This window comes from Muscardinus avellanarius (assembly GCF_963383645.1).
Source record: "Muscardinus avellanarius genome assembly, chromosome: 22".
Taxonomy (NCBI): Eukaryota; Metazoa; Chordata; class Mammalia; order Rodentia; family Gliridae; genus Muscardinus; species Muscardinus avellanarius.
This window is the reverse complement of record NC_137808.1, coordinates 15,172,805-15,234,845: the sequence shown is the minus strand read 5'-3', so window position 1 is coordinate 15,234,845 and position 62,041 is coordinate 15,172,805. Positions and strand designations below refer to the sequence as shown.

General features: G+C 54.4%; 1 protein-coding gene across 2 annotated transcripts; it reads left to right on the top strand.

Annotated features, from left to right (window-relative positions):
- Positions 1–1,457: 1,457 nt before the first annotated feature.
- On the top strand, positions 1,458–34,122 carry WNT7A (Wnt family member 7A; the record flags this gene model as incomplete). 2 transcript variants are annotated; one of them, XM_080718185.1, is made up of 4 exons in its annotated part: positions 1,458–1,528; positions 4,954–5,180; positions 12,094–12,365; positions 33,643–34,122. In XM_080718185.1, 4 exons carry the CDS (start codon positions 1,458–1,460, stop codon positions 34,120–34,122), a joined length of 1,050 nt encoding a protein of 349 aa, XP_080574311.1. The 2 variants fall into 2 exon arrangements, with proteins under 2 accessions (XP_080574311.1, XP_080574312.1); XM_080718186.1 differs by having other exon boundaries at positions 12,094–12,210; positions 33,643–33,674.
- Between the last annotated feature and the right edge of the window lie 27,919 nt (positions 34,123–62,041).

Here is a 62,041-nt window from a genome sequence, read left to right as displayed (position 1 = left end):
GAGAGAGAGAGAGAGAGGAGAGAGAGAGGAGAGAGAGGAGAGAGGAGAGAGAGAGGAGAGAGAGGAGAGAGAGGAGAGAGATGAGAGAGAGAGGAGAGAGAGGAGAGAGAGAGAGAGAGAGAGAGAGAGGAGAGAGGAGAGAGAGAGGAGAGAGAGGGGAGAGAGAGAGAGAGAGAGAGAGAGAGAGAGAGAGAGAGAGAGGGAGGAGAGTGAGTTTTACTAAGGCAATCCTGAACAGGTATGTATGGTGGCTCATTCCTATAATCCCAGTACTTGGGAGGCTGACACAGGAGGATCGCAGAGTCACAGCCCCAGCAGTATAGCGAGGACCTCGGCAACTTAGTGGCCCCCGTTTGGAGATACTAGCACCAAATAGGGCTGGGGGTGGAGCTCAGAGCGGAACATCCTTGGGTTCAATCCCCTGTACCACAATAGGGAAGAAGGAAGGAGGGAAGAAGGAAGGAGGAAGGAAGGGAGGAGGGAGGAAGGAAGGAAGGAAGGAAGGAAGGAAGGAAGGAAGGAAGGAAGGGCGAGCTAAAGGTAGTGAAAGGCAACCCCGAGGCTAGGCAGGTCTGGGGGCCGAGTGGAAAAGAGGAGGGTTTGCTGGGGTGGGGGACACCACCTTTCCAAACTGGCCCTGTCACGCATGAGCTGGTGACCTTGGGGGACACCTTCACCGCCACGAGCCCCAAGGACTCAGTTGTACTTGAGCCGGCATCTCCTGGACACTGCCTCCCTGCATCGGGGTGTGCGTCACAGGAGCGGGTCTGTGGGGACCCTGAGCCTCCCGGCCCGGGAGCCTCGCCGGCTGCGCTACCCGCCGCGCCCGCCAGGTGTCACCCGGAGCGCGCCGAGCGCCGGGCACCCGAGACCCCGCTCCAGCGCGGGCCAAGCTGCAGCCCCTTCTCTTCTGGGCTGGTAGCTCCGCAGAAGGGGGCGCGCTGCCCCTTGGTTGGGCTCCTAAGCCAGGTACACAGGGGAACCCGGGTGCACCCCTGCGCCCCCAGCTCCCCGATGGCGCAAGTGGCCGAGCCTTGACCCTCTCCACCCCTGGAGCAGCCGCGGGTTTTGGACAGGTGGGGGTCTGTACTTGGCAGCCCCCCTCCCCTGCTGCCTGCTGGGCACCCGTCCCCGCCCCAGCTCCGAGATCGGCTGGCGTGTTCTCTGTCCTGCGGGCGGGGCGCGCTCCTGGGGAGGCGGAGGCGAGGGGAGGGGCGGGCGGCGCGCCCCGCATCCCCAGCGCCTCCGACACTGGCACCCGCCGTCGCCCCGCGCCCGCCGTCGCCCCTCCCTCCCTCCGCCCTCCCCCGAGCCCCAGGCGCCCCGCGGACGGGCGCACGGACGGCCGGCTCCTCGGACGCGCGGCCCCCGCTCCGGGCGGGCGATGAGCATTGCCCTGGCGGGGCTGCCCGCGGGATCTGCGCTGCCCGCCCGCGACCCGGCGGCCTGCGGGGACTATGAACCCCAAAGCGCGGCGCTGCCTGGGCCCCCTCCTCCTCAGCCTGGGCATGGTCTACCTCCGGATCGGGTAAGCGCGCCTCGGCGAAGTTTGGGTCTTGCAGGGGAGGGGGGAGCGTTGCCCGCGAACCCCCAAATTCCCTGGCCCTCTGGAGAGGGCGGGCGCACAAAGGGCCTCCCAGGCGGACGCCCAGGGGCGCACACCTGCAGGGGATCTGAGGACGCCCCAGACACCCCCCAGAGGGACGCCCCAGGCTGGGGACTCACTCGGGCAGGGCTGGCTGGGGCGGAGGGTCGGCGCCCCAGGACCCTGCTGGCCAGCAGGACCGCAGCTCCAGCGGGAACGCGGGACCCCAGCGTCTGGGAGGAACTCTGCGCTCGCTCGCGCTCGGGCTCCCAGACACCGGCAGCCCCCGGGGCAGCCAGACAAAACAGGCACACAGGGGGCAGGTCCCCGGAGGAAGGGGCCATCGCTGGCCCGAACCTAAGCCCTGCTCAGAGCCCGACCCTGCCCCTAATCTAGGGACCCTCAGCCTCCTGGAACCCCTCTTCAAGTCAGGGACAGCTCCTCCCACCCCAACACACGCACACAATGGTAGGGCTGGGAGAGTCGGGACCCCAGGGACCAGAGCTCTGCGGCCAAAGCTGCCAGGAGCTGCACCCACATCTCCCAGAAAGTGGGAGCTTGGGGGGGCTGCCACTGCCCGGCCCTTTGTGCTGAGGAGAGAATGAGGCACCGAGGGGTGGTGGGGTTGGGGATGAGCCCTGGACAGAGGTGGGGGCGCTAAGCGGCCAGCTGGGCAGATTGTGACAACTGGCCCCTCTCTCCCGGCAGTGACCCCCCTCCCAGCACAGCTTTTGGGGAGGGCGCGCGGCAAGAGGCGCTTGCAGGGAGGATCCTTTGTGTATTGACAGCATCGCCACCAGGCGCCAAGCCTCCTGGTCCCTGTCCCCGCCTCTGGAGCGGCCGGGAGCTGGAGCTGGCCAGCAGGTGCACGCAGAGTGGGCCGGGCGGCCACCGCCGATGGCGGCCTGAGGCCACCGACCGCGGGCAGAGGCTGCTGCCGCCTGCCGCGGGTGCACCTTAAGTGCTATTGATTTGCAGCGGCTGGGCGCCCCCCCCCCCTTGATCATCATTTTCGCCCTGGCCAAACACCACCCTGTGCTCAGGCTCTCCCGGCATCCAGGAAGCCGCTGGGCAGACCGGCTCTGGCCTCCAGCGGCAGTATCTCCTTTTTAATGAGAATTGGGGTGGAGACACCCAGAGGGGAGAGAGAAAAGGAAAACAGCCGAAAATAACTTCTGCTGCTGCCTGCCTGCCTGCCTACCCCAGGGCCGCTCCCCTGGAGCCGTGAGCTCACCGGGGCTGTGGGAACACGGGGCTCCCCTCTTGTGACCAGGCAGGCCTCTGTGACACCCGGGTCCACATTAAGAGCTGGGCTTGCAGGGGGCCGGGCCAGGCCCGCTCTTCACTGGGTTTTTTATATGTAAAATGGGGTCTAGAAGTCAGGGGTGAGGGTGAAGGCCTGTATATCTGTACTTGGGAGGCTGAGACGCCAAGCCAAACTTAGCTGGACTCTGTTTCCAAGCAAAGATACAAATAGAAACGGTTATGGGCCGGGCGCGGTGGCGCGCGCTTGTCATCCCCGCGCTTGGGAGGCGGAGACAGGAGGATGGCGCAGGTTCGAAGCCAGCCTCGGCTACTGAGTGAGGGTCTCAGCAACTTAGTGAGACCCTGTTTCCAAATAAAATAGAAAATAGGTCTGGGAGTATAGTCCGGAGGTTGAAAGCCTCTGGGTTCCACCCCCAGTACCACCAAAAAAAAAGAAAAAAATCAATGTTTAACTGGGGTGGTGGCACATGCTTGTCATCCCCGTTCTTGGGATGTGGAGACAGGAGGATCGCGCAGGTTAGGAGCCAGCCGCGCTGGCATAAGAGACCCTGTTCCCAAATAAAAAAAAATACAAAATAGGTCTGGGAGTGTAGCCCGGAGGGAGAAGGTCTTCCAGGAACCCCAGTACCACCAAAAAAAAAAAAAAAAAAAGGGTTATGGGTGTAGCTTGGAGGTAGAATGTCTCTGGGTTCAATTCCCAGTACCACAAAAAAATACCCTCCAAAAATGAGGGTGAGGGGTAAAATACCAGACCCCAAGAGGGCTTCCAGTCCCCCAGGGAGGGGCGCCGAGCCCTGCAAGTTGACCAGGAAGCCTCCTTTGTGTTTCATATGACACGTTCCTGTGACCACAGCACTCGCCCCTAGAGCCATCAGATCCGAAGATATTTATAATCACAACATAGTCACTGATTACTCACCATGGTCCGGATACTTTCCACATGTTTTCCAGCCAGGCGGGGTGGCGCATGCCTGTAATCCCAGTGCTTGGGAGGCTGAGACCCGAGGACTGCAGGTTTGAGGCCAGCCTCAGCAACCTAGCGAGGTCCTCGGCAACTTAAGACTCTGTTTCCAGATGAAAAAATAAATAAGTAAATAAGCCAGGCGTGGCGGCGCACACCTGTGATCCCAATACTAGGGAGGCTGAGACAGGAGGATCGCAGGTTGGAAGCCAGCCTCAGCAACTTAGCAAGGCCCTACTTCCAAATAAAAAACAGAAGGGCCTGGGGGTGCAGCTCAGAGGCCGTCCCCACCGCTACAACATAAATAAAAAAAGGTATTGTGGCACACTGACTTTTCGCGGTACCTATGAAGTAGGGGCTAGTTGCCAACACCCTCGTTTTTGTGATGGAGACTCTGAAGGCCAGAGAGGGTGCGCAACTCGCCCAGGGTCACACAGACCTGGGAGTCTCCATGGTGATGGAGTCCAGCTTGGTGCCAGGCTCTTGAGCCCAAGAATTCCGGACCCCGATATTTCTTAGTGGTCAGATATTCTGAGGCTCCTCCAAAACAGGTCTGCTTAATTGTTCTGTACTGTCCCTTTTTAAAACATTTTCTTTGTCTTTTTCTTTTTTTCTTTTCCTTTCTTTTTTTTTTTTCCTTTTTTTCTTTTTTTTTTGGGGGGGGGTGGGATTGAACCCAGGGCTATTCTACTTCCAAGCTACATCCCAGCCTTTTTTTTTTTTTTGCAGGTCTGGGGATGGAACTTAGGGGCATTCTACCTCCGAGCTACTGCACCTGCTGCCCTATTTTTTAGTCTTTATTTTGAAACAGGGTCTCACTGAGTTGCCGAGGGCCTCGCTAAGTAGCTGAGGCTGTCCGCGAACCGCGATCCTCCTGTCTCGGCCTCCCGAATGCTGGGATGACAAGCATGCGCCACCACGCCCAGCCCTGGCCCCTTTTTGTTAATATGTTTTGTTTTGAAATACGGCCTAGCTAAGTGGCTGCGAATCCATCCATCCCTAGGCTGGAGCCTGAGATCCTCCCGTCTCAGCCTCCTAGGGGCTGGGATGACAGGTGGCCGCCCGGGCACACGTCCTGGCTGGGGGAGCCCCACCGCCTGTAGCCCCCAGGTCTCACCGTGTCTCTCTGTGTCCCCGGCAGTGGCTTCTCCTCCGTGGTAGCTCTGGGCGCAAGCATCATCTGTAACAAGATCCCGGGTCTGGCGCCCCGGCAGCGGGCGATCTGCCAGAGCCGGCCGGACGCCATTGTCGTCATAGGAGAGGGCTCGCAGATGGGCCTGGACGAGTGTCAGTTTCAGTTCCGCAATGGCCGCTGGAACTGCTCGGCGCTGGGGGAGCGCACCGTCTTCGGGAAGGAGCTCAAAGTGGGTACGTGCTCGCCCCGACGCAGGGGCTGGGGTCACACCACGCGGCGGGGTCACCGGGGTGCTCTGGGTGGGACGGCTGGATCCGGAGAGCATCGTAATTACAAGAGTCGCTGCTGACACACGGTGCGCGGCGCGCTGTCCAAACCCTTTCCAGCCGGGCGCGATGGCACAAGCTTGTCATCTTAGTACTTGGGAGACTGAGTGAGAGAATGATCATAATTCGGAGGCCAGCCTCAGCAGTGTATGGAGGCTCTGTTTCAAAATAAAGGCCGGGCGCGGTGGCGCACGCTTGTCATCCCCGCGCTTGGGAGGCAGAGACGGGAGGATGGCGCAGGGTCGAAGCCAGCCGCGCTGGCGTAAGAGACCCTGTTTCCAAATAAAAATATAAAATAGGTCTGGGAGTGTAGCCTGGAGGTAGAAGGGCTTCCGGGAACCCCAGTGCCACCAAATAAACAAACAAACAAACAACTAAGTAAATACTAGCCAGGCGTGGTGGCGCACACATGTAATCCCCATGCTTGGGAGGCTGAGACAGGAGGATCGCGCAGGTTCGAAGCCAGCCTCGGCTACTTAGTGAGGCTCTCGGCAACTTAGTGAGACCCTGTTTCCAAATAAAGAATAAAAACTCGGGCTGTTGGTGTGGCTCGGAGATAGAATCCTCCTGGGTTCAATCCCTAGCACAACAAAAAATAAAAAATAAAAAAGGGTTGGGGGTGTATACTGGCAGTAGAATACCTCTGGGTTCAAACCCCAGTTACCCCTCTGCAAAAAGAAAAATAGCAGATAATTCAAGTCAATACAAATTAAGGATATATAAGGTACCAGGCCACAAACCGAGGAAAGGGACGTCAGGAAGGTCCCACCAAAGAGGGGACCCTGTGGCTGAGTCGCGATGCATGCGTTGCTAAGAAATAGGGCGTCTCACCAAAGCTGCTGCTTATGAACACCCCCAGGTGTGGACTACGCCCGCCCTGCGCCATGACTGGTCCAACTGTCCCTATACCCTTACCAGGCCATTGTGTGTGTGTGTGTGTGTGTGTGTGTGTGTGTGTGTGTGTGTGTGTGTGTACTCCTACACCTACTTTATATTTTATTTGGAAACAAGGTCTCACCAAGTTGCTGAGAGCCTCACTAAGTAGCTGAGGCTGGCCTCGACCCTGAATGATCCGATCCTCCAGTCTCAGCCTCACACAAGTGTGCGCCACCATGCCCACCACCATGCCCAGCTCATTTTGGTTTTTTTCTTAAATTAGATTGACCCCAGGCTTTCTACCTCTGAGCTACAACCCGGCCCTTTTTAATAATTATTTATTTGTTTGTTTGTTTATCTGTGTACTAGGGATTGAACCCAGGGGCATTCTGCCTCTGAGCTATACTCCCAACCTTAATTTTTATTTTTTATTTTGAAAAGGTTCTCACTAGGTTGCTGATTCTGATCTGGAACCTGTGATCTCCCGCCCCTGCCCCCGTCTCAGCCTCCCAAGTGCAGGCATGCAACACCGTGCCCGGCAAATCTTTTTAATTTTGAAATAAGGGCCTGTTAAGTTGCTGAGACTGGTCTCTGATCTGTGATCCCCGTCTAAGCCTTTCAATGGCTGGGATTACGGGCGTGTGCCACTATGCTGGGCCCCAGGAAGATTTTATTGTTTCTGTTTTTTAAATGAAGAATGCCGGGCGTGGTGGCGCACGCTTGGAATCCCCGCGCTCGGGAGGCTGAGATAGGAGGATCGCACGGGTTCGAGGCCAGCCTCAGCTACTTAGTGAGGCTCTCAGCAACTTAGTGAGACCCTGTTTCCAAATAAAATAGAAAATAGATCTGGGGGTAGAAAAGCCCCTGGGCTCCATCCCTAGTACCACCAAAAAAAAAAAAAAAAAAAAAGAAGAAACCAAGGTCTTGAGAAACACATGAACTCATCCAAAGTCCGGTGATACAAGAAGGGGGAGCGAGGCTGTGAACCCAGGTTTCTGGGCTCCAGGGCCTGCTTTGAAGCCCCTGGGTGGCATTCGCCGCCCCTCGCCAGGCAGAGGGGACAGGAAGGACGCTTCCAGGCGTACATATAGTAAACAACACATAGTCGAGTATGGTAACACTCAGCCGGGCATGGCGGGGCACCTCTATAATCCCAGTCCATGGAGGCTGAGAACGGAGCCAGCCTCAGTGAATTTCAGCGAGACTGAGCAACCAGCAGACCCGTCTCCAAACAAAAGTGGAAAAGGGCCTGGGGTATAGCTGGGAGGTGGACGCCCCTGGATTCAAGCCTGAGTACCATAGGTAAATAAATAAGGAGACAAGGCTCCAGGGCAGCTCGAGCAGGTGGACCGCCGAGGGCCCCTTAGCAGCAAGCTCCGCTGTCCCTGGGCAGGAGAGAGGAGAGAAGGGCGAGAGGCTGGGACCTGCACATGCTCCTGCCTGCTCGCACCTCTGTGAGTCCATCTCAGGCTCCACCCAGACACGGCTCCCTGCACCCTGACAAAATGTGCCCGCATGTGGGGAGGCTCCCAAGCCGTCTGGACAGGGAGCACCAGGTGGGTGCTCTGAGCAGGCTGTGCGCTGCACAGCACAGAGCTGGCGAAAAAGGCCTTTTCCCCTCTGCAGAGTATCCAGATCATTGAAGATTTCAAAGCCGGCCGCGGTGGCGCGCGCTTGTCATCCCCGCGCTTGGGAGGCGGAGACAGGAGGATCGCGCTGGTTCGAGGCCAGCCTCGCTGGCTTAAGAGACCCTGTTTCCAAATAAAATATAAAATAGGTCTGGGAGTGTAGCCCGGAGGTAGAAGGGTTTCCAGGAACCCCAGTGCCACCAAAAAAAAAAAAAAAAAAAAAAAGATTTCAGCTGGTGTCAAAGCAGATCGCTTACTCTCTGACCTGGGGCTTGAAATCGTAAACTGAAACACACACACACACACACACACACACACACACACACACACATATTCATTCTCTCTCTCTCTCTCTCTCTCTCTCTCTCTCCACTTTGTGGTTTCCAGTAAGATTCCATAAATACACCCAGATAAGGTTCCGGTGCGAACCATTTTCAGCGGCCGCCCTGGGTGGAGGAGTGGAATCTTTCGGGCAGGCTTGGACACATGTCCATTTCCTCCGGACCTGCCGGCTCATTACAGAGCTGGAACAGAGAGGGCGTCGGCTGGGCTCCCCCGTTTTCGCCGCAGTGATAACACTGACTGTTCTTTTTGAGCGCCTTCGAGGGGCGCTCTATATTTCAGCGGGTGTGTGGGTCCTGAGGATTGAATCCAGGAGCGTTCTATCTCCCAGCTACCTTCCCAGCCCCCTTTTTTTTTTTAAATTTGGAAACAGGGTCTCACTAAGTTGCTGAGAGCCTCACTAAGTTGCTGAGGCTGGCCTCAGACCTGCGATCCTCCTATCTCAGCCTCCCAAGGGGTGAGAGTACCGGTGTAGGCGCTGCACCCAGCTTTTAGCTCCTCTTTATAGCAATTTAGCAGTGGCCTCCTCGGGGCTCCTATCTCACAGATGGGAAAGTGAGACTCAGACAGACAGAGGTCTTGCTTGCTCGGGGTCACCCAGGTGGATCAGGAGGAGGGACTGAGAAGTCCCATCTTAGCCAACTTTTTACTTATTTATTTTTGTTACGAAGAATTGAACCCAGGAATGTTCTAACTCTGAGCTACATCCCCAGCCCTATCTATCTTATTTCAATTCTTTTTTTTTTTTTTTTGGTACGGTACTGGGGATGGAGCCCAGGGGCATCCTAACTCCAAGCTCCACCCCCAGCCCAATCTTTTATTCTTTCTTTTGAAACAGGGTCTCACTGAGTTGCAAAGGGCTTTACTAAGTAGCTGAGGCTGGCCTCGAACCCAGATCCTCCTGTCTCAGCCTCCCGAATGCTGGGATGACAAGCGTGCGCCACCACGCCTGGCATTTATTGATTTATTTATTTATTTAGGTGGTACTGGAGTTCTTGGAAACCCTTCTACTTCTGGGCTAGCTACACTCCCAGACACCTAATTTTTATATTTTTATTTAGGAACAGGGTCTCTTAAGCCAGCGCGGCTGGCTTTGAACCTGTACGATCCTCCTGTCTCTGCCTTCCAAGTGCAGGGATTACAAGCGTGCGCCACCATGCCCGGCTTTTTATTTTTTTATTTTTAAAACAGGGGTTTTAAAATTAAAACCCCTTAACATCTCACTAAGTCACTGATGCTGGCCTCAAACCTGCAATCCTCCTGTCTCTGCTTCTCAAATACTGGGATTACAGATGTATACCACCACACCCAGCTTTTATTGATTTATTCCATCCATTGATTTAATTTGGTTGTGCTGTGGCATGAACCCAGGGGCGCTCTGCCTGTGAGCTACACCCTGAGCCCTCTTTATCCTTTTAGACACAGAGTCTCGCTAAATTGCTGAGGCTGGCCTTGAACTTGCGATCCTCCGGTCTCAGCCTCCCAAGGACTGGGGTGACAGGTGTGCACCGCTGTGCTGGGCTCTCCCCGCTCCTTTTTTGAAGTAACTACGTGGGCCTCTTAGAACCGGGTTTGCAGATACCTCGGAAGAGATAGATGAGGTTGTGCTCAGGAAATGACCGGGCTACCCTGGGCAGCCAAGAAGGGCCGTGTTCAGAGCAGTATGTGGGCAGGGCCTGGCGTCCTCTGGAGCGCATGGGGACAGCATGAGACTTCCCGGGGTGCATGCCGGCTCTGCCAGGAAAGGCACCTCACTTCCCCAAGCCTCAGTTTCCCCACGCCCACCCCAGTGAAGGCGGCCGAGAAGGCTGAGGTTCAGTGTGGCTTCTCAGGCTGCCAGAGCAAGGTTAAGGCCCCAGGCTCCTGTCTGTCTCATACCGTGTATCGAGCTTAGCAAGGCACCCTTGTTTTCTTTTGTTTTTGGTGCTAGGGATTGAACCAGGGGCTTTCTACCTCCAAGCTATACCCCTGGCCCTATTTTATACTTTTGTTTTGAAGGGTCTTGCTAGGTTACTGAGGACCTCCCTAAGTTGCCGAGGCTGGCCTCAAACCTGTGATCCTCCTGGCTCAGCCTCCCAAGTTCCAGGGTTATGCCTGTGCACCACAGTGTCCGGCGTCTTTTATTTTTTTTTTATTTTTATTTTTTTCGCCATACTGGCTCAAGAGGCATTCTACCTCTGAGCTATAGCCTCAACCCTATTATTTATTCTTTATTTTGAAACCGGGTCTCACTGAGTTGCAGAGGGCCTCACTAAGTAGCTGCGGCTGTCCGCGAACCGGGATCCTCCCGTCTCAGCCTCCCGAATGCTGGGATGACGAGCGTGCGCCGCCACGCCCGGCTGGTGCCCGACTTCTTAAGCCCATCTTACGAGGAGGAGACTGAGGCCCAGAGAGACCAGCGACCGGGCGGCAGCAGTATATTTGGGCTTGACCAGGGTCCTGTCTCTTCCCGCTCTCACCATCACCCTGGCAAAGGCCCTAGGGATGTGTCTGTTTTGTAGCCAGGAGATGGAGGTGTGGGAGGGAGGCCGCCAGCTAAAAGCCGCAGAGCCAGGGATGGATGTCGCAGGGCTTCAAAATTGGCCTTGGCAGGCCAGGCGTGGTGGCGCACGCTTGTCATCCCCGCGCTTGGGAGGCGGAGACAGGAGGATCGCGCAGGTTCGAAACCAGCCGCGCTGGCATAAGAGACCCTGTTTCAAAAATATAAAATAGGTCTGGGAGCGTAGCCCGGAGGTAGAAGGGCTTCCAGGAACCCCAGTACACCAAAAAAAAAAAAAAAAAAAAAAAAAAAAATTGGCCTTGGCTCCTGGAGGTCCAGGAGAGCCCACACCTGGGTGAGGGCGCTAGATCCGCGCCCGTGGCAGGTGACAGGGGCCGCATTGCGTGTGCCCAGGACGGGGCGCCGGTGGGGAGGAGCCAGAGGACGGACACCTCACCTGGGCCCCAGAGCCAGCCCCTGCCTCTCTCCTCCAGCCCTGGCCGACGGCAAGGACAGGCTGGTGGTTGTGCGCCCCGTCGGGCGCGGGCCCTTCCCGAGGAAGGCGCTGTGGGCCATGAAAGGACAGGACATAGCCAGCCTCAGGGGCTGGCGTTCACAACTCAGCCTTGCCCCATGGCCAGGCCCGGCCTGCCCCTAAGTGCCCTGGGACTCAGGGTGCACGAAGTCCACGCCACGGCAGGGTGCTGATTATAATCCCAGTACTCGGGAGGCTGAGATAGGGAGACCCAGGTTTGAGGCCAGCCTCAACCATGTAGCAAGGCCCTTAGCAACTTAGCCAAATCATGCTGGGAAAAGAAAAGCCAGCCGGATTACAAAGAGCGGCAGTGCACGTATTTGGGAGGCTGAGACAGGAGGGTCACAGGTTCAAAGCCAGTCTTAGCTACTTAGTGAGGCCCTCTGCAACTTAGTGAGACCCTGTTTCAAAATAAAGAATACAAAATAGGGCTGGGGGGTATAGCTTGGAGGTAGAACGCCCCTGGGTTCCATCCCCAGTACTGAAGAGAAAAAAAAAAAAAAGTCAGGCGTGGGGATGCATACCTACAAGCCCATACTTGGGAGGCTGAGACTGGAGGGTCACAGGTTCAAAGTCAGCTGCAGCAACTCAGCGAGGCTCTCAGCTCAGGGAGCCCCTCTTTCCAAATAAAAACTAAAATAGTGCTAGGTCATAGCTTAGAGTAGAACAAACACCCTTGGGTTCGATCCCCAGTACCAATGAAAACAAAACTCGCCTCAGATTGGGCATGGTGGTGCACACCTGTGATCGCGGTACTATGGAGGCCGAGGCAAAGGATCCCAGGTTGGAGGCCAGCCTCGAAAATTGAGCAAGGTCCTATTTCAAAATCCAAAGGCCTGGGGCGGGGGCAGCTCAGAGGTAGAACACCTCGGGTTCCATTCCCAGTGCCAGAAATAAGACGGAAGCACAACCGCCACCACCCCAGCTCCACAAAACCCCGTTGCTCTTGTGTGCCCTCAGGAAGCCGGGAGGCCGCCTTCACCTACGCCATCATCGCGGCCGGGGTGGCCCACGCCATCACCGCTGCCTGCACCCAGGGCAACCTGAGCGACTGCGGCTGCGACAAGGGAAAGCAGGGCCAGTACCACCAGGACGAGGGCTGGAAGTGGGGCGGCTGCTCTGCCGACATCCGCTACGGCATCGGCTTCGCCAAGGTCTTTGTGGATGCCCGGGAGATCAAGCAGAATGCCCGCACTCTCATGAACTTACACAATAACGAGGCGGGCCGCAAGGTAGGCGGCGGGCGCGGCGCGGCGCGGGCAGCTGCTTCCAGACATCGGGCGCGGGTCCCTAGTGAGGAGCCGCAGGGCTCGGCCCCGAGCTGCCCTGTGTGGACTCCAGCGTGGATTGGCTGCTGGGCAGGGCTGGTGAGCGGCAGGCAGCGCATTGGTTACCAGGGAGGTTGAGCCACTGAGTTTCCATGGAAACAACTGAGATGCTCCTCACAGGCTGAAAAGAGGGGCGTCCTGAGTTCTTACCCGTGGGTCCCCAAACTCAGCCCTTCAAAGCTTTAGAAAAGGGGGGGGGTTTGAAAGTTCCCTCCCCTCTCTCTTCTCTTCTCTTCTCTTCTCTTCTCTCCTCTCCTCTCCCCTTCCCTTTCCCTCTCTCTCTCTCTCTCTCTCTCTCTCTCTCTCTCTCTCTCTCTCTCTCTCTCTCTTGCTGTATCTTTCTCTCTTTTTGTCCTGGGGACTGAACCCAGGGGCACGCTACCTCCAAACTCTATCCCAGTCCTATTTATTTATTTATTTACTTATTTATTTATTATGCTGAGGATTGAACCCAGGGGCATTCTACCTCCAAACTCTATCCCAGTCCAATTATTTATTTTTTTATTTACTTACTTATTTATTATGCTGAGGATTGAACCTAGGGGTATTCTACCTCTGAGCTACACCCCCGGTCCTCTGTATTTCTTTATTTATATTTATGCTGGAGACTGAATCCAGGGGCATTCTGCCCCTGAGCTACACCCCCAGCCCTATTTTGTTTTGTTTTGGGGTTTTTTTTGGTGGTACTGGGGTTCCTGGAAGCCCTTCTACCTCCGTGCTACGCTCCCAGACCTATTTTTTTTATACTTTTTTTTATTTGGAAACAGGGTCTCTTAAGCCAGCGCGGCTGGCTTCGAACCTGTGCGATCCTCCCGTCTCCGCCTCCCAAGCGCGGGGATGACAAGCGTGCGCCACCGCGCCTGGCCCCCCAGCCCTATTTTATTCTTTACTTCAAAATAGGGACTCACTAAGTTGAGGAGGGCCTCACTCAGTAGCTGAGGCTGGCTGTGAACCTGAGATCCTCCTGTCTCAGCCTCCCAAGTACTGGGATGACAAGCGTGCGCCCCCACGCCTGGTTGCTATTTTATCTTTAACTGTTGAAACTGGGCCTCGCTAAGTAGCTGAGGCTGGCTTCGAACCTGCCCTCCTCCTCTCTCTGCCTCACAAATCCTGGGATGACAGGCGTGGGCTACTAGGCCTTGGGTCCAGGCCCCGGCTCTTACTTCCTCCAGCACTAAAGGGCCAAGGCAGGAGGGAAGGCGCAGGCAGGAACCCGGAGCCCCAGGCCCGGCCCAGCGCGCTCAGGGCTCAGGGTGGGCCTGGGTCTCAGGTGCACACGCCCTCGCTCAGGCCTCTGCGTCCACCCAGGGCAGCTGGTGCGTCCTGCGGGACCCGCTCACCTAGTTAGGATAATGTCCCAGGGTCGAGAGCAGCTCCTTCCCCCCACCTTTCTGGTCAGACCTCCTCGGGTCTTGGGTCACAGGCCACAGGTCACAGACAGGAGATCATAACTTTCTTCTCCCAGGTCAGTTTCCTTCTGGGTGGTACCTGGTTGGGCCAAAGCGAGGACGGCAGGGGTAAATAACAACCAGGGCCACAGCGAGGCGGGTTCCTAGTAGACCAGGCAGGATTTGTGCACTTGGTGCTGGTGCTGGGGCTTGAACCCAGGGCTGATCTGCTTCTGAGCTGTCTCAAAATAGGCGCCAGGCGTGGTGGCACAAGCTCGTCATCCCAGTACCTGGGAGGCTGAGACAGGAGGGTCACAGGCTCACGGCCAGCCTCGGCAACTTAAATGTTCAACAACCTAGCGAGACCCCGTTTCCAAACAAAAAAACTAAGAAGGGCTTGAGGTCGGCCAGGCTTGGTGGTGCACACTTGGAAGCCCAGTACTTGGGAGGCTGAGACAGGAGGATCGCAGTTTTGCGGCCAGCCTCAGCAACTTAGCGAGGCTCTCAGTAACCTAGTAAGACCCTGTTTTCATTCATAAATAAATAAATAAATAAATAAATAAATAAATAAATAAATAGGGCTGGGGGTGTACTTGGAGATATGATGCCCCTGGTTCCACCCCCAGGGCCTCGTGCTGGAAGTGCCTGGAAGAGGCTTGGTGGGGATGGGCTGTGGGCAGGTCTCTGCCCTCCTACAGAGGGGCGCTGGCAGCAGTGGGTACCTAAGCCCCAGGGGCTGAGGGGAGGGCATTTAGTTGGCGCTGTAGGCTGAACCCCTTGGCTTGCGTTTGGGGTGGACGGGCCCTCCCTCACTGGGGCCAGGAATGGGGCAGAGGACATCGCCTTAGGGTGCTCTCGGGCCTTGTGTGCACAATTAGGGTCCTCTCAGGCTTTGTGGGGGGGCGGCGGGGGCTATAGCTGGGAATGCCCAGGGCTGCGGGTGCCAGGACCTTGTGGGATGGGGCAGGAGAGTCCAGCCCCAGCCTGGGAAGATGGGTACGAGGTGGGGGTGGGGGGCTGGGAAGGAGAGAGCGGCTAGGGAGACAAGGGGGACCCGGGTCTTCCAGGCACCTGCAGGAGCAGGAGCATGTAGACAACCCCCAGTCTCTCCTCTCTCCCTCTCTCTATATATAGATTGAACCCAGGGCTCTCTGAACGGGGTCTTGCTAACTTGCCTGGAGTCTCATTAATGCCGAGGCTGGCCTTGAACCTCTGATCCTCCAGCCTCAGCCTCCCCAGTGCTGGAATGCAGGCATGCGTCACCATGCTTGGCTCGAGCTGTGCTCCAGTGGGTCTCTGTGAGGCCCAGCGTGCGGGTGGCACTGTGCCCGGCCTGCACTGCAGCGCCCTGAGAGCGAATCAGGCAGGGAGCTCTAGGCTGGGGTCCCCAGCAGCCAGTTCCTGGGTGTGCACACAGCGCCCGCAGAGGCAGCCCTGGGGCTGGGACAGGGCCGGCCCCGCAGGAATGTGCTGCTTGCTCCTGGGGACATGAGCTCAGGGGGATGGAATTCCAGAGAGTCACCTCCAGGCCCTGCCCAGGGTCCTGCTCGTCCACTGAGCTGCGGATCTGGACCCCTCCTGCCCTGCCCAGTCTGGTCCAGGAATTAGATTCTACCCGGCCACAGGGGACTCAGGGGCCCGGTGCCCGGCAGCCAGGGTGGGGCCCAGATAAGACGCTTAGCTAGGTCCTTTCCACCCTCCTGAGGGCACTCGCGCATGTGGCCAGCTGGAGGTCAGCGAGAGCACGCCAGGGCCAGCGGAGCAGCAAGTGGGCGGGTGGGAGGAGGTGCTGGGCTGTTCTGTTCCTGCCCATGGGATTTCCTCCCTTGGGTCTTCTCTTCTGTCACCAATGTTTGCCCGTGTGACACTGCCATGTGCATCTCCTTGGCACAGCTACCCGTGTTTATGCCGGTTACCTCCTACCACTAAGTCGGCGCCCAGAGGGTGGGCTGGCCGAAGGTCACAGCTAGCCTGTGCCGGGAGCGCTGCCCAGCACAGAGGAAGTGCTTAAGATGTGTTACCAACTGATGAACCAAACGAGAAGCGTCTGTTCTATCTCGAGTTCCTCAGAACCAGGTGTTGGCACAGGTCTGAGTTCCCAGGACTCCGGAGGCTGAGACAAGAGGACTGCAGGTCCGCGGCCAGCCTCAGCCACTCAGCCGCACCCTGATTCAAAAGAGGAAACCAAGGGAGCTGGCGGTGTAGCTCCACGGGAAAATGACCTGGGGTTCAAGCCCCAGTAACACACACACACACACACACACACACACACACACACACACACACACACGCAGGGAGAGAGATGCTTTTTGGCTCACAATTTTGGAGGCTGATGTCCAGGACTGCTCCGCCCCGTGGCTTTGGGCCTGGGGTGGCAGGCACATCATGGTGTGGTGGCAAAGCCACTCACCTCAGAGCCAGAGAGCAAAGAGAGGAAGGGGTGGGGCCTGAGGCTCTACAGTCCTCTTCAAAAGGCCCGCCCCCAGTGACCTAACCACCTCCAGCCAGGCCCTGCCTCTTAAAGGGCCCGCCCCCAATGACCTAACCACCTCCCGCCAGGCCCTGCCTCTTAAAGGGCCCGCCCCCAGTGACCTAACCACCTCCCGCCAGGCCCTGCCTCTTAAAGGGCCCGCCCCCAGTGACCTAACCACCTCCCGCCAGGCCCTGCCTCTTAAAGGGCCCGCCCCCAGTGACCTAACCACCTCCCGCCAGGCCCTGCCTCTTAAAGGGCCCGCCCCCAGTGACCTAACCACCTCCCGCCAGGCCCTGCCTCTTAAAGGGCCCGCCCCCAGTGACCTAACCACCTCCCGCTAGGCCCTGCCTCTTAAAGGGCCCGCCCCCAGTGACCTAACCACCTCCCGCCAGGCCCTGCCTCTTAAAGGGCCCGCCCCCAGTGACCTAAACACCTCCCGCTAGGTCCCATCTCTTAAAGGTCCCACACCTCCCAAGAGCGCCACAGTGGGAACCAAGCCTGATTTGTTTGCTTGCCTTTTTTCCAGGACCAGGCCTTGGTAACACGTTAGGCAAATGCTCTGAGCTATACCCCCAGCCCTTCTATTTTACTTTGAGATAGGCTCTTGCTAAATTTCCCAGACTAGCCCTGAACTTGTGGTCCTCCTGCCTCAGCCTCCAGAGCAAAGGAGCCTAAAGGCTAAAGCACATGGGCCTCTGGGGGATACTTCAGCTCCAAGCTGACGTGACGACCTTACCTATTTTTTGGGTTTTTTTTTGGTGGTACTGGGGATGGGACCTTTCTACCTCTCGCTACACTCCCAGGCATATTTTATATTATATTATATTTGGAAACAGGGTCTCTTAAGCCAGCGAGACTGGCTTCGAACCTGAGCGATCCTCCTGTCTCCGCCTCCCAAGCGCGGGGATTACAAGCGTGCGCCACCACGCCTGGCTACCATTTTTCTTTTATACCAGCGACATACAAGTCACTCAGGTTCTCCACATCCTCATCTGACTTTAGTAAAATATCACTTTTTTTTTTTTTAGTTTTGATACTATTTTTGTTTTTTAGTACTGGGATTGAACTCAGGGGCATTCTGAGCATAAGTTTAGTTTTTAATTAATTAATTAATTAACTTATTTATTCTTATACTGGGGATTGAACCTAGAGACAGGCTACCTCCAAGTTATACTCCCAGCCCAATTTTATTTTTATTTTTTTTTATTTTTTATTTTTTTGGTGGTACTGGGGTTCCTGGAAGCCCTTCTACATCCGGGCTACACTCCCAGACCTATTTTTGCATTTTTATTTGGAAACAGGGTCTCCTAAGCCAGCGCGCGGGGCTAGCTTCGAACCTGCGCGATCCTCCTGTCTCAGCCTCCCAAGCGCGGGGATTACAAGCGTGCGCCACCACGCCCGGCCCAATTTTATTTTTTATTTTGAAACAGAATCTCACTAAGTTGTAGAGGGCCTCACTAAGTTGCAGAGACTGGCTTTGAACCCGTGACCCTTCTCTCTCAGCCTCCCAAGTACTAGGACCAACTACCAGCATGAACACCACACCTGGAATTTTTTTTTTTTTTTTTGGCACTGGGGATGGAACCCAGGGGCATTCTACCTCTGAACCTCGCTCTCGCTCCCAGCCCTGTTTTATATTTTATTTTGAAACAGGGGTCTCACTGAGTTGCAGAGGGTCGCACTAAGTAGCCGAGGATGGCCGCGAACCCGTGATTCCCCTGTGTCAGCCTCCTGAGTGCTGGGATTACAGAAGTATGCCATGATGCTGGCTCTTTTGCCCATTTGCTAATTAGATTGTCTAAGTTGGGCTTGATTATTTCTTTATATGTTCTAGATGCTAGGTTTTTGTAATACAGGTGGTTTGCAAATATCTCTTCCCAGTCTGTAGTTTGTCTATATCATTCTCAAAAGGTCATTTAAGGTCATTTACAGAGCATATATATATTTATATATATATTATATATAAATATATATATGTATATATTTATTTATATTATATTTATATATAATTAATTTACATATAATTTATAAATAATCTATATATAACTTATATATAATTAATTTATATATAAATTTATATTATATTTATATATTATATATAATATATATAAATATATATATATATATTTTTTTTTTTTGCAGAATCAGGGATGAAATACAGGGGCATTGCACCTCCGAGCGACATGCCCAGGCCTATTTTTTTAGTCTTTTTATTTTTGAAACAGGGTCTCACTGAGTTGCGAAGGGCCCCGCTAAGTAGCTGAGGCTGTCCTCAAACCATGATCCTCCTGTCTCAGCCTCCCAAATGCTGGGATTACAAGTGTGCGCCACCACGCCCGGCTACAAATGTTTATAATTTTAATAAGGTAATTTATCAATTTTTCCATAAATGGACAAGGCATGCACGTGTGTGTGTGTGTGTGTGTGTGTGTGTGTGTGTGTGTGTGTACTGGGGATCTAACCCAGGAGTATTTACCTCAGAGCTACACGCCCAGCCCTGTTTTTGATTTTGAAATGGGAATTTTCTTAGTTGCCAAGGGTCTCGAGTGTTGTCAAGGCTGGCCCCAAACCTGCAATCCTCCTGTCTCAGGTTCCCAAGTACTGGGATTACAGCTGTGTGACTGCATCTGTCGTAGCACGTCTGTGATCTGTTTGAAATGGGCTTTTGTACAAGGTGTGAAGGTACATATTTTAGCCTATTCATTTATTTACTTATTCTACCTCTGAGCTATACCCCCAGCCCTGTTTTCCTGTTTTGCTGTTTTATTTATTTATTTATTTATTTATTTATTTATTTATTTATTTATTTGGTGGTACTGGGGTTCCTGGAAGCCCTTCTACCTCCAGGCTACACTCCCAGACCTATTTTTATATTTTTGAAACAGAGTCTCTTAAGCCAGCGCGGCTGGCTCCGAACCAGCGCGATCCTCCTGTCTCCGCCTCCCGAGCACAGGGATGACAAGCGTGCGCCGCCACGCCCGGCTTGCTGTTTATTTTGAAACAGGGTCTCACTAGGTTGCCGAGGCCCTTGCTAAATGGCTGAGGCTGGCAGCAAACTGGAGACCCTCCCATCTCAGCCTCCCAAGTACTGGGATTCCAGGAGAAATCGTTTGGCCTATTTATGTGCTAAATCTGAACCCTCTACCCAGTCTCTAGGATCCTGGCAGAGACAGTGGCCTCTGGACCAGGCTCAGAACCTCTGCATTGATCTGGAACTAGAGACCATTTCCTTCCTTCCTGGGCCTACGGAGTTGATGGGAGCCTAAAGGCCAGACCCAAGATGCTCTGGACCAGCACCAGGGAGCAGAGAAGCAGGAATGGCAGCGAGGGCCAGCGCTGGGCTCAGACCCTCTTCCCCGTGGCAGGCAGGGGAAGCTGGCTGGGCGAAGGGCTGGCCAGTGCCTGGGAGGTCCATGATGGAGCCCAGCCCACAGGGATGGCGGCCGGATTATGTGGTCCAGAGGGAGGAGCCAGGGCAGGACCCGAGCAAGGTCACTGAGGATGGAGGGGCAGGGGGAGCCCACGAGGCCTGGATTTCCCAGGGTCCTCCTGTGACGCAGCGAGGCAGGGCCGGCCAGGTCCCGCCAGCGGTGTGCACTGACCGCAGAGGACGCTGCCGGGCCAGCACCTCTGTACTCCGGCTGCCCCACCCACCGCCAGTCTGCCATTGACACGACACCTGGGGCATTGTGGGGGAGCTGGCCAGAAAGAGCTTGAGGGCCTGGCCAGGCAAACATTTTTAGGAAGCTTCACCATTCCCCAGTCCCAGCCGGACGCAGGGGTGTATGCTTGTCATCCCAGCACTTGGGAGGCTGAGGCAGGAGGATCACAACTTCAAGGACAGCCTTCGCAACTCAGCGAGACCCTATTTCCAAACAAAAAAATTTAAAAATGAAGCTAGGCAGGGTGGTACATGCCTAAAATCCCAGGACCTGGGAGGCAGAGACAGGAGAATCACAGCTTCGTGGCCGGCCTCAGCAACTTAGTGAGGCTGTCCACATATAAGTGGGATCCTGTTTCCAAATAAAAAAATAAAATGTAATACACCAATAATATTTTTAATTAAAAATAAATAAATAAATAAACTAATGGGGTGAGCATCTTCTCTTCTCTCTATTTTACAAATGGAAAAACAGAGAAATGTCTTTTAGCCTAAGAGGCTAAAAGACATTTGCCCAAGCTGGGATCAGTGGTGCCTGCCAGCAATTTCAGAGATTCAGGAGGCTCACAAATTTGAGGCCAAGATGGACACCCTGTCTTAAAATAACGGGCTGGGGGTGGAGCTCAGTGGCAGAGATCCTCTGCTTTCAATCCTCAGCGCCAAACGCAAAACAAAACCCTCCAGGGCAATATCTCCATAAAGTATTATGAAGATTAGCTAGGCTTCGTGGTACATGCTTGTAATCTCAGCATCGGGGAGGCTGAGACAGGAGGATCGCAGTTCAAGGCCAACCTCAGCTACTGAGTGAGGCCCTTTGCAACTCAGTGAGACCCTGTTTCAAAAGAAAGAATAAGCCGGGCGTGGTGGCCGCACGCTTGTCATCCCCGCGCTTGGGAGGCTGAGACAGGAGGATGGCGCAGGTTCGAAGCCAGCCTCAGCTACTTAGTGAGGCTCTCGGCAACTTAGTGAGACCCTGTTTCCAAATAAAGTATAAAATAGGTCTGGGAGTGTAGCCCGGAGTTGTAGAAGGGTTTCCAGGAACCCCAGTACCACCAAAAATAAAAGAAAGAATAAAAAATAGGGCTGGGGGTGCCTCCCAGAGGCAGAATGCCCCTGGGTTTCATCCCTAGTACCGCAAAAAAAAAAAAAGTAATATAAAGATTAATGTTTAGCTGCATTTCAAGTGTTTATAGTTGGCCAGGTGCGGTGGCGCACATTTGTAAGCCCAGAATTTGGGAGGCTGAGACAGGAGGATCGCGGTTCCTGGACAGCCTCAGTCATTAAGTGAGGCCCTTTGCAACTCAGTGAGACCCTGTTTCAAAAGAAAGAATAAAAAAATAGTACTGCGGGCATTGCTCAAAGGTAAAATGCCCCTGGGTCCCATCCCCAGTACCACGGATAAATAAAAAGTGTTTATAGTTATACTGTTAATGTAAACACCACAAGTCACTTGTGGGGGGTGGGGGGGACTGGGGCTTGAACCCAGAGGCATTCTAGCTCCAAGCTAAGCCACCAGCAGTTTTTTATTTTAATATTTTATTTTTATGGTATTGGGGATGGAACCCAGGGACCTTCTACCTCTGAGCTACATCCCGGGCTTGACTTTATTACTCAATATTATCTATCTATCTATCTATCTATCTTATTTATTTGCACTAGAGACTGAACCCAGGGACATTGTACCTCTGAGCCCCCAGCACTATGCTACTTTTATTTGAAAACAGGGTCTCGCTAGGTTGATGAGAGTCTTACTACTTGCCGAGGCTGTCCTTGAATCTGAGATCCTCCTGTCTCGGCCTCCCAAGTACAGGAATTCCAGGCACGGCACCACCATGGCCCATCACATGTTGCTATTTATATGAAAACAAATTCCAAATTAGATGTTACAAATTAGATGGAAAATTCAGTTCCTTGGGCACAGGGGCAGGGCGGGAGGCCGCTGTGTTGGAAGTGGTGTCGGCCTGGACTCCGATGCGGTGGGTGGGGAGGAACACCTGAGCACTCTTCCTCAGGCCCCGGGAAGGTCTCGGCCTCAGCGGCGGCGCTGCCCCTCCACCGCCCTGGCCTCCAGCTGGCCCAGGGGCTCTCAAGTCTAGGCCGGCTGCCCTCTCCTGGGATGGCTCCCGGGGCTCCTGTGAAAGCGACCCATGGGGAGAGGGCAGGTGCGGCATCGAGGCTCCGGGAGAGGGCAAGTCGGGGCTCGGTTACACCACAATGAGACCCAGTCAAAAGGCGTCACTGGGGACAATCGGCTCCTTTGTCCTGGGGAGGGGGACGGGACTCCTGGGCGTTATCAAATCTGCAGGGGGAGGGGGAGGGGACCCCAGGGACAGCGGCAAAGGCGGGCAGAAGTGGTCCTGGAGGTACGAGGCAGGGCGGCCGGGCCAGGTGACTTGGAGGGACTGGCACCAGGAGTCAGCAGCTATCGCTTCTCCTAACACTTGTGTGTATTCTTGAGGAGAAATGCCCGCACGATTGGGTCCTGGAAAAGGACCCCTTGGCCGGGCGTGGCGACGTGCACCTGTCATCCCCGCGCTTGGGAGGCTGAGACAGGAGGATCGCACAGGTTCGAAGCCAGCCTCAGCTACTGAGTGAGGCTCTCGGCAACTTAGTGAGACCCTGTTTCCAAATAAAATATAAAATAGGTCTGGGAGTATAGCCCAGAGGTAGAAAGCCTCTGGGTTCCACCCCCAGTACCACCAAAAAAATAAATTAATAATAATAATAATAATAAATAAATATTAAAAACTAAAGAAAGGGCTGGGTGGGGTGTAGCTTTGAGGTCAATATAAAAAAAAAAAACCTCTTGTCTGCCAAGGGGCTTTTTTAAACTTCACCTTTTGGTGTAGAGTGTGTGTGCGTGTGCGTGCGTGTGCGTGTGTGTGCATGCGTGTGCACGCGTGTGTGCGTGCGTGTGTGTGTGTGCACGCGTGCGTGTGCGTGCGTGTGTGTGTGTAGTACTGGGATGGAAACATGGAAACCAGGGGCATTCTACCCCAAGCCACACCCCCAGGCTTATCATTTTTATTTTGAAACAGGGTCTCAGCTGAGGGTCTTAGAAGTTGCTGAGAATGGCCTCGAACCTGCAATTCTCCGCTCTCAGCCTCCCAAGTGCTGGGATTACAAGTATGTGCCACTATGCCAGGCTTAGGTATTTGATTTTGTTTGTATGTATGTATGTATGTATGTATGTATTTATTTATTTATTTATTTATTTATTTAATTGTATAGGGGACTGAACCCAGGGCATTCTACCTCCAAGCTACACCCCACCTATTTCATTATTTTTTATTTTGAAACGGAGTCTTGCTAAATCACTGAGGCTGGCCGGGCGTGGTGGCGCACGCTTGTAATCCCAAGTACTTGGGAGGCTGAGACAGAAGGATCGGCACAGGTTCGAAGCCAGCCTCAGCTACTTAGGGAGGTTCTCAGCAACTTAGAGAGACCCTGTTTCCAAAAAAAATACAAAATTGGTCTAGGAGTATAGCCCAAAGGTAGAAAGCCTCTGGATTCCATCCCCAGCACCACAAAAATAAATAAATAAATAAACAAATAAATATAAATTGCCAAGGCTAGTCTCAAATCTATAATCCTCTTGTCTCAGCCTTACAAGTACTATTTTTTATTTTATTTTTACTTATTTATGTATTTATGTGTATATATATATTAATTTATTTATTAATTTATTATTTGTGAATATGTGTGTGGTACTGAGGATTGAACCCTGGGGCCTTCTACATCTGAGCTACACCTCCACTCCTTTTTATTTTCTGTTTTAAACCGGGTCTCACTAGGTTGCTGAGAGTCTAAGTGCTGAAGCTGGTCTCGAAATGTGCCACTCCCCGATCTCAGCCTCCCAAGGGATTATAGGTGTGCACTACCATGTTCAGTTCTATTTTTTATGCTAAGTTGCCTAGGGTCTCACTAAATTGGTGAGGCTGGCCTGGAACCTGAAATCCTCCTGCCTCAACCTCCCAAGCATTGGGATTATAAATGTGCTCCACCATGCCCAGCTCAAATATTTTATTTCGGAAACCTATCTTGCTGTCATCATACTCCAGCCACTATATTTTAAATACTTCAACTATACTGATCCCTAAAATTCTCTTAAGAACCCAGAAATATAAATACTATTATGAGTTCTACAAATGGGGGAACAGAGGCGCAGGAAGTCCAGTGACTCACCGAAATCACATGGCTAATAAACAGAAAGCCGCTTCAAATCAGAAAGTGAAGAGGGCGGAGGGTGTAATTAGAGGTAGAATATCTCTGAGTTTAATTCCCAGTAATGCGCATCCGTGCACATATGCACGCGCGCATGCACACACACACAATTTCTGCCTTCCAGGAGCTTTTATTCTTATCAAAAGTGAATTACTGCATGTAGATTTGATGTTCTGCAGGAGTGCTGGTAGAGGACTGTGGGGACCCAGGGCAAGAGATCTCTACTTGGGGATGGGTTTGGATGGATGGATGGGTGGATGGGTGGGTGGGTGGATGGATGGATGGATGGATGATAGATGGCTAAATGATGGGATGGGTAGATGGATGGATGGACAGATGGATGGCTGAATGGGTAGATAGATGGATGGATGGATAGATGATAGATGGCCTAAGGCTGGGATGGGTGGGTGGATGGCTAAATGGTGGGATGGGTGAATAAATGGATGGATGGATGGCTAAATGATAGGATGGATGGATGGATGGATGGATGGATGGATGCATAGGTGGATAGGTGGATGGATGGATGGGTGGTTGGATAGATGGATGGATGAATAGTGGGAAGGGTAGATGGATAGATGGATGGATGGATAGGTGGATGGATGGATGGTTGGATGGATGGATGGATGGTTGGATGGATAGATGATGGATGGCTAACTGGTGGGATGGATGGATGGTTGGATGTATAGATTATGGATGGCTAACTGGTGGGATGGATGGATGGTTGGATGGATGGATGGATAGGTGGATGTATGGATGGATGTATGTATGGATGGATGGATGGCTAACTGTTGGAATGGATGGATGGATGGATAGATGGATGGATAGGTGGATGGATGGTTGGATGGTTGGATGGATGGATGGATGGATGGTTGGATGGATGGATGGATAGGTGGATGGATGGTTGGATGGATGGATGGATAGGTGGATGGATAGGTGGATGGATGAATGGATGGATGGATGGTTGGATGGATGGATGGATGGATGGATGGGTGGATGGGTGGATGGATGGATGGGTGGTTGGATGGATGGATAGGTGGATGGATGATGGTTGGATGGTTGGTGGATGGATGGATGGATGGATGGATGGCTAACTGTTGGGATGGATGGATGGATGGATGGATGGATGGATGGATGGATGGTGGGATGGATGGATGGCTAACTGTTGGGATGGATGGATGGATGGATGGTGGGAAGGATGGATGGATGGATGATCGATGGTGGGATGGATGGTGGGATGGGTGGGTGGATATGTGAATGGACGTTTGAACATATGGATGGGTAGATATATAGGTATTTCAAAATATTGATAAGGCTGAACATGGTGGCACATATCTGTAATCTCAGTACTTGGGAGGCTGAAAAAGATCACAGTTCTGAGGCCAGCCTCAGCAACTCAGTGAGAATCTGTTTCAAAAAAAAATTGCAAAAGAGCTGGGGGTTGAATACCCCTGGATTCCATCCACAGTACCAAGAGCTAGAAGCACACCCTGGGTTCAATCCCTAGTATCACCAAAAAATTATACATAGAGAGACATGTAGGGAGTGCTTGGAAGGCTGGCTGGCGCTGGACATTGGCGGGCGGCTGGCTGAATGTTTGGATAGTTGGAGGGATGGATGGATGGATAGTTATTTGGAAGGACTGTTGGCTGAATAGATGGCTAAATAGCTGAGCTCATTGCTGGGAACTTGGCCATTTTCCCAGTGAGATCACCGGACCCTGCAGAAAGAAAGGGGTGGAAATCCGCACATTCATTCTTTCAACAAATATGTATTAAGCACCTATTTATGTGGCCCGGTCCTCTCTGAGGCGTTGGATTAGACATGGCCCTTGCCTTTATGGACCGGACATTCCGGGGAAGGCTAAACAACAAACAGATCATCGGATGGAGCGAGAATCCATTGTCAGGGAGGAATAGGAAATACAGGCAGGATGAGTGGGCAGAGACGACAGGAGGGGGATTCTCTGGTGGCCAGGGGAGACCTCTCTAGGAAGGTGAGTTCTAAGAAGCCAGACACCTGGAAGCTCCCACTTGAGGCGAAGGGAAGAGAGCGCTCAAGAGCCCACAGGTGGCCGGGCGTGGTGGCCCGGGCCTCTCACCACACAGTGCTCGAGAGGCTGAGACAGGAGGATCGCAAGTTCGAGGCCTGCCTCAGCAACTTAGCGAGACCCTGTTTCAAAATAAAGTAAAAAGGGCTGGAGGTGTAGCTTGGAGGTTGAACATCCCTGGGTTCAGTCCCCAGTACCGAGTAAGACGAGCCCAGAGGCACAGGGGCTGGAGTAGCTGTCCCTGAACTGGCGTGATCGGGAGGGAGGCCAGGAGGCCACAGGCAGGGTGTGCTGGTTGTGGGGTCTGGGGGCTGATCCTATCACAGGCCCTGCCAGAGGAGTTTGGTTGGGGTTGTGTCCTGAAACCAGGGGAGAACGCTGAACCCGGGGGAGCTCCCTATATCCGGGCGGGTTCACGGTTGGGAGGCTGTCGGCTACGTTTTCGGTTTTCTGAGATGATGTCCAGGCCTTTCAGAAGCTACAGGGTGGCTGAGTGCGGTGGCGTGTGCCTGTCACCCCAGAACTTGGGAGGCCGAGGCAGGAGGATCGCAGGTTTGCAAACAGCCTCCGCAATTTCGACCCTCAACAACTTAGCGAGACCCTGTTTCCAAATAAAAAAAAATTAATAAAATAGCGTTGGGGGTCTAGCCCCTGACTCAATCCCCAGGCCCACAATCAATCGATTAATTAGCAAATTAACTGATTACAATTAGTCACTCATGGTGAACACCTGGCGGCACTTGAATGCCTCTAGGGTCAAGGAGCTCTCTACCTGCCGGGACGGCCCCTCCATCCCAACAGCCCTGACTTGCGCGTTGCCCCATGGAGTAGCTGGGGCACGGCCTTTGCTCTCTGGGTCCCTGAGCCAGGGACTTTCTCTGCCAAGGACCGTTCTAGAAAACTGGAGGCTGCACCCAGGTCTCTAGAGCCCTTCCTCCACTCCCTCCCTCGGGAGAGCCGCCCTCATGGTCACATTCAGAGGCGCAGACTCAGAGAGGACTTTGAGTTTCTGGAGCGCACCTGGCCGGGCATGGGAGAGGGGCCGGCAAGGGTGCCACCCAGGGGCGTTCTACCTCCGAGCTGCACCCCCAGCCCTATTTTATCTTGAAACAGGCCTGGCGAGGTGGCTGTGCCTCGCTAAGCCGCTGAAGCTGGCTTCGAACCTGTTATCATCCTATCTCGGCCTCCCAAGTGCCAGGGTTATGGGCGTGTGCTACCACATGGGCAATTTATCATCATTATAATTATTATCATTATTATTATTATTTACTATTATTATATACTACTATGATTTGGGGACAGGACCTTGGTAAGTTGCCGCACTGGCTTTGAGCCTGCAATCCTCCTGCCTCGGCCTCCCAAGGACAGGCGCAGACCACTACCACCACCACACCGGGGCTTGCGGGGCTTGGGTCTGGTTTAGCCCCAGGGTGATAGGAGCCAGCAGTGGGATTCCAGCTGTGACCACCCAGCAGACATGGAGGGCAGGAGTCCCCGGTGTAGACCAGGGCCCTTCCCTCTGGCTCAGGGTACCCTGCCCCGGGGCGGGGCAGCCTCCGCCACCTCCAGCCCCTCCTGAGGAATGCAGCGCCCCTGCCACCCACCCAAGGAGTCCGGTATGACTTAAAGAATGGGACCAAAAGAAGCCGTCCAAGGATTTGGGGCACGTTCCCCCTCGCATCTGAGAGGCCCAGAGGCCACCCCTGAGCTGAGCCTGCAGTGCAGCAGCTCCAGCTCCCAGGTCTGCAGGCCGGAGGGGAGGAGCGGCAGGAAGAAGGGAGGAGGGAGGAAGAGGAGTGGGAGGAGGAGGAAGGGCTGCTACCTCTGTGGGAACTGCCACTTCCTTGTGTCCCTGCAGAGAAAGGGGAGGAGGAAGGGGAGGAGGAGGAGGAGAAGGAAGGGGAAAAGATATATGATGAGGAGGGAGAGAAGAGAGAGAAGGAGGAAGAGATAGAAGAGAAGGGAGAAGAGGAGGGGAAGACGGAGGAGGAGGGAGAGAAGGAGGAGGACGGTGGAAAGGAGGGAGAGAGTGAGGAGGTAGGGGAGGAAGAGGAAAAGAGAGAGAGGAGGGAGAAGAGGAGGAGGGGAGGAGGAGGGAAAGAGATGGAGGAGGGAGAAGAGGAGGAGAGGAGGAGGAGGGAAAGAGATGGAGGAGGAGGGAGAAGAGGAGGAGGGGAGGAGGGAAAGAGATGGAGGAGGAGGGAGAAGAGGAGGAGGGGAGGAGGAGGGAAAGAGATGGAGGAGGAGGGAGAAGAGGAGGGGGAGGAGGGAAAGAGATGGAGGAGGAGGAGGAGGGAGAGGCGGAGGACGACTAGTTCTGTCTTAGAGCTAGGGAAAGCTCTGGAGGAGCCAGGAGCGGAGTGTGCCTGGCTCCCAGCCGCCTGGCTTGCTAGGAGAAGGCGCTGTGGAGCCTGCGGGGCAGGGCGGAGTGGCCATGGGGCTTGGGGGAGGCCTGGGCTGGGCACACTGCTGGAGGTGGGCACGGCGCATCTGCCCCAGGTGGGAACCGTCCTCCCGATGGTGCTGAGGAGCACCCAGCACTGCGGGGCTCCATGTGGGGGCACAGAAAGGCGTGGTATTCAACATGGGGAATAGCGGGGGCGTTTGGGTTTTATTTGGCTGTACTGGGGATAGAACCCAGACGGATGCTACCTTTGTGCTACGCCCCCCCCCCCATTTTATATATATTCGTTCATTCATTCATTTTGTGGTCCTGGGAATTGAACCCAGGGACATTGTAACTCCGATCTGTACCTCCAGCCCTTTTATGTTTTATGTGGTTGAATCAGGGTCTTACAATGTTGCCCTTGAACCTGAGACCCTCCAGGCTCAGCCTCCCAAGTACTGAGATTCCAAATGTGTGCCGCCAAGCCCAGCTTCTATTTTTTTTAAATTTTCAAACAGGATCTCATTAAATTGTTGAGGGCCTCACTAAGTAGCTGAGGCTGGCCTTGAACCTGCAATCCTCCTGTCTCAGCCTCCCAAGCACCTTTGTCTGGGGTGTTTAAAATTAGATGCCCCCGCAGGCCGTGGTGGCGCACGCTTGTCATCCCAGCATTCGGGAGGCTGAGACTGGAGGATGGCGGTTCGCGGGCAGCCTCAGCTACTTAGTGAGGCCCTCTGCAACTCAGTGAGACCCGGTTTCAAAATAAAGAATAAAAAATAGGGCCGGGGCTGTAGCTTGGAGGTAAAATGCCCCTGGGTTCCATCCCCAGACCCGCAAAAAATAAATAAATTAATTAATTAAATAAAAATTAGATGCCCCTCCCCATGCTGTGGAGGGTGACGGAGCTTCCTGTCCCTGTGGTTTGGAGGGAGCAGAAGCCAGAGGTCAGTCCCCAACCTGCCCCCATCTGGAGACCCCTTTCTTCTTCCAGAAGGTTCACGACTAGTCCTCTGGCCCAAGAGGCCGACTTTGATCATATTTATTTGGCATTATGGATGAAGGAATTTTCTCGAGCCAAGTTTCCCCCCAGGCCCCTCCCTGGCCCGAGCACTGCACCCTAAGTAATTCTGGCTCGGAGCAGCACCTGGGACATTGTGGGCACTTCCCGGGAGGCCTGTCAAAAAGAGATTGATTCTTCTCCCTCCAACAGTGCGGAAAAAGCCTTCCTGCCGCTCTAGAAAGGTGTGGGGCCCGGCCGGCCGGGTGAGGAGGCTCTCAGCGGCAGCCCATCCACGTGTGCCCGGATTCCCTTACACATCCAGCCGAGGCTTGCACACGCCTCCGGGACAGGGGGCTCACTACCTCCCGCAGCCCCCTCCAGCCCACGGGCCGGGCAGAGAAGGAAGGCAGGCCCCCCTGCGCCCCCACCCCGGGATACACCTTCAGAGCTGGAGGGGTGCTCATGAACCCCAAAAAGCTCCTGCTCCTTCAGCACAAGACCCCCAGCCCCCTTGGCCATTCCCAGGAGCTGGGGCAGAGTCCAGTTCTGAACAATCCCAAAGGCAACCATGACTAAGGACACTATGACTCATTCAGACCTGTGGATAAACCTCAAAAATAGTATGCAGAGTCGCAGGGCTATAGGTGCACACCTACAATCCCAGTCCTTGGGAGGCTGAGGCAGGAGGAGCACAGGATCGAGGCCATCCTCAGTAACTTAGTGAGACCCTCTGCAACTCAGTGAGACCCTGTTTCACATTTTTCAAAAAGCCGGGCGTGGCGGCACATACTTGCCATCCCAGTACCGCAGAGGCGGAGACAGGAGGAGCATCACAGGTTCAAAAATCAGCAACTCCCTGAGGCCCTGCCAACCTAAGTAAGACCCTGTTTCCAAATAAGGAAAAAAAAAAAAAAAAAGCAAGCTGGGGGTATAACTTGGAGGTAGAATGCCCAGGACCAAAAAAAATTAAATAGGGCTGGGGTTGTAGCTCAGAGGTAGAACATCTCTGGGTTCAATCCTAAGGAAAAAAAAGAGAGAGAGAGAGAGAGAGAGAGAGAGAGAGAGAGAGAGGAAGGAAGGAAGGAAGGAAAGAAAGAGAGGGAGGAAGGAAGATGGCCATATTCGGTGCAGAGTCCTAGACCCACAAAAGGCCCCTTGCTTCGCTTCCTTTGCGATGAATGGGGAGGCCTGGCCTCTAAGGCCGGGCCTTGAGCAGTGGCCCCGGCTGGGTGCAGGAAGATGGAGGCGCGGCCGCCATGGGCGGGGGGGTCTTTGGGGGGTGATGAAATGTTCTAGAATTAGACTGGCGGTGGTGGTTGTGCAACGCTGGGACTACAATGAAAACACGTGTGTTATACACTGAACCGAGCGAGCTGTTCAGGACATGGACGGCCTTGCCACAAAGCTCTTGAGCTTTGCGAATAAACAAGGGAAAGGACCGGCCCAGGGAGGTGGACAGGAGCCCCGGGGCTCGCAGGGTGAGCTGCCCCGGGGCTGGGACTTGTCCCAGGGACCGGCCATCCTGAGGTCACCCTGGGGGGGGCAGTGGGCAGCAGCTCCAGAACCTTCTCCCCGCCTGACCTCCCCCAGCTCGCCCCTGCTCAATCCTGGGGAAGGGCTTGCAGAGGCCGGACCCCCGACTCACACGTGCACACTTACCTATGTCTTTCCTTTTTTTTTTTTTTTTTTGTGGTACTGGGGATTGAACCCAGGGGTATTGTACCTCTGAGCTATACTCTGAGTCTTTTTATTTTTATTATTTATTTATTTATTTATTTATTTATTTATTTATTTATTTATGTGTGTGTGGTACTAGGGGTGGAACCCAGGGGCTTTTCTACCTCCCGGCTACACTCCCAGATCTATTTTACACTTTATTTGGAAACAGGGTCTCACTAAGTTGCTGAGAGCCTCACTAAGTAGCTGAGGCTGGCTTCGAACCTGTGCGATCCTCCTGTCTCAGCCTCCCAAGCGCTGGGATTACAAGCGTGCGCCACCACGCCCAGCTCTTTTTAGTTGTTTGAAGTAAGGTCTCCCTACGTTCCTGAGGGTCTGGTTAAGTGGCTGAGACTGGGCTCTACCTGCGATCCTCTTGCCTCCGCCTCCTAAACGCTGGAATTTACAGCCGACAGAGCTGCTCTTGAACTCAGGTGCACCACCAACATAAAAATGTCGCCTTCTTGCCGGGCGTGATGGCGCACACTTGTAATCCCAGCATTTGGGAGGCTGAGACTGGAGGATCACGGTTCGAGGACAGCCTCAGCTACTTAGGCCCTTTGCAACTCAGTGAGACCCTGTTTCAAAATAAAGAATAAAAAATAGGGTTAGGGGTATAGCTCAGAGGTAGGAAGCCCCTGGGTTCCATCCCCGGTACCACCAAAAAAATAAAAATAAAAATAAAAATAAAAATAAAAATAAAATAAAATAGAGCCGGGCATGGTGGCGCATGCTTGTAATCCCAGCATCTGGGAGACTGGGACAGGAGGATCGCGGTTGGAGGACAGTCTCAGCTACTACTTAGTGAGGCCCTTTGCAACTCAGTGAGACCCTGTTTTAAAATAAAGAATAAAAAAAATAGGGCTGGGGGTGTAACTCGGAGGTAGAATGCCCCTGGGTTTTCTTCCTATAGTAAGGACTCCCAAGTTCCTGCCTCCGGCATGGCTCCTCTTGAGGCCTCTGGACAGCAGTACCAGGTGGCTGCCGGCTGGCCCTCAGGGCGTCCAGGGCCCCGGCCATTCAACCAGCCACAGCCCAGGCCTGGGAGACCCAGGCAGAGCAGAAGCCGGGAGCCAGGCTGCCCGCAGCGCCCAAAGCAGCCCTGCCCCGCACAGGCCTCCTCTGGTGGCCGCGGGGTCACCGGCCCTGGCCCGGGCAACTGCGATTACGCCCGGCTTAACGCGGACATAATGGCAATCGCCCGGAATGCAGAATTATCAGGGCTGGGCGGGCTGTCACCTGATTAAGGGCCCATTCAACGCCGCCATGGCCCCTGGCGCCAGAGCCACAGAGCCAGGGCCTGCCCGCTCCAAAGGTGGGGGGCGGCGGCCACACCGCAGGCCCGGGCACCCCGCGGCCACTCGCAAAGCCCCTCTGAATCCTTCCAAGGCCTTCCTTTGACATTTGACATACAACTTGACTGAAGTCCAGGTCAACACACCGCGATGTGTTACTTTTTCATCTTAATGCCCATTTTTATCCGTTTTAAGGCATTTTTCTTCTGAGCTACACACCCTGGCCTTTAAAAAAATTTTTTTTTTTTTTTGAAACAGGGTCTTGCTAAGTTCCTTTCTAAGTTGCTGAGGCCGGCCTCAAACCTATGATCCTCCTATCTCAGCCTCCTAAGTACTGGGATTACAGGTGTGTACCACCACATCCTGCTCTCCTTGTTTTTAAAAATACATTATGATAAAAAAAAAAAAAGACGGGCGTGGGGGCGCAAGCTTGTCCCTGTGCTTGGGAGGCTAAGACAAGAGGACTGCACAGGTTCGAAGCCAGCCTCAGCTACTTAGTGAGGCTCTCAGCAACTTAGTGAGGCTCTCAGCAACTTAAGTGAGACCCTGTTTCCAAATAAAATAGAAAATAAGTCTGGGAGTATAGCTCAGAGATAGAAAGCCCCTGGTTCTATCCCTAGTACCACAAGAAAAAAAAAAAATGTTGATTTTAAACTCACATGGGCCCAAGAGGCCCTGTGCCCTGGGGTGGGCCGGGCTGGTCTCGTGGCCAGGGAAGGCAAGCGGGGCTGGCAAGCCCGGGGTAGAAGGGAGGGAGGAAACCCAGGTGTAGTAGCGCACGCTTGCGAGGCTGAGACAGAAGGACCCCAGGTTCGAGGCCAGCCTCGGCAAATAAAGAGCCTTTCGTCAACCTAGTGAGACCCTGTGTCCAGATAAAAATAAAACAGGCTGGGGCTGGAGCTCAGAGGTCGAACGTCTCTGGGTTGCATCCCCACCAAAGATGAACGGGTCAAGGCCGGGGCTGACCCGCGCTCTCGCTCCCGCCCCGCAGATCCTGGAGGAGAACATGAAGCTGGAGTGTAAATGTCACGGCGTGTCCGGCTCCTGCACCACCAAGACGTGCTGGACCACGCTGCCGCAGTTCCGCGAGCTGGGCTACGTGCTCAAAGACAAGTACAACGAGGCGGTGCACGTGGAGCCCGTGCGCGCCAGCCGCAACAAGCGGCCCACCTTCCTCAAGATCAAGAAGCCCCTGTCCTACCGCAAGCCCATGGACACGGACCTGGTGTACATCGAGAAGTCGCCCAACTACTGCGAGGAGGACCCGGTGACCGGCAGCGTGGGCACGCAGGGCCGCGCCTGCAACAAGACGGCGCCCCAGGCCAGCGGCTGCGACCTCATGTGCTGCGGGCGCGGCTACAACACCCATCAGTACGCGCGTGTCTGGCAGTGCAACTGTAAGTTTCACTGGTGTTGCTACGTCAAGTGTAACACGTGCAGCGAACACACCGAGATGTACACGTGTAAGTGAGCCCGCGCCCATCGCCATGGACGCCGGCGGCGAGTCAGACCGCGAGCGGGCCCGGCCGGGGCGCCCAGCTGCGGCGGAGCACCTGCCTGGATCTCGGCCGGGGAACCCCAGAAACACGGAGCTCGTCCCTCCTGCTGAGGGGGGGGGGCTCGCTTCTGAGGGCGTCCCGCTTAGGACACCCGTGGGAAGGCGCTCGGTTCCACCTGAAATTCGGTTCCACCCTCTCCTGGACACCGCCCAGGGCCCTCCGTGGCCGGAAGGCAGACCGGCGCAGCAGGAACTTGGGACCCTTGGGCCTTATCATAGCAATATTTAACAATTTATTCTGATAAAAAATAATATTAATTTATTTAATTAAAAAGAATTCTTCCACCTCGGCGGGATCCGTTTTCTGCAATCAAAGTGAACTGCTTGCTTTTATGGAGGGATGATTTTTTTTTTTTTTTTTTTTGGTCTCTAGGACCGAAAGCCGAGTAGAACTGTACATAATTATCTTTGGTGCAGAGTTCTACTGGTTCGTTTCAAAAGTACCCTCCCCCGGCAGTGCTACGTGTTAAGTACAGAGTGTAGGCATCCTTTATACATCGATAGATATATAGAGATATCCAAACACACATTTATATCTTTTGTTCTTTGCTCTATTTACCCAGAAATGTATGCTCGTCCAACAGTTTATGCTTCCTATCCAACTGCCATCCCTACTTTAAACTTTGCCATTAGAAAAGTCCAGTTTGGGAGAGAGAGAAAGAGAGAGAGAGAGAGAAGGAGAGAGAGAGAGAAAGAGAGAGAGAGAGAGAAGGAGAGAGAGAGAGAGAGAGAGAGAGAGAGAGAGAAGAAGAAGAATAATAATAAACTTCCAGCAGATTCTACCTTTTTTGGAAAATGAGCCACTGGATAAGAGAATATTTTGTAAGAGAATATTTTTATATGAATATTTTATTTATACTGAGTCTGCCTGTATCATCCTGTGACCTGTGCTTCTTCTTAACGCTGGGACTCGTCCTGGGGCGTGGAGGGCGAGGCCCAGGGCGCCGCGAGGTCCCCCAGGCCCCTCGCACAGCTGGGTTCTGGAGCTCTGTTTGCCAGGGGGGCCGAAGCCGCCCCAGGGGCCCAGGGACGTGTCCGGCTTAACGTGCAAGAAGCCAAATCCTGGCCTTGAGCGGGGCCTCGGCTGAGCCGCTCTGGAGCCAGGCCCAAACCCTCCATGCGGCGTGACCATCACAGGGGCCTGGCCGCTGTCACTGGGCAGAGGCTAGCTCAGGGACCCTGCCCCGCACCAGAACATCCCTCGCTATGGGCTGGGCCCCGGGAGGTGAGGTACTACCCTCTGAGGAGCAGGGGCAGGACACTCTGAGCGGGGTGGCCACAGCCGCCCTGCCGCAGTCCAGCTCCAGCCAGCGCCTTGAGCCTGGGAAGCCCTGCGCACGCCGGCCCTCCACCTGTGTGTGGGTGTGGGGTTGAGTGTGCACTCGTGCACGCCTGTGACCTCAGGGCAGCTGAGCTAGCCGGGCCACATGGTGTTTGTGATGCCTCTGCTGTGCGCGTCTGTGGTACCCCTGGCACTCCTGGCGCTCCGGGGACCCCTATTGTGTCGCCGTGCACCGAAGACCCGGCCACGCATGTGGAGCTGCGAGCCTCGGCCTCCACTGGACCCCAGGGTGTCTCTGGGGCCGCAGTGGGTCTAGCGAGGGCCTGCGTGTGTGCACAGCAGGGGCCGTGCAGGACCGGGGTCAGCACCAGGATGGCACATCTGAACTCGGTCCCCACGGCCCCCGGTGAAACCACGTGCCTCCGAGACTATGATCCCACGGCCCGGGTGCCGAGAGGCACCCAGCACCGACGCCGTGGCTGGCGCCCCAGCACGGGAGCCCGGATCACAGCACGGCAAACAAAAGTGGCCAGGTGGCTGCCCTTGGATATATTTCCCGAGTTTTCCCTTGAGTTTCTGGTGGGTGGGCATATCAGGAAGGATGGAGTGCATGGGTAGCTGGAGGTGTGGGGTGTGGGGGTAACTGGGTGGAGGGATGGAGAGATGGAGGGAAGGAAGTGAGTGTGGGGGTGGGTAGGTGAGCAGTGACAAATAGGTGAGTGTGTACATATGTGGGTGGGTGGGTGGGAAGATGGATGGATGGATGGATGGATGGAAGGATGGATGGATGGGAGGGTGGATGGATTGATGGATGAGAGGGAGGGGGGATGGATGGATGGATGGATGGATGGATAGATGGAGAGATGGGAGGGTGGATGGATAGGAGAGTAGATGGATGAATGGGAGGGTGGACGGATAGATGGGAGGATGGATGAATGGATGGGAGGATGGATGGATGGATGGATGAATGGGAGGGTGGATGGATGGATGGGAAGATGGATGGATGGATGGATGGATGGATGGATGGATGGAATGGCAGATGGATGGATGGGAGGATGGGAAATAAATGAATGGGAGGATGAATGGATAGGAGGATGGATGGATGGGAATATGGGAGGGTAGATGGATGGATGAGAGGGTGGATGGATGGATGGGAAGATGGATGGGAAGATGGATGGGTGGGAGGATGGATGGATGGATGGATGGAAGGATGGATGGATGGATGAATGGATGGGTGGAAGGATGGATGGGTGAAAGGATAGATGGATGGGAGAATGGGAGGATGGATGGGAAGATGAATGGATGGATGGGAGGATAGATGGAATGGAGGATGCATGGATGGGAAGATGGATGGATGGGAAAATGAATGCATGGATAGGAGGATGGATGGATGGGAAGATGGATGGATGGGAGGATGGGTAGATGAATAGACTGGAGGATGGATGGATGGGAGGATGAGTGGATGGAGGGAGGATGGATGGATGGGAAGATGGATGGATGGGAGGATGGGTAGATGAATAGATGGGAGGATGGATGGATGGGAGGATGAGTGGATGGAGGGAGGATGGATGGGAAGATGGATGGATGGGAGGATAGGTAGATGAATGTATTGGAGGATGGATGGATGGGAGAATAGATGGATGGATTGGAAGATGGATGGATGGGAGGATGAATGGATGGATGGATGGATGGGAGGATGGATGGATGGGAAGATGGATGGATGGGGGATGGATGGGAGGATGAATGGATAGATGGGAGAATGGGTAGATGAATGGATGGAAGGATGGTTGGATGATGGGAGGATGGATGGGAGGATGGATGGATTGGAAGATGGATGGATGGGAGGATGAATGGATGGATGGGAGAATGGGTAGATGAATGGATGGAAGGATGGTTGGATGGATGGGAGGATGGATGGATGGATGGATGGTTGGATGGGAGGATGGATGGATTGGAAGATGGATGGATGGGAGGATGAATGGATGGATGAATGGATGGGAGGATGGATGGATGGATGGATGGGAGGATGGATGGATGGGAAGATGGATGGGAGGATGAATGGATGGATGGGAGAATGGATGGATGGAGGATGGATGGATGGATGGGAGGATGGATGGATGGATTAGAGGATGAGTAAATGGATGGATGGGAGGATGGATGGATGGATTAGAGGATGAGTAGATGGATGGATGGGAGGATGAATGGATGAATGAGAGGATGGGTAGATGGATGGATGGATGGAATGATGAATGGATGGATGGGAGGATGGTTGGAGGGAGGGAGAATGGATGGATGGGAGGATGGATGGATGGGGGATAGATAAATGAATGTGAGGATGGATGGATGTGAGGATGGATGGATGGATGTGAGGATGGACGGATGGGAGGATGGATGGATGTATGGGAGGATGGATGGGTCAGAGGATGGATGGATGGATGGGAGGATGGGTAGATGAATGGATGGGAGGATGATTGATGGGAGGATGGATGGATGGATGGGAGGATGGATAAATGGGAGGATGGATGGATGAATGGATGAGAGGATGGATGGATGGGGGATGGATGGATGGGAGGACGGATGGATGGGAGGATGGATGGATGGATACGAGAATGAATGGATGGATGGGAGGATGGGTAGATGAATGTATGGGAGGATGGATGGATGGGAGGATGGATGGATGGGAAGATGAATGGATGGATGGTTGGATGGATGGATGGGAGGATGGATAGATGGGAAGATGGATGGATGGGAGAATGAATAGATGGATGGGAGGATGGGTAGATGAATGTATGGAAGGATGTTTGATGGGAGGATGGATGGATGGATGGGAAGATGGATGGATGATGGATGGGAGTTGGATAGATCAGAGGATGAATGGATGGATGGTAGGATGGGTAGATGGATGGATGGATGATGGGAGGATAGATGGATGGGAGGATGGATGGATGCAAGGGTAGATGGATGGGAGGATGGATGGATGGATGGATAAATAAATGAATAGATGGATGGATGGATGGTTGGGAGGGAGGTAGGATGGATAGATTCATGGATGCATGGATGCATGAATGGGTAGGTTGATGGATGTATGGACAGATAAATGGGTAGATGATGGATGGATGGATGGATGGATGGATGGATAAGTGGGTGGGTGGAAGATGATGGGCAAATGGGGAGGATGGGAGGATGTCTAGGTGGCAGGTAAACGTGAGGGCAGGTAGATAAACACGAAGGTACGCAGAAAGCGCAGGGTTTCCGTGCAGCCCCCATGCCGTGTTACTCTCCACGCATTACAAGACCTCCAGAGTGTCCATGAGCGGCGCTTTCCGCGCCCACAGCCTCCTGGCTGGGAGTATAGCTCAAAGGTAGAATGCCCGAGTTTCACCCCCAGTACTGCAAAAAAAAAAAAAAAAAAATGGAGGCAGTTACTATGGTATCGCCCTCATTAGAGAAGTTGACGCAGCCCAGCAGCCCAGGACACGCGGGTGTGCAGCCGGAGCCAGGCTGATTGGTCACGAGGATTCACGCGCTTTCAAGCTGGATTCCATCCTTGGAGGCTGCTGGGTCCCCAGTGCCCAGCACCCAGTGTGGGTTAAGAGGTATTTGTTGAAAGCCGGGCGTGGTGGCGCACGCCTGTAATCCCAGCATTCGGGAGGCTGAGACCAGAGGACAGCCTCAGTTACTTAGTGAGGCCCTCTGCAACTCAGTGAGACCAGGTTTCAAAATAAAGAATTAAAAATGGGGCAGGGGGTATAGCTCAGAGGTCGAATGCCCCTGGGTTCCATCCCCAGACCCGCAAAAGAAAAAAAAAAATATATATATATATATATATAATTTTTTTGGTGGTACTGGGGTTCCTGGAAGCCCTTCTACCTCCGGGCTACACTCCCAGAACTATTTTATATTTTGAAACAGGGTCTCTCTCTCTCTCTCTCTTTTTTTTTTTTTTGGTGGTTCTGGGGTTCCTGGAAGCCCTTCTACCTCCGGGCTACACTCCCAGACCTATTTTTATATTTTTTATTTGGAAACAGGGTCTCCTAAGCCAGCGCGCGCGGCTGGCTTGGAACCTGCGCCATCCTCCTGTCTCCGCCTCCCGAGCGCGGGGATGACAAGCGTGCGCCACCACGCCTGGCATATATATATATATATATATATATATATATATATATATATATATATAATTTGTTGTAAGCCGGGCGTGGTGGTGCACGCCTGTAATCCCACTACTTGGAAGGCTGAGACCAGAGGATCCCAGGTTCGAGGACAGCCTCAGCAAGTAGTGAGACTCTCATCAACCTAGCGAGACCCTGTTTCAGAATTTAAAAAAAAAAAAAAAAAAACCAGGCTGGGAGTAAAGCTCAGAGGTAGGATGTCCCTGGCTCAAAAAATATATACTTGCTGTTTACGAATGTATTCAGTACCGTAGCCGGTCTCCAGGGTCCCCAGGCTGCGGCCTCTGCACTGAAGGCGCTCGGGAGGAGGCGGGCCTGTCCCAAGGGCCCCTGCCTGTTCAGGAGCCTGCAGGGAAGCAGAGAAAGACCAGGTCCCTCGCCCTGATCCCAGACACATATGCCCCACCGACAGGGCGGCCACTGGTTACCACAACAACACGCCTGGCCCCAGAAGAATGTGGTGGAGACTAGGAAGAGCGGGGCCGCCACCCCCAGCTCAGCCCCCGAGGTGGCCCAGGGCGTGCACGCATGCGCACAGACGTACAGCGGAACAAAGCCCCTGAGCCGCAGCCTCGCGGAGGGGAGTGTGGACGCCCACCCTCGCCCTGCGCCGGCCCCAGCCAGGGTCCAGGAACGCGCAGCAGCAGCAGCTGGAGGTGGGCAGGGATCCGCAGGCGGCACGCACATCTGCCCAGATGTGGGCGAGCCTGGCAGGTGGACCCTCACCACGCACCTGTTGTCCCCAGCACCTGCCTCAGCGGCCCAGTATTTGCACACATGTAGGTGTGTGTGCTGGGGTTGTGCAGTCGGCGGTGCTGGAATGTCTGGTCAGAAGGAGACCCAGGGCCACCTGAAGCCTGTGTGTGGTGGGGTACACCCGGCATCCCAGGGCTTGGGAGGCTGAGGCAGGAGGACTGCAAGTTCAAGGCCAGCCTCAGCAACCTAGCAAGACCCTCGGCAACCTCGTGTGACCCTGTTTCAAAAGAAAGAATAAAATAGGGCTGGGGGTGTGGCTCAGAGGTAAAATCCCCCTGGGTTCCATCCCCAGGATAGATAGATAGATAGATAGATAGATGGATAGATAGATGGATGGATAGTACATAGATAAGCACGCAAACTAGTCAGGTAACCTACACCTATAACCCCAGTACTTGGGAAGCTGAGACAGGAGGATTGCAGGCTTAAGGCCAGTCTCAGAAAGTTAGCGACAAATTAGTGAGACTTTCAAAAGGAAAATCAAATAGGACCGGAGGTACAGCTCAGAGAGAGAACGCCCCTGTGTTCAATACCCAGTACCACATGCACAAATGTCACAGAGCGCCCTGGATAACCCGGGAGGCGGTGAGTCCCTGGTTGGACAGGGGCAAATCACCACGCACTGGGACACCCCAAGGGCAGTTCTGGGTCGCTCTGAATGACCTTCCACTTTTCCCGCTAGCAGACCTGATCCGTCTGGATCGGCACACGGGTCCTGGGGGCTGCGCCCGCTAAGACCGTGAGGCTCCCGGGCAGCGCTCCTCCGAGGGGCCCTGGGGGTGCGTCCTGGGGCCAAATAATAATCCACTCAGAGGTGACCCATCGCATCCTCCCCAGGAACGCCAGAAATACAGTTATCTGTCAAGGTCGGTGCCGAGGCGCAGAGGCGGGCGGATCTAGGCAGGCAGGTGGGGAGCAGGGAGACAGGAGGGAGTCCGGAGACCTGGGAGCAGCACAGGGAGGCTGCGGGCAGGTGCGTCCAAAGCCCAGACTGCGCAGGCGCGGCCGAGGCCGGCCGAGGGGCTCCCCAGCCACGAGGTGAGAGGAGCCGGGAACGCGGCGAGCATCTCTGCCGGGTGTGGCGGGGCACAGCTGGAACCCAGCAAAACACGCTTGCCCGTGTCACTCGGGCGTAGAAGGCCCCTGGGCTCGATCTCCAGGACGAAAGAAGGGAGGGAAGGAGGGAGAGAGGAAGGAGGGAGAGGGAGAGAAGAAAGAGAGAAAGAATATTTTATTTTTGATCCTAGGCATGAAACCCGGAGGCATTCTACCTCCAAGCCACACCCTCAGACCTATTTTATTTTTGGTGGTACTGGGGGTGGAATCCAGGGGCTTTTCTACCTCCGGGCTACATCCCCAGACCTATTTTATGCTTTATTTGGAAACAGGGTCTCACTGAGTTGCCGAGAGCCTCGCTCAGTAGCCGAGGCTGGCTTCGAGCCTGTACGATCCTCCTGTGTCAGCCTCCCAAGCGCGGGGGTGATAAGTGTGCCCACCACGCCCGGCTGACCTATTTTTACTTGGAAACAAGGTCTCACTGAGGTCACAGAGAATCTCACGACTTGCTGAGGCTGGCCACGAACCCACGATCCTGTCTCAGGACTGCCACGCCGGCTTGTGATTCCGTATTACAGTGTTCTCACTCCATACACTGGAGCCTGTTTCTTTTTTATTATCAAAAAGGGGAGGCTGCCAGGCCAGAAGGAATTTTTTTTTTGGGGGGGTTGTTTGTTTGGTTGGTTGGTTTTGGTGGTACTGGGGATGGAACACAGAGGCTGTCTGCCTCCGGGCTATACTCCCAGACCTATTTTCTATTTTATTTGGAAACAGGGTCTCACTAAATTGCCAAGAGCCTCACTAAGTAGCCGAGGCTGGCTTCGAACCCGTGCGATCCTCCTGTCTCAGCCTCCCGAGCACGGGGATGACAAGCGTGCGCCACCACGCCCAGCTCGGAAGGCATTTGAATAAGGCCACCAAGGACCCAATCCCATCCTTTTGCTGTTGAAGCTATTGGAGATTAAACCCAGGATTATTCTACTTCCAAGCCACACGCCCAGTACTTTTATTTTGAAATTAGGTCTCTCCAGGTTGCCGTGGGTCTCACTAAGTTGCTGAGGCTGGCCTCGAACCTGGGATCCTCCTGTCTTAGCTTCCCAAGTACTGGGATGACAGGTGTGCGCCAGGACGCCCCTTAGCTCGGCATCAACAGTGCTGAGTCCCAGAGCAGACCCGGGGCCAGGCTGTTCTGGGATTCTTCCCCAGCCTGGTGGCACCCGGGGTTCCAGGGCCCAGGTCTGCCAGGCGGTCAGCCCTCCACTGCAAGTTACTAGAAAGCAAAACAAACACGGAAAGACTGCCCGAAAACAAGCAAGAACTGCCTCCTCCGGCCACAGCGCGGCCGGCCTGTGTTTAGACAGCTTGACAGGGCGCGGGGCAGAGAAGGCCGTGAGGCAGGAGCCAGACCTGGCCCGGGGCACCTGGCCCGCCACGCCTGTGCCCGCCCACCCTCTCCTCTGCAGCCTGACCTGACAGCTGTATTTGTCAAGGCCTCAACCTCAGCGCCAGGAACTGAATTCAGAAGTCGGCCTGAGGCCCATGGAGAATGCCCCTCACCTCGCAGGACGCCCGCCTGGCCAGGCCCGAGCACCACAGCCTGAGCACGCACAGGCCGCCCTGCCGCGGACTCTGGGCTCAGGGGCTCCTCTCGGCAGATGAGGAAGAGAAAAAGATTGGTCAAAAAGGGGGCAGAGGCCGGGCGTGGTGGCGCACGCTTGTCATCCCCGCGCTTGGGAGGCTGAGACAGGAGGATCGCGCAGGTTCGAAGCCAGCCTCAGCTACTGAGTGAGGCTCTCGGCAACTTAGTGAGACCCTGTTCCCAAATAAAATATAAAACAGGTCTGGGAGTATAGCCCAGAGGTAGAAAGCCTCTGGGTTCAAACCCCAGTACCACACACACACAAAAAAGGGGCAGAGGATCCCCCAGACTGTCCAGGCAGACACGGGCAGCTCTAGGCTCCAAACCCAAGCCGATATGATTTTCTAGAACAAAGGAGCCTCGCATCTGGGTGCAGGGCTGCCCGGTGTGGTCTAGCACCCCGTGCCCGTGGTCACCACCCCTGAGCCACTGCCCACGCGGTGGGCCAGGCCCCTGGGCCTGCCTATGGCAGAGGGCTCCATGACAGCGCAGGGCCGCGCCTGGCAGTGCCAAGCCCACTTCTGCCCAGGGCTGAGGAACAAAGGGCTTTCACGGCGTGTAATCCAGGCTATGGGGAGGAAGAATGGCGGGCGTATTGAGAAGAAGGTTCACATGGAGAAGAGCGAGCCCGCGGCCGGGTTCCGGTGCGCGCTCCCAGGGCGGCGGCAGGTCGCTGGCAGCCGCTGAAGGCGCCGTTTGTGCGCTGTGCCGGGCAGGGAGGGCAGGCCTTTTAAGAGGAGAGATCGTGCGGCCCGATAGCATGCCGGGCCTCTCCCTGGGGGGGCCAGGCCCCCTGTGAGGACTGTCGGCCATTGTTAGCAGTGCCCTGTGTGAAGGAAAGCGGGACACTGGTGGTCAGCTGATACCTGTGCGATCAGGCCACCGGGACGAGGCTCCATCGCGAAGCTCCGGTTACATGGGGACAGGCGAGGGGGGCATGCTGGCTGGGGCAGGCGACACGGAGAGCCCCGGGCAAGTAAAAGGGTCACGAGCTCGAGGACCCGGATGTGAGAGCATGCACGATCCCAGGCCGCTTTGCACACCTGTCATCCCAGCACTTGGGAGGCCGAGACAGAGGGTCTCAGGTTCGAAGCCAGCCTCAGCAATTTAGCAAGGCCCTCAGCAACTTAGTGAAATCCTGTTGCAAAAAGTTTTAAAACAGCCAGGCGTGGTGGTGCATGCCTGTAATCCCAGTACTGGGGAGGCTGAGACAGGAGGATCACAGTTCGTGGCCAGCCTCAGCTACTGATGAGGCCCTTTGCAACTCAGAGAGACCCTGTTTCAAAATAAAGAATAAAAAATAGGGCTATGGGTATAGCTCAGAGGTTGAATGCCCCTGGGTTCCATCTCTAGCACCGAAAAAAAAAAAAAAAAATTAAAACTAGCCAGGTGTGGTGGTGCATGCCTGTAATCCCAGTACCAGGGAGGCTGAGATAGGAAGATCACAGGTTCAAGGACAGCCTCAGCAATTTAGCAAGACCCTGTTTTAAAAAAAAAAAAAGTAAAAAGAGCTTGAGGTATAGCATAGAGGTAGAATGCCCCTGGGTTCAATCCCCAGCACCAAAAAATGAAGAAACCAAAATAGGGTGGGTCTTGGAGGTATAACCCCCTGAGTTTAACCTCCTGTACTACCTATGAATGAATGAATGAATGAATGAATGAATGAGCAAATAAATAAAATGGCTTAGTCAGGCGTGGTGGCGCACGCTTGTAATCCCCGCGCTTGGGAGGCGGAGACAGGAGGATCGCGCAGGTTCAAAGCCAGCCTCGCTGGCATAAGAGACCGTTTCCAAATAAAAATATAAAATAGGTCTGAGAGTGTAGCCCAGAGGTAGAAGGGCTTCCAGGAACCCCAGTACCACCAAATAAACAAACAAACAAACAAATAAATAAATAATAGCCAGGCGTGGTGGCGCACGCTTGTAATCCCCGCGCTTGGGAGGCTGAGACAGGAGGATTGCGCGGGTTCGAAGCCAGCCTCAGCTACTTAGTGAGGCTCTCAGCAACTTAGTGAGACCCTGTTTCCAAATAAAACATAAAATGAGTCTGGGAGTATAGCCCAGAGGTAGAAAGCCCCTGGGTTCCATCCCTAGTACCCCCCCAAAATAAATTAATTTTAAAAATAAATAATAAACAATAGGGCTGGGGGTGTAGCTTGGAGGGAGAATGGGTACTGGGTTCAATCCCTAGTACCAAGGAGAAAAGCAAAGCAAAGAAACTTTGTCCCAGTTATGTATGTATAGGTAAAACCATAGTTATCAGCCGGACATGGTGGTGCACACTGGAATCCCAGAACTTGGGGGTTGAGACACATGAGTCACAGGTTTGAGGCCAGCCTCAGCTACTTAGGATACCCTCGGTAACCTAGGGAGACCCTGTTTCAAATAAATAAGTAAATAAATAAATAAATAAATAAATAGGGATAGAGGTATAGCTCAGAGGTAGAGTGCACCTGGGTTCAATCACCAGTAACACACACACACACACACACACACATACCAAACACACATCACCAAGCAATGGACCCTGGGTCTGACACTCATAGTCCGAGTGGGGAAGCCAAGACCCATGGACTCAATGCAAACCAGTCGGAAAGGGGTGATGGACCCTGGAGGCCGGCGGGCCAGGCCAGGGCCAGGAGGGACGCTCACGGTGTCCTCGGTGGGGTCAGTGAGGGCCACGGGAGGGAGGCGCATCTACGGAGGTGCATGCTCAGGGACCCCAGCAGGGACAGAACCTTTGCCTAGAAGCCATCGCCACCCTGGGCCCATGCGGCAGGGGAAGACAGGGTCACAGAAGCTGGTAGGAGCCGGAGGGGCCTCCAGGCAGGAGCTGGGTTGACGGGCCAGCTCCTGGGACAGAGGCCCAGCTCCGTAGGAAGCGGGAGACACGTGCAAGCCGAGGAGGCCGGATGTCCTGACCAGAGGGCAGCGCCTGGGTCTTGGCCTAGGCCTGGGGCCCCCAGCTAGGGAGCCACGGCCGTGCTGCTTCTTCCTGGGGACCAGACACACAGGCATGCCGTCCAGCACGGACGTGATCAAGCCAGCGTTCCCCGGGGACGGGCCTGTTGTCCCCTCTGGGTGACCATGGTCTGACACCTGGATGGTGCCTGCCCCTGCTACGGACCCGAGAGCCTGCCTAGAACTGCGCCGACCACGCCGGGCAGCTCTGGATCCTCCGGGACCTTCCTTAGCCTCCAGGAGCATCTGTCAGGACGAGGAGCCTGCTGCCGCCGTGAGGCACGCGTCACCGCGAGCCGCCAGTCGCGACGCAGGATGCAGCCGGTCTACAGACGGCCAACGGGGCTGCACTCGCCCTGGATGCTCGGCGCACCTCCACCAAAGTGACCTGACCGCCACTTGCAAAAAAATAAAATGCATTCTATATTTTTTATGGTAACTAGGGTTGTACCCAGAGACATTCTGATTTATTTATTTATGTATTTATTTATTTAGGTATTTATTTATTTAATGCGGTAACGGGATGCAACCCAAGGGCATTTTACCTCTAAGCTACACCCCCAGCCCTATTTTTTATTCTTTATTTTATTTCATTTCATTTATTTTTTATGTGTGTGGGTCTAGTGATGGAACCCAGGGGCAGTCAACCTCCAAGCTACACCCCTTGCCCTATTTTTTTTTTTTATTCTTTATTTTGAAACAGGGTCTCACTGTTTTGCAAAAGGCCTCACTAAGTAGCTGAGGCTGTGAACCGAATGTGTCTCAGCCTCCCGAATGCTGGGATTACCAGCATGTGCCACCACACCCAGCAGTTTGGTGTGTGTGTGTGTGTGTGTGTGTGTGTGTGTGTGTGTGTGTGTTTTAAATAGGATCTTGCTCAGTTGCTGAGGACCTCACTAAGTTGCTGAGGCTGGCCTCCAACCTGCGATCCTCCTGTCTCAGGCTCCCAAGTACTGGGATGACAGGTGTGCACACACCACCCCTGGCTAATACATGTTTCTTAACTCAATATATCCCAGATATCAAAAAAATAATAAAAATAAATAAAATACAAAATAGGGTTCAAGATGTGGCCCGGAGGTAGAACAGCCCCTGGGTTCCACCCCCAGGACCACACACAAAAAATTATATATATATATATATATATATATATATATATATATATATATATATATATATATATATCCCAGATATTATTTCAATATATACTGCAGGTACTCAGTAAGTTGCCTATGGTGAATTAATATAGGAGACTTTGTTTCAAGCTGGGGAGGAGAGGAAGTCTGGGCACTGGATTCCCAAGGTGACGTGGACTTGGGTCGTGTCAGGATGGAAAGGGTTTCCCAGGCTCATACCCTTCCTGTCCTCTGGATGGGGAAACTGAGGCCCTGAAAGCTTATGAGCAAGAACCCTTGGCCTGCGTGAGGAGAGAGGGGGCCCAGAACCTAGAAGGTGGAGGGGGATGGAGAGAAAGCCTGAAGGGCCCAAGGGCTTTGAAAGGTCCAGCTGCAGCCACCACTGCTTAAGAGGCTGAGCCCACTGTTGCCATGGTAACGGGAGAAGACTCCGAGCAATTGGTAAGCAGCGGGGGTGGCGGCTGCTCCCCGGGAACATTGTTCCTGGTCCCTGGCGCCTGCATCTCTGAGCAGCGAGGGTCTTGGGAGACCCAGAGCCCAGCAGTCGAGACCCTCTGCAGCCCCTGCACGTGACGGTGTCTGTCCAGGGCTTCTGCAGCTCCCAGAATGGGACCTCTGTCCTCTGCTGGGCCGCCGGGAAGCTCTCCTCCCCAAACTGGAGCCAGCTCTGCGCTCTGGGCCCGCAGCCCCACCTCCTGCCCCTGACCTGGAAAGTCCTTCAGAGACTCCAGCACGGCCTCAGTCTCCAGCTCCGCCGGCCCATTTCTCAAATGACACCTGCACCATCCTCTCCCGCCAGGGGGGTTCCGCTCAACCAGCTCCAGGGACAAGACCCAGGAAAAGTCTGAGCGGCAGAAAGACAAATTCACCTCCCTTGTCCTGGCACAGGCCTTGGTGAACAAGACCGAGACCGAGTTCAAGCGGGCCCAGCTAGGGACCAGTGTCCTGCCCGTCAGCATCCGGTAGCCGGCTCCAACAGAGGCCAGCATGGAACTCCTGGTCTGAAAAGTGACGGGGGCCCAGGTCACACATCACAGAGAGGAGAGACGCAACCAAGGCAGTCTCTCCATGCAGCCACACTCAACCTGGGCCTGGGAGCTCAGGCTTGGAGGCTGGGTAGAGCATGGCGCTGGGGCAGGAGGGCCGTGCAGAGGGTCTCCAGATCCTCGAGACCTGAGGACCAAGCGCTCAGACAGCATCCCTTCCTGCACCATCACGCGGCCTTAAGAAAGCCCCTTCCCTCTTCTGCGGCTCTGCCTGGCAATTGGAGCTTTCCGGGGCTGGAGAGGCAGAAGGCGGCCACACACCTGAGCCGCGCGGCCCTTGGCCGTCTCTGAGGTCCCGCTCCCGGCTCCACAATCCAACCCGCGACCCATTACGGCCTGCCCAACTCCGGCCCTGGAAAGAGGCCAGCCACAAATGGAAAGGTGCCGGGACTTGGCAGGGCAGGCATCCGTGGCTTTGAGGACGGGCCTCCACTGATCGATGGGCCTTCTGGGAGGAAGGAGGCCCGCCTGAGGACCCCACATCTTTCGGCGAGCACAGAAAGGCAACAATCTTTGGGGCATTCACCACCACCCGCCAGCCCCATTGCCCACTCCCTGTCCATCCCCCAAGGGCCTCTACATCAATCAGTCTGCCGCTATGACCAAATACCAGCTTTTCGGTGTGTGCCAGGTACTGCGGGCTGAACCCGGGGGCGGGAGAGGCCCCGGCCACATCTCCAGAAAGCCCTGCGCGGCCCGGCCCTGAGCAAGCCGCCAGCCAGCGCCCAGGAACGGCTTGCTGCCCCGCATTGCTCTGTGAGGAGAGCTCTAGGGAAACTGGCTCCCAGGGGCAGAGTGGCCTGCGCAGACTCGCAGGGATGTGGCAGCCCAGGTGGGGGACGAGCGCCTCAGTGGGTCCCCGTTAGATCTGTGGGGCCCAGCACCATCTACACCAGCTGTGTGTGTGTATGTGTGACTGCCGATCGAACCTCCAAGCTACGCCACAACCCTCTTCATTTTTTATTTTAAAAGGGCATCTAAAGCCGGGCGTGGGGGCGCACGCTTGTCATCCCCGCGCTTGGGAGGCTGAGACAGGAGGGTGGCACGGGTTCGAAGCCGGCCTCAGCTACTTAGTGAGGCTCTCAGCGACTTAGCGAGACCCTGTTTCCAAATAAAATAGAAAAAAGGGCTGGGAGTGTAGCCCGGAGGTCAGAAACTCCCTGGGTTCGATCCTCAGTACCACACACAAAAAAAGGGGGGATCTGGCTAAGTTGTTGAGGGTCTCCCCAAGGAGCGGGGGCCGGCCTCAAGCCTGCCATCCTCCTGTCTCCACCTCCCAAGTCCCAGGATGAGCTGAAGGTGCCACCGCGCCCGACTCAGGGGGCTCCTGAGTGTTTGGAATGTGGCTGAGCCGTGAGCTGAGGTCGAACGGCCAGCGGACGGCAGGACTCGGCACAAAAGGAAGGCCAGATGCCCCGTGATCTGCGTCTGGAATAGCAAGTAGGAGACAGGATTGCAGAAATTATATCCCTGCCTCGCCTAGCATGCAGGAGGCCCTAGGTTTGGTTGCCTGTGCAGGGAGGGAAGGAATTATACCACTGCAATTCATTCCGTCCTTTTCTGCCTTTCTCCAGGCGACCATGAGAAGGGTCGCAGGCACCAGTGGCCCGCACACCATTCCTGCCGGGCGGTACCCCACTCTGCAATCCAGCAGCCCATCTCTGGGTCCCCCTGGGCCCCGGATGCCTGGTGCCTCGACTTCCCTCTGGTGTCCCCATGGCACTGTCCCCAGCAGGGGTGAGGACAGCCCTTGCCGGGCTCCCCTGGGAACGCATGCCAAGCGCCTCAGCGAAGCTGAGAAATGCCCGCTCTCTTTTGGCCAGCCGAGGCCCAGAGAGGGCCACGGTCATCCTGGAAACGCCCAGCACCACAGGGGCCCAGCAGCCTGCCCGAGGGGGGAGTCCAAGGGCCCTGCCAGCTCCGCCCCAGGTCTCTGTGGCCAGGTCTCAGCCCTCGCACAATGGAAGCGCAGCCAGGCGGGCGTGGCGTGTGTCTGCTTAGCATACCAGCCGGAGGCCCCAGCCCTTCCTGGAGTGGGTCCCAGCACCAACTATAATGTCCTGATTGTCGCTCGATACCATGATGGAGGGCCCTGTCACATTTTTGTCCCCGTTACTCGGGTCCCCATTCATGGCCACTGTCACCAGGCTCAGAAGAAGCCAGGCCAGGCGGCCTCCTTTGCATTAAAATGGCCGTGCAGCTGGGCAGAAAACCGGATTAGGCCCCCGGGGAGGCTGAGGGCCCCTGGCTGGGCCGCCCCCCCGGGGGGCCAGAGTGAGCCCCCACCCGCCTGGCTGGGCCTCAGGAATCCAGCAGCCCTTCCGCAGGCCTCAGTCTCCCCATCTCCCAAGCAGAGCAGGGAAAGGGGGTCCTACATAAAACCCCTGCCCTTGGACTTAGCCGAGCTGCCCTTCGCCGAGGAGTCCACGTTTAGAATACAAATCTCAGTGAGATGGGGCCCAGCTGCCCCAGCGGGAAGGAAGGAGGACAGAGATGTGCCTGTCCATCCACCTCTAAGAGTGTCTACATCAATCAGCTCTGCTCTATAACAAAATAACCCGAGACCGCCAGGTACGGGGGGCCGAACCCAGGGGCGCTCTACCGCCAAGCTACACCCCCTTTTTTTTTTTTTTTTTTGAAACGGTCTTGACAGGTTGCTAAGGGCCTCACCAAGTTGCTGAGATGGGCCTCGAACCTGCGATCCTCCTGTCGCAGCCTCTCAAGGGCTGGGATTACAGCTGTGTGCCACCGCACTGGGCTCAGGCTTGTGCCTTTTTTTTTGGTTTCTTTTTTCTTTTTGCGGCACCAGGAATGAAACATAGGTGTATTCTACCTCCGAGCTCCACCCCCAGCCCTATTTTTTTATTCTTTATTTTGAAGCAGGGTCTCACTGAGTTGCAAAGGGCCTCACTCAGTAGCTAAGGCTGGCCTCCAACCGCGATCCTCCTGTCTCAGCCTCCCAAATGCCGGGATGACACACACGCATGTGCCATCATGCCCGGCGTAGGCTTGCGCCTTTAGGGCACACAGTGCCCGAGTAGACCAAGGCGGCCATCCCTCCCACCTCCCGGGCCTTTCCAAGATCAGTGTGGGTTTGACCCGAGTTTCTCAGTGCGTAGCAGGCTGGGCCCACGAGGCAGCCTCGCTGCGTGGACAGGGATGAGAGGTGGGCAAACGTGTGGTGGTCCAGGCCCTCCCCCTCGGCTGGCACGGCGAGCTGAACGGCGGGCGTCCTGTGCGCCCCAGAAAGGCCGGCAGGGAAGGTCCCTGCCCGGCTAAATGGTGCGTAGAGCAGCTGGAAGCCCGTTGGAGTTGATCACTCTATAATTTGTATGCAGTTGCAGATTATTACCAAAATTACAATTAAACACCGGCTCCCTGTAATTAGACGCTTTTATGAATTAGGTCCTGAGCAGTAATGGCCAAGCTGTACGTTCTGCCCCTCCTCCCACCCCTTCGCCCTCCCCGAGCTGGCCCGGGGCCCCGGGGCCCCTTTTCCTCTTCTGAGGACCTCAGCTTGCTTTATTTATTTTTGTAGTACTGGGGATTGGACCCAGGGGACTCTACCTCAACTATACCCCTAGTCTCCTATTATTTTATTTGAGAGAGAGAGAGAGAAAGAGGCAGAGCCCAGGTGGAATTCCACCTCCGAGCTACACCCCCAGCCCTATTTTATTTTTTTGTTATTTGGAAACAGGGTCTCACTAGGTTGCTGAGGGTTTCAGCAAGTTACTGAAGCTGGCCTTAAACCTGCGATCCTCCCGTCTCAGCCTCCCATGGACTGGCACGGCAGGTGTGCACCATCAGAAGACACAGACACTTGCATAACCAGAGCTCTGCTGGTTTCGAATTTTCTATAGAGGGAGAGCAGAGAGATGCAGAAGCCGTGGGGCCCGCCTCCCGGGGAAGACCACGGCAGGGGAGCACCACAAAGGCCGGTACAGGTTGCCACAGCTGCGGCCGCCATGGCCGACCCGCCTCGCCACAGTCTGAGTCCTGAGCGCCGCTCACCGGAACCCGTCGCTGGCCCTAATACAACACCGTGCCCCGTTTCTGTAGCTGGCGAAGCGGAACAGCCGATACTGACACTCTGTCCAGGGGCCCACGATGCCCGTTTCCAAGCACGTTTACCTTCTGGACAAAGACAGGACGCGGGCGCGCTCAGGTCTAACCCACCGGCCAGTGGCGGGCGCGCTGCCCTCCCCGGGGGAGGCGCGCCTCGCACGGTTCGCCTTTCTAGCTCGGTCATGTGGCCCCTTTAATGTCAAGCCGGTGCAAGGGGCACGGGAGGAAGCAAAGGCGTAGAAAGGGGATATTTCTAGAAACTTCTAGAAATGTCATGGCCATTTCGAGTGCTTGGGTGATGAGACCCGGGCAGCACCCTAGTCTGTTCAGCAGTATAGGGACGAGGAGAAAGAAAAAAATAACAGCTTAATATATAGACACTCCTCGACTTACGATGGGGTTATGAGCCAATGAGCCCCTCATGAGTTGAAAACACCATAGACCGGAAATGCAAGCTGCGTGTGGTGGCGCACGCTTGTGATCCCAGCACTTGGGAGGCTGAGACAGGAGGATCGCAGATTTGAGGCTAGCCCCCGCTACTTAGCGAGGCCCTCTGCCTCTTAGTGAGACCCTGCTTCAAAATAAAAAATAAGAAGCAGGGCTGGAGGCCAGGCGTGGTGGCGCACCTTGTCATCCCCGCGCTTGGGAGGCGGAGACAGGAGGATCGCGCAGGTTCGAAGCCGGCCTCACTGGCTTAAGACACCCTGTTTCCAAATAAAAAAAATTTTTTTTTTTTTTGGTGGTACTGGGGTTCCTGGAAGCCCTTCTACCTCCGGGCTACACTCCCAGACCTATTTTTACATTTTCATTTGGAAACAGGGTCTCCTAAGCCAGCGCGCGCGGCTGGCTTCGAACCTGCGCATCCTCCTGTCTCTGCCTCCCAAGCGCGGGGATTACAAGCGTGCGCCACCACGCCCGGCTCCAAATAAAAATATTTTTTAAAAAATAGGTATCTGGGAGCGTAGCCTGGATGTGGAAGAGTTTCCAGGAACCCCAGTACTACCCCAAAAAAAAAAAAAACAGGTCTGGGGGTGAAGCTCAGAGGTCAAATCCCCCTGGGTTCCATCCCCTGTACCCTGCACCACTCCAAAAAAAAAAAAAAAATCAGAAAGAAATGTATGTACTGCCCATGACCTACCTTGCCGCCCAGCTTAGTAGCAGGACTCTGGATCAGCCAGCGTCTCCCGCCTCGCTGCAGGGTCCTGGGAGCGACTTTTACCGCAACTCAAGCCTGGGGGACGAGAATCAAAATACCAAGTTGATGAATCATATGTACTTTGGGGGGGGGGTACCGGGGCTGGAACCTAGGGGCATTCTACTTCCAAGCTATATCCCTAGCCCTGTGTTTATTCTTTATTTTTTGAAACAGGGCCTCACTGAGTTGCGGAGGGCCTCACTAAGTAGCCGAGGCCGTCTGCGAACCGCGATCCTCCGGTCTCAGCCTCCCGAGTGCTGGGATGACGAGCGAGCGCCACCGCGCCCGGCAGCCCTGGTCCTTCCTGGTCCTTCACATCTCGCCCTTCTCCATGACGCAGCGCGGCTCGCAGTCCTTCTAGGCGCTGTCCTGGGCACCTCGCTGTCATCTGCTCCAGCTGAGCAGGGACAGGCGGGCAACTGGAAACCAGCTGCAAGCTAAGTTTGGGGGGATCCTCTCGAAGTGTCACAGACCGAGTTATACGCCAAAAGTGTCAGACCCCAAAATCTGGGCGGTTCCCCGACAGCCACTTCCAGACCTGCTTTATTTATACCAGACTCCATGCGCAAGGTCTGGCCGAGCCCGGGGCCTGGAGCCTGTGCCCCCGGCAGGACCCAGACCCTGACCAGACCAGCCCCCTCGCTCCTGCTCATGCTGGGGAAACTGAGGCTGAGCAGGTGTGCGGGACGGCAAACCGCGCACTGGGAAAGACCCTCTAAAGCAGTTAGTATCGGGCCACCTCCTGGGTCAAGGGCGATTCCCAGGGTCAAGGCCAGCCTCAGCAACTTAGTGAGACCCTGTTTCAAAATGAAAAATAAGCCGGGCGTGGTGGCGCACGCTTGTCATCCCAGCATTCTGGAGGTTGAGACCGGAGGATCGCGGATTACGGCCAACTTCAGGTACCTAATGAGGCCCTTTGCAACTCAGTGAGACCCTGTTTCAAAAAAAAAGAATAAAAAATAGGGATGGGGTGTAGCTCGGAGGTAGAATGCCCCTGGGTTCCATCCCCAGTACCACACAAATAAGTGAAATGAAATAAAATAGGCCTGGGTGTAGCTTGGAGGTAGACCATCTCTGGGTTTAAAATTCCCTTTTTTGTGTGTGTGTGGTACTAGGGATGGAAGCTAAGGTTCTACCTCCAAGCTACACCCCCAGCCCTATTTTTTCTTTATTCTTTTTTTTTTTTTTTGTGGTGGTGGTACTGGGGGTGGAACCCAGGGGCTTTATACCTCTGGGCTATACTCCCAGACCTATTTTATATTTTATTTGGAAACGGTCTCACTAAATTGCTGAGAGCCTCACTAAGTAGCTGAGGCTGGCTTTGAACTTGTGCGATCCTCCTGTCTCAGCCTCGCAAGCGCTGGGATTACAATCCTGTGCTACCATACATGCCAGGCATAAAATACCATTTAAAAAAGAAAAGTCGGTGTGGTAGTGCAGGTTTGTAATCCCAGCATTCGGGAGGCTGAGACAGGAGGATCGCGGTTCGCGGACAGCCTCGGCTACTTAGTGAGGCCGTTTGCAACTCAGTGAGACCCTGTTTCAAAATAAAGAATAAAAAATAGAACTGAGGGTGTAGCTCGGAGATAGAATGCCCCTGGGTTCCATCCCCAAACCCGCAATAAACAAACAAACAAACAAAACAAAATAAAATAAAATAGGGCTGGAGGTTTAGCTCGGGGGTAGAATGCCCCTGGGTTCCATCCCCAAACCCGCAAAAGATAAAATAAAATAAGTAAAATAGGGCTGGGGGTGTAGCTTGGAGGTAGAACGTCCCTAGGTTCAATCCCCAGTACCTCCAAAAAATAAACAATAAAATAAAAGAGGGGGGGGCCTACAGCTCGGGTTTCCCAGGAGGCTTCAGTTGGAGCTGGGCCCCAGGTGGGGCGCAATAGAGATGGGGTGCCTCTGGCCTTTCATCTGGAGCCCACAGCCGCCCCCCTTCCCCACCCCTCAGTGGGGGGCCTGCTCCTTCACCTGGGGCTCTAAATGAGCTGGTTCCTGGGCCACCTGGAGCCCGGCAGGCATGCCCGACGGAGCGGGGCGGGTCCCCAACAAGGAAGCGCTGGCCCATGCCAAACTTTTGAAGCTTCTGAAAGCTCCCGGCCCCCTTTTCGCTGCCAAACCTCACTTGCTAGCTGGCAACGCCTGGCCCAGCTGGGCATGGAGGCGGGGAGCCCAGCTGGGCGGCAGTTAGCCGGAGATTGGCCCCCGTTTTGGCTTTGGGAAATCCAGGGGTAACATCCCAGGATGTATCCAAGAAGAGATCCAGGCGCAAGGAGGCCGGCACGCCACCATCGATTTTGCTGGCAGCTGAGGGTGGCACCCTGGCCCCTCCGGGCGGGCTGGGTGGCCCCCCAGCGAGGCAGCTAGAAACCTGCTCAGACAACAGGCCAGCTCCTGCCGGGAGCCGTGGGGACTTTGCTCCGTCCAAGACACTGAGCTGGGCGCTCTATTTATTTTTTATTTTGTTTTTGTGTGTGTGTGTGTGTGGGTCTGGGGATGGAACCCAGGGCCAGTCGACCTCCAAGCTATATCCCCTGCCCTATTTTTTATTCTTTATTTTGAAACAGGGTCTAAGTTGCGGAGGGCCTCTCTAAGGAGCTGAGGCTGGCCGCGAACCACGATCCTACAGTCTCAGCCTCCCGAATGCCGGGATGACAAGCGTGCGCCACCACACCTGGCTAGGGCGCTCTGTTTATTAAGCACCTATTATGCGCTGGAAGCCTACATTTTGCTAATCCTTATTTTTTTTTTAAACTGGGGATTGAATCTAGTCGCATTCCACCTCCTAGCAATACCCCAACCCTATAAACAGACAGAATCTCGTAAAGTCGCCCACCAAGGCTGGCCTCAAACCTGCCATCCTCCTGTCTCAGGACGACAGGATGGCGCCACGCGGCCCAGCAGGGATCGTCGCTGTCCTAAGCTACTGAGGCCCGCACAGGCCCGCGCCAGGCCGGGGTCCTAACCCGCTGCAGCCGTCAGCCCCAGCGACACGGGCGGCAGTCTGCAGCAGCTGGGGAGAAGCAAACGTACTTTTTCCTGCACCGTGCACCAGAGCACCTGGGTCTCCCCAAGTTAAGATTTTCTAGAAAAGCAGGCAGAAGTGGGCTGGGCGCGTACCCTGCCCAGCAAAGGAGAAAGCAGGCCCCTGGGTAGTAATTGTCTTGATAAGCGCAGGGAGTTTCTCTTGCTTTCTTTTTCTTTTTTATCTTCAAAGTGATTTGCGGAGCCCAGGCTAATTAATTTTCCCAAGAACAGGAGGACATCACCTGTCTGCTCCCCGGCCCACCCCCAGCCCCAGGGAAGGAGATGGCGGAGAGGAGAGCTCAGCTCCCTGGCCCAGGCCAGGGGGAGGGGAGGAAGCCAGGGCAGAGGCTGGGCGGCCCGGCGGGCAGGCCTCCACCTGCCTGCAGCCGCCTGGCTCACCTGCGGGATCCCCAATCCCCCACCTGGCCCTCGGTCCTTGACCCATCCACCCCCTCCCCGTCTTGCTTATTTAAAGAACCTACAAGGGCCGGGCGTGGTGGGCACGCTTGTCATCCCCGCGCTTGGGAGGCAGAAGCAGAGGCAGGAGGATCGCGCTGGCCTAAGAGACCCTGTTTCCAAATAAAAAATATTAAAAAAATAGGTCTGGGAGTGTAGCCTGGAGGTAGAAGGGTTTCAGGAACTCCACTACCACAAAAAAAAATTTTTTTAATTAATTTAAAAAAGTACGGCCGGGGTTTAGCTAAAGGGTAGAATAACCCTGGATAAATCCCTGGTACCATATACACATACACATAAGCTATATACAAAAGGCAACTGTATTTTATAAACCAATAAAAAAAATGCTCCAACCTATTATCTTAGAGCCAGGCTTGATGGTGCACACCTGGAATCCCCGCGCTTGGGAGGCTGACACAGGAGGATCGCACGGGTTCGAAGCCAGCCTCAGCTACTTAGTGAGGCTCTCAGCAACTTAGTGAGACCCTGTTTCCAAATAAAGTATAAAATAGGTCTGGGAGTAAAGCCTAGAGGTAGAAAAGCCCCTGGGTCCCACCCCCAGTATTATACACATACCAAAAAAAAAAAAAAAAATCAGGCTGGGGATGTAGATAAGAGGTATAATGTCCTTGGGTTCAATCCCCAGTACCATATAAATAAATAAACAGGGCTGAGAGTTCAGCTTGGAGGTAGAATGCCTCTGGGCTCAGTACCCTGTACCCCTCAAATCCAAAACAAAACAAAAATATTATCCTCTAAGATGTATGTATAGTATCAGTAAGACAATATACAAATACAAGCTACCTAGCAATAAATATAGGAAAAGAAATGCCAGGCGTGGTGGCGCACACCTGTAACCTCAGTACTTGGGAGGCTGAGACAGGACTGCAGGTCTGATGACAGCCTGAGCAACTCAGAAAGGCCCTCGGCAGCTGAGCAGAAATGTGTTTCAGAATAAAACAAAACGGGGCTGGGAGTGGAGCTCTGAGATTGAACGTCCCCAGGGTCTACCCCCGGTATCAAAGACAAAACAAACGAAAACAAAACAATTCATGCATAGGAAATTAAAATTTTAGTGAGATATACTAAGGATGACCTAACGAACAGATACTTTATACTTTTCTAGATAGGAATATTAAATATTACAAAGATGTCAGTTCAACCCCAAATTACCTATAAATCCTATACGCCTCTAATCAAAATCGCAACAGATTTATTTGAGGTCTTGACAATTCTTTTTTTTGTGTGTGTGTGGTCCTGGGGATGGAACCCAGGGGCTTTTCTACCTCCCGGCTACACTCCCAGACCTATTTTATACTTGATTTGGAAACAGGGTCTCACTGAGTTGCCGAGAGCCTCGCTCAGTAGCTGAGGCTGGCCTCGAACCCGCGCGATCCTCCTGTCTCAGCCTCCCGAGCGCGGGGATGACAAGCGTGCGCCACCGCGCCCGGCTAGAGGATCTTGACAATTCTAAGTTTTCTTTGATCCACCAAAACACATAGAGATAATGAACAAACCAAGTTCCAGGAAGCATGATCAATATATAGAAAGCTGTTCTGTGTCCATGGACCAGCCATGAAGAATCCAAAGATGAAACTAAAAACTCGATCCCATTGCCGACAGCTTCAATGGGGATGAAATACAGGCTGTTACAACCCGAGTTTTTGATCCTGGGCAACGTGTAGCCACGGCCCAAAGGAACGACCTTCTGTGCCTCGTCTAGTCTTCACACTGACTGTGAAAATGGCGCAAGAATGGCCCACTCCCTCATGTCAGGGCCCCGCACACGCTACGTGATGAAGACCGGGTCCCTCGTGCAGCAGGGTTCAGAGGCGGCCCGGAGGCCGAGCCCGGGGCCTCAGTGGACCGGTCCTGGCCGCATCCCTCCCTCGTGTAAGGGGCTGCTGGGCAGTGATGGGGATGGGGAGACAGGACCGCGCTCAAGGGATGGGTCCTTGGGGTAGCATCCTGTCCCTGCCCCTTCCCATATCCATCCATCCATCCATCCATCCATCCATCCATCCATCCATCCATCTCTCTCTCTCTCTCTCTCTCTCTCTCTCCCTCCCTCCCTCCCTCTCCCTCTCTCTCTCCCTCTGCTTCCTGGCTGTGAGTATCTCTGGTCTGTCACCACAGCCCCCGGAGATGGCCACAGACCACAAGCCCACGGCCATGGGGCCAAGGGACTCAGCACTGAATCTCCTGAAACCATGACCCTGAATAAACCTTTCCATCTCTAAGAGGATTTTCTCCGGTGTGTTGTCAAATAAAAAAATATATAAAAATAGGTCTGGGAGTGGAGCCCGGAGATAGAAGGGTTTCCAGGAACCCCAGTACCACCCAAAAAAAAAAAAATCTGTATATGTGTTCATAACAGAACTATTCACAGTAGTCGAAAGAACAGAAAGTCAAATGTCCATCAGCTAGCCGGGCGTGGTGACGCACGCCTGTCGTTCCGGTTCTTGGGAGACTGAGACAGGAGGATCACGGGTCCAAGTCAGTCTCACAACTTAGTTAGTCTCTCAGCAACATAGAAAGACCCTGTTTCCCAGTGAGAAATAAATAAGGCTAGGGGTAGAGTTTGGAAGTTTTTGCCTTTGGGGTCAGTCCCCGAAACACACACGCACGCACGCACGCATACATCTATCAACTGATTTAATGGGGGGGAAACTGGCTTGTCATTCCAGGACTTGGGAGGCTGAGAGAGGAGGAGTGAAGGTTTGAGGCCAGCCTCAACTACTTAATGAGTCCCTCCACAACTTAGTGAGACTCTGTTTCAAAATAAAGACTATAAAATAGGGCTGCAGTTGTAGCTCAGAGGTAGAACCCCCTGCGTCCAATTCCCATAACCGCAAAAATAATAATAAAATATATTTCCATTTTTAAAAATAAAGAATAAGCTGGGCGTGGTAGCGCACGCTTGTCATCCCAGCATTCAGGAGGCTGAGACAGGAGGGTCGCAGTTTGCCGCCAGCCTCAGCTACTTAGTGAGGCCCTTTGCAATTCAATGAGACCCTGTTTCAAAATAAAGAATAAAAAATAGGGCTGGGGGTGGAGCTCAGAGGTAGAAGGCCCCTGGGTTCCATCCTCAGTACCACAAAAATAAAATAAAATAAAATAAAATAAAATAAAATAAAATAAAATAAAATAAAATAAAGCAGGGCACGGCGGCGCACACTTGCAATCCCAGAATTCGGGAGGCTGAGACAGGAGGATCGCGGTTCGCGGCCAGCCTCAGCTACTTAGTGAGGCCCTCTGCAACTCAGTGAGACCCTGTTTCAAAATAAAGAATAAAAAATAGGGCTGGGGGTGGAGCTCGGAGGTCAAATGCCCCTGGGCTCCATCCCAGTACTGCATAGAAGAAGAAAAAAAAGTCTCTCCCTCTCTCTCCCTCCCTCCCCTCTCTCCTCTCTCTCCCCCAGCGCCCGGGCTGCAGGAGCCTCGGGCTTGCCTGCTCCGTGGTGAGGACGGGACGGGGGCTCCGCTCGAATCCCGCGTTGCCTCGCGCTCCTGTGCATATTTCCTTCCATGATGGGCCCATCAGCATACCATGGGTGACATTCCACACATGTCTGCGAGCATCTCGGCGGCCTGGCCCCTGAGTAATAACTCATCCTGTCAGTGCGCGGCGGGGCAGCCAGCACCCAGAAGGCCCCGCCCCGCGCCCACCGGGCTCTGGGCCTCTGCGGGGCTCCGGGGCGGTGAGGATGGCAGCGGGTACCACGGCCCCCACTCTGAAGGTCATGGACGGCCTGGGCACCCCAGAGGGGATTCCTCTCAACGGCATCTCAGAAGAGTGGGAGCCAGGTGTGATCCCAGCCCCTGGCGGAGGTGGCGGGCACGCGTGTCATCCCCGCGCTCGGGAGGTGGAGACAGGAGGATGGCGCAGGTTCGAAGCCAGCCCCAGCTACTGAGTGAGGCTCTCGGCAACTCAGTGAGACCCTGTTTCCAAATAAAATATGAAATGGGTCTGCGAGTATAGCCCGGAGGTAGAAAGCCTCTGGGTTCCACCCCCGGTACCACACACACACAAAAATCAATGTTTAGCCGGGCGTGGTGGCGCACACTTGTCATCCCCGCGCTTGGGAGGCGGAGACAGGAGGATCGCGTAAGAGACCCCGTTTCCAAATAAAAATATAAAATAGGTCTGGGAGTGTAGCCCGGAGGTAGAAGGGCTTCCAGGAACCCCAGTACCACCAAAATAATAATAATAATAATAATAATAATAATAATAATAATAATCCCAGTCCTTGGGAGGCTGAGACAGGAGGATCGCAGGTTCAAAGCCAGCATCTGCAACTTAGCAGGTCCCCCACAACTTAGTGAGACCCTGTTTCCAAATAAGAAATAAAATAGGGCTGGGGGTGTAGTTCAGAGGTAGAATACTTAGTGAGGTTCTATCCCTGGGTTCCATCCCCAGCAACACACACACACACACATACGCACACACACACACACACACACACACACAATTGTTTTTACGGTTACATACAGATGTGCTACAACCTAGTGCATTCGGTGTTTCTCTGGCGCTTGAAACTAGAAAATGCATAAAATAAAAAAAGGAAGTGCTTGTGCTACGTCCTGATGGGTAGAAGGCAGAAGGTCAGTGCAATGATAAAGACAAAACTCAGGAGGACCCCGCTCGAGCCACGACTGCAGGGGCCAGTCGCCCGGGAGAGCCTCACTCAGCCCCTTGGGGCCTTAGCACCTTTTTTTTTTTTTCCTGTGGTGCTGGGGATGGAACCGAGGGACATTTTCCTTCTGGAGTATCACCCAGCCCTATTTCTTTTTCTTTTTTTTTTTTTGCAGTCCTGGGGATGGAACCCAAGGGCATTCTACCTCCGAGCTACATCCCCAGCCCTGTTTTTTATTCTTTATTTGGAAAAAGAGTCTCACTGAGTTGCTGAGAGCCTCACTAAGTAGCTGAGGCTGGCTTCGAACCTGTGCGATCCTCCAGTCTCAGCCTCCCAAGCGCGGGGGGATTATGAGTGTGCGCCACCACGCCCGGCTTTCTTTTTTTTTTGGTGGAACCCTTC